At 40.9% G+C, this 67,043-nt stretch overlaps 1 protein-coding gene across 2 annotated transcripts; it reads left to right on the forward strand.

The window, feature by feature from the left end:
• The first annotated feature begins 13,326 nt into the window (after positions 1-13,326).
• GCGR (glucagon receptor) lies at positions 13,327-36,960 on the forward strand. 2 transcript variants are annotated; one of them, XM_074260420.1, is made up of 15 exons: positions 13,327-13,488; positions 25,795-25,856; positions 26,015-26,160; positions 26,264-26,366; positions 27,224-27,331; positions 27,423-27,544; positions 27,630-27,736; positions 28,655-28,811; positions 30,067-30,226; positions 30,386-30,446; positions 31,192-31,261; positions 32,914-33,002; positions 33,973-34,111; positions 34,275-34,316; positions 34,902-36,960. In XM_074260420.1, the coding sequence occupies exons 3-15, from the start codon at positions 26,113-26,115 to the stop codon at positions 35,190-35,192; spliced, it is 1,497 nt and encodes a 498-aa protein (XP_074116521.1). In that variant the 5' UTR covers positions 13,327-13,488; positions 25,795-25,856; positions 26,015-26,112; the 3' UTR covers positions 35,193-36,960. The 2 variants fall into 2 exon arrangements, with proteins under 2 accessions (XP_074116521.1, XP_074116522.1); XM_074260421.1 differs by lacking the exon at positions 13,327-13,488 and adding an exon at positions 23,052-23,099.
• Positions 36,961-67,043: the final 30,083 nt, after the last annotated feature.

Genomic DNA, 67,043 nt, shown 5'->3' on the forward strand with positions numbered 1-67,043 from the left:
GCTGATTTCAGAAAAACCTAGAAAGACTTACATGAACTGATGCTGAGTGAAGTGAGCAGAACCAAGAGAACATTGTACACAATAACGAGATTATGTGATGATCAACTGTGATGGACTTGGCTCTTTTCAACAATGAGGCAATTCAAGCCAATTCTAATAGATGTGATAGAGAGAGCCATTCACAAATAGAACTATAAAGACTGAATATGGATCAAAGCATCATACTTTCACTTTTGTTTGTTTACATGGGTTTTTCCCTTGTGTTTTGTTTTCTTTCACCTTTTGATCTTTTTCTTGTGTAGCATGATGAATATGAAAATTTTTAGAAGAATCGCATATGTTTAACCTATATTGGATTGCTTGCTGTTTATGGGAGGGGGCAGAAGGAGGGAGGGATAAAATTTGGAACACAAGGTTTTGCAAAGATGAATGTTGAAAATTATCTTTGCACTTGGAAAAATATAAAGCTATATATATTAAAAAAAAAAAAAAAAAAAGACAAGACTGGGATTCAATGGTTGACCTCAGACACAAGTCAGGAGGAATGGAGATGGTTGACCTATGATAAGAGCAGTGAGGAACTTCTGTCCAGCTAATAGCTTCTTCCTATTCTTCCTTTGTTCCCCCAGATTTGCTTTTGGTCAGTAAAAAATACAACTTCCTGTTTCTTTTCCATATCCTTTATAGAGGTTACAAAACTACTTGCAGTAAGTTTAATTTCTCTATTTCTTTTTTACTTTTGTTGTCCATATCATAAAAAATGTATATGTAAATCTTAATGGCCATTAATACTGATTTGACTTGTATACTTGACTTAAAGGAGAGGGAGGAGAAATTTCTTTTTTGTTTGTTTTTATTTTTTTAAATAGCATTTTATTTTTTCAAATACATGGAATGATATTTCCCCCCCCCCCCCCCCGCTGGGGTTAAGTGACTTGCCCAGGGTCACACAGCTAGGAAGTGTTAAGTGTCTGAGACCAGATTTGAACTCGGGTTCTCCTGAATTCAGGGCTGGTGCTCTATCCACTGAGCCATCTAGCTGCCCTTGGAATGATAGTTTTCAACATTCACCTCTGCAAAACCTTGTGTTCCAAATCTTTTTCCCTTTCCCCCCATAATTCAGCAAGCAATCTGTTATAAGGGAAGAGAAATTTCAAAGACAGGAGACATTTTTCTAATATGCAAAAATTAGTCTGAGCAGAACCATAAATATCTAAGCAATATCTGTAACCTGAGACTAAGATACCCCAACTAAGAGGCAAGAAAAAATACAATCTAGAAACCCAGAAAATTGCAGCTGCTCTCCCAGGGTGGCTCAAAAAAAAAAATTACCCAGCCCCAGGAGGGGAAGAGAGAGAAGACTTTGTTGTAAGGACCATTGGTCTGATTGAGGGGTCCCCCCTGGGCAGTGGGCAACTCTAGCAGGGTCATGGGCATGATGGAGCCGGAGAACTCCTGCCTTCTCCCTTTTAAGCCCCTCTGGGGAGGGGATATAAGAGAAACAGCCCTCATTTGTAGCACTTTTACATTTGTAGTCCTTTCTACAAAACCATCCTGTGCCATTGGTAATTCAAGTAAAATTACCCTCCATTTTACACATGATCCTGAAGCTAAAACAGATTAAATGATTTGCCAATAGTCATAGTGTCAGAGCCAGGATTCTAAACACAGGCTTCCTGAGGTTTGAAATCCAACAATCTTTCCATTATAGCAATTTGCAGGGACAACCACATTATCCAGTGTTAGTGGGGAAACAGAGGCCTGTCCCTATTAGGTATTAATCTCATGCTTCATCACTCAGTTCTTTTCCAGGGGGAAGGACAACTCATTTTTTCCCTTTTTTTTAATCTGATCTAGCTCTTTTTCTGCATCTCTCAAATTGCTGGGGAGAGCATGGCCTGCTGACCCGCTCCCTGCAGGCTCCTTCCTCCCACCTCCATCTTTTTCCTCTTCAAATGGCTTCTGATTTGATAGGGCTGGTGCTGTCTGCTCTGGCTAATGCAGTCTGCTGAGGATAATGTACTTAGCGCTTAGCTCCCGGGCGAGACTTGGCCCTGGAATCAGGGGAGGTAAGGGAGTTGAACCCCTGCCCTCAGCTTAGCAAGAACGGCCAGAAGGGAAATGAAAGGCACCCAAGAGCTCACCTCAATGGGGCCACTGGTCATCCTTCTACTTCCTCCCTCTTTCTTGGGGTAGAGACTAGAGCACAGATACTAACTGGAAAGAATAGGGTATTATTTAGTCTGAGCCAGTGATCAGGGGAGAAAACTACCCTCATAAGGCCCCTGTGCCATAGAGCAGTAAGTGCCCTCATGGAGGGTAGACTATCCTACTGGGCCATAAGCTCTCTGCCTAAAAATATGGGCCCTGCCTTTGTAAACATGTCTGTTCCTTCTCTTAGCCCTTGTCCCCTATACCTGGGGGTGGTGGGATGGGCCCAGGGATTTAAGCTGAATTATAGGCTTTGGTGGACAAAGAATAGCATACATCTTAGGATAATAGGTTTAGACTTTGAAATTTTAGTCTATTCCCTGACCCATTTTGCAGACAAGCAACCTGAGGCCCAAGGTTAAATGATTTGCTCAAAATCAGATAGGAATTAGGTGGCAGAGCCCGAATTTAGATCCAAGTCTTTTGACTAGAAGCCTATGATATTTTTTTCATTGCTCAAGAGATCCCAGTAATAATGGCAAATCACATTGATGGAGCTCTTTGAGATTTACAAAATGCTTTCCTCACAATGACTCTAAAGTACATAGTCTAAATATTATTATTCCCATTTTATGGATGAGGAAACTAAGGCTCACCAAAACTGTCACTTGCCCATGGTTCTCACATGTATGTATGTCTTCAGTGGAAAGGAAACAGGACGTTGGTTTGTCGGTTCATTTTTTCAACTTTACCCCTAGAGAGTGACAGACACTAAGTAAAAGTCTCCTCTTAAGGGGCTTGGCTGTATCGCCTGGACATGGCCATTCATGGGCAGTCCTGACCCTAAGAGGCTTTGTCCCAGGCAGAGCACTTCCTGGTGCCATCAGTCACTTCCCTGCCCCCATTGGTGAGTCAATAAGTAACTAAGGTCTGGCCTGTGTTTATGGACATTCCCCTAGTGCTGTTTACCTAAATGTGCCCTCCACAGCCCAGCTAAGAGCTAGGCTAATCTGGGCCAGGTAGAAGGCAGACCTTTTCCCAGCCGGTCAGTACCAGACCCTAGCTCTGAGATCCAACCCCCTGGTCAAGGGTGGCTCTCTGCCCAGGGGGCATGGTGCAGTCAGCTTAGGAGGCAGGCAGGAAGGCAGCAAAGTGGGTTCTAAACAGTTTTAGTGGAAGTGAGGGGGAGAGGAGGTTGGGACTGGGGAGGAAAAAGGGATGAGTTGTATTACAGCTGCTAGGAAAGAGAGTGAAATTAAAAAAAAATAAATAAACCATGAGGACAGGATATATCTGGGGAAAATGGAGAGGGTCCCGGCATCTGTCTGGATTCTCAGATTCAGAGAAGAGTCCTAGGCAGCCAACAGAGCTGCTAGCAACACCATATTCGACATCAACAGATGCAAAGAATAATAGCTGACGTTTGTGTAGTACTCGAAGGTTTCATACATTATTCAAAATAGATGCATAGGTTTTATTGAAAATTTTGTTTTTATTTCACTTAGATCTCCCTTTGTACTCTTCCATTTCTCCCCTCAAAAACCATCCCTTGTAACGAATTTTTTTTTTAAGAAAAAGATCTGATAAGGACAATGTTACACACCAGTGGATCCCCCTCCATTATTGACATTTATTTTCTTATATTCTCATGACAACACTGAGAGGGAAAGATTATTATTATCCCCATTTTACAGGCAGGGAAAATAAGACTTAACAAGGTTATGTGCTTTACTCATGGATTCTCAGCTGGTAAATCTCTGAGATAGGATACAGACTCAGGAATCTCTCCAAGTTCACATTCAGGAATTTACTATACTTTGTGTTTATAATAAAATGACTCTAACAATCTAGTAGAGAAGACATAATATAGAAACACATGATAAATACTGAGTGACCCATGAGGCATGCAGGGAAACCTTTGGGACTAAGTAAAAAGTCAAGGAGACCATCTCATAAGGCAGTTTGTCAATCATGTTCAACTTTCTGATGACTCAATTTGGGGTTTTCTTGGCAAAGACACTAGACTGGCTTTCGATTTCTTTCTCCAGCTCATTTTACAGATGAGGAAACTGAGAGGGTTAAGTGACTTGCTTAAGGTTACACAGCTGGTAAGTGTCCAAATCCAATTTGAACTCAAGATGAATCTTCCTGATTCCAGATCTGGTATTCTATCCACTTGCCAGCTAGGTGCCCTAGGAATTATAAATTCTCCCCAAATTCATAGTGGAACAATGACTTTCCATGACTGCTATATCAGCTTTCTTTGAATGCAACTTGAGATTATCTTAGCATTTTTTAGCAGAAACTTCATGCTGCTGTTTCATAATGTGCTTGCAATCACCTAAGATCTTTTTCTATACAAATTTTGCCCAGTCAGATCTCTATATCCTACTTGTGTGCAACTAATTAAAAAAAAAAAACTAAATACAAAACTTTACATATATCTCTATTAAGTTTTATCTTTTTGGCCTCAATCTACTTGATCTTATTTTGAATCTTAATTCATATTTTCTATCGTATTCTTTTTCTCCCCAAGACCTTCCTTCTATCATTCTTCATGGTTTCTCCTGTACCTCCAGTCTTCCCTTCCTACACTTGCCTCTGCTCCATTCTCCCCAGACCTAAATATAAAGAACTTTCTTCTCCTTTTGAATTACCCTTACTCCTTCTAATTTCAGATTCTACATCCTCCATGAAGCCTATACTCATTGGTGTGCCTCTGTTCCCAAAGCAAAATTATGGATCCTCTTTTCCTGGTTTAAGGAAAATTCAAATGGATTAGACTTCATCTGATTTGCTTTGTGAGAACAGAGAAAGGCTAACATGAAATGGCCAGAATCACCTTCCTCTTTATCCCCTCACTTTTTCTCTTTCTTTCTTCCTAAAATAGAACCATGGAGTATTATGGCAACAGGAAATGACTAGTTACTGATGTGGGAGTCATAGCAGAATCAGCTATCTGTGTGCAGTCAGAACATCAAATAGTTAGACTAAAGGTCAAGAATCATATTAATTTAGAAGAAAGGATAATGATGAGAAGACACTAAATATAATTGCAGTAGCTTCAACCTGACTTGTTAAAATAAACAGTTGATCCCAAGCTGACAACACCCAAAAACCAAAAAAAAAAAAAAAATCCTTTAAAAAAACTTTTTAAAGCTGATACTGGAGAGCAGACAGCATTTTTGGCTGATGCAGTCTCCATGTAGAAGAATCTGGGGAGCTCATTTCTAAAAAGTCATAATGATGTATAATGGAAGGACCCTGTCCCTCAGTACACATGTAACTGTTTAGTCTGTTAACCATAGTAAAGAGAAGTCATTTTGCTTGTCCTTAGAGCTGGAACTAGGATATCTTTGACTAATCAGTCAAAGTCTCTGGTTCTTGCTCTTTTCCAGTATTGGAGGGGAGAAACAAGTTGTACACCTCTGCTTGAGAAAAGCCCTCTGCTCTTCCCTATCTGAATCTGACACATGGCATATGAATATAGGTTTCTGTTCGTTTCCTCTTTGCATTTGTTCTTTCCCATTTTAAGGGAAAGAGTAATGGAGACAAGGGCAACCTTGTGTGCTTTGAAAAAAAAATAGAATAGTGAGCTAACATAGGTCCAGGAGCAAGTGTTCTTGGTGGTTTTGCAGTCAAACAGCCCATCAGCAAGATCCAGAGGAATGCCATTCAAAACTCAGTCCAACAATAACATCTAGGAATGACCGGAAATATGTTTGTATGTATGAATGTGTAAGCATAAACATGTACATATGTAAAGGTATATACAGGCACACACATATTTGTATATGTATTTTTGCATGCATATGTATATATGGTATATATAACGTGTATATACCAGCAGTAACTGACATGAAGACTTATTCAAAAGTGAAATTGATGGGATGATTGCTATGCAAAAATTTCTGTAAGGTTGAGCCCACTCTCCCCAAAGACTGAAGTAGTATAGGGGAAAGTGTGTTCCCAAGCTGTTAGGGGTAAATATTTGTACTTCTGTTTTTACTATACAATAAATAAAATTTTGTAAAAAGCAAATGGATATTATTTGATTAAATGGAACTTTGAGGGACATATAGGATGCCAATTTCTCTTCTGGACAAACTCCAAACACAAGGGAATCCCAACATTTTTTTTCCATTCTTTTTCTCATTAGAAATAGGCAAACTATTTGTGTCCTACCTGTGCCCTGTGCCTGTGTCTTTAAATTGCCCTTTCAGTTATCCCACAACTTTGTTTCTTGTAGAAATTTTGGTCCAATGCTATAACAACTATTATATTATAACATTATAATAGTTATAGCAGCATCATTAGTGACTGAAAGGGGGGGAGAGCTTGCACTGAGTAGTGAAAGGCTGGACAAATTGTGTGAGCATGAATGTAATGGAATATTACTAGACTATAAGAAATGATGGTGATGATGGTGTGAATTGCCTGAACCCTCCCTGTTCTTTAAGTGAGCACCTCTGTACTAGGGTACTCCATTTGTGCTCACTCTCCTCACTGACATTATATGTAGTTATAAGATAGTGTGCCCCAAGTTATGGAGAAATTTTTTTTTCTATTTTTCTTACAATGTTATTTCAGCAAATGCCTTTCTTTGTTTTGAGCTAATTTTATCTATTGGCTGACTATAAAAGGTAAGCACACCGATAGGGGCTCATAGGAACTTGGATCCACAGAGGATCTTGAGCCTGGGACAGTCATCCTCCTGGGGCACCCAAACTGGGAGTGAGGATATGGGGAAGCTAGCCCCTGTAAGATATAATAGGGATTTCTAGTTGAGACTACCAAGACTACCATTCTGAGGAAGAGTAGCAACAATCTTTTATCTCAGGGATGAGTGGACATAGGGCTGGGGAATACAGGGAAAGTCAGGAAAGAGGAGGACTTCATGCTCCCATTGATCACAAACCCTGATACACAAAACTTCTTAGATCTTTAAATCCTGAACAACATTAATCCCTTTGGATTTCAAATAGAGCATCATCTTTAAAGATTTGTTATAGTCCTTCCATCCAATCCTCAATAGGGTGAATTTAGGGATCTCTTCCCCCCGCCGCCCCTGTATAGGTCTGAAGCACTGGAGAAAGGGCAGCTTTCCTGTCCTAGATTTAGGGATCTCCTCTGTGTCTCAACTCAGGACATTGCTCTCTAGCTCAAAATCTGTTTATATCTTATGAATTTGGTTATGTAAATAAAGTTGTCACTATTGGGGGAAGGGTAGTAGAAAATATGTATGTCTGGTTCTTTTTCCCTTTCCTCTTTCCTTTCTCTTCTCTTTCTCCTCTCTCACATTCTCTCCCCCTAGCCTATGTTTCCCCTTCTTCTCCTCTCCCTTTAGGTCTTTTCCTTTTCTCCCTATCATTTTCTCCCCTCCTCTCTGTTCTCTTCTTTCCTCATCCCTCTTTCCCACTCCACTTCTCATTTTAATCTGCACTTCCCAAAATTCTTGATTTCCCTAGGCCCAATACATGTGTGTGTGTGTGTATGTATGTATATATCTCTATATATCCATATGTGCATGTATAGGTTTTTGTTTGTTTATTTTTTTTGTTTTTACTTTCCAAGGAAAATTGAGGTCATGGACTCTAAGGCTCCTTTTTCTCCACAACTTTTATCTTAAAACCCCTTAACATTATTCCCCAATCTCTGCTCCTTTCCTTCAGTGTTTAACAATGAGGGGACCTTTCTCTCTGGCAACCCTTCCACTATACCACTGATCCCACCTTCTCATCTTCTCTAGTAGATTTCCACCCAATGATACACACACACACACACACACACACACACACACACACACACGCACACATCTAATCTTTAGTAGTAATAAGTTTTTTCTAGGGTCTTCAAACATGTTCATCTCCCCATCTTGAAAAAAAAAAACCTTTCAGTAGACTCCATTGTCCTCTAAAGCTATCATTCTATCTTTCTCTTCATTTTCTCAGTCCAACTCTTAGAGAAATCCACATTAGAGAAATCTTAGAGAAGTCCACAACAACTGTTTCTGAAACCCCTCTTCTCATGCAGTACTCAAGCTATTACAATTTGGTAACTCAATTGAAATTTCTCTCTCCAAAGTGATTTCTCTTTCCTTCCTTCCTTCCTTCCTTCCTTCCTTCCTTCCTTCCTTCCTTCCTTCCTTCCTTCCTTCCTTCCTTCCTTCCTTCCTTCCTTCCTTCCTTCCCTCCCTCCCTCCCTCCCTCCCTCCCTCCCTCCCTCCCTCCCTCCCTCCCTCCCTCCCTCCTTCCTTCCTTCCTTCCTTCCTTCCTTCCTTCCTTCCTTCCTTCCTTCCTTCCTTCCTTCCTTCCCTTCCTTCCTTCCTTCCTTCCTTCCTTCCTTCCTTCCTTCCTTCCTTCCTTCCTTCCTTCCTTCCTTCCTTCCTTCCTTCCTTCCTTCCTTCCTTCCTTCCTTCCTTCCTGTCTTTCTTTCTTTCCAATCAGTTGTTAAATATTTACCACCACATCATACACTGTAATGTCTGTAAGTTATCTTCATAGAAATAATTAAACTTTGGTAAATGAAAATGTCTTCAAGGGACAGAACAGAAGAAAAAGGGCCCAGAACAAAGCCTTGGAAATGGGCATAGTTATGAGTGTAATATGTACATTGAAGTGTAAAAAGAGATGGAAAAGGAACAGTCAGAGGGACAGCTAGGTGGTGCAGTGCATAGAGCACCAGCCCTGATAGTCAGGAGGACCTGAGTTCAAATTTGACCTCAGACACTTAACACTTCCTAGCTATGTGACCCTGGGCAAGTCACTTAAACTCAATTGCCTCCTCAGCAAAAAAAAAAAAAAAAAAAAAAAAAAAAGGAACAGTCAGAAAGGTAGGAGAACCAGAAGAGAGGTGTAAGTATACCATAAGAGAGGGTTAATGACAATATCAAATGCAAGAGGTGTCAAGATAGATGAAGACTAGGAAAAGATTATCGGATTTGGTAATTAAGAAATCATTTCAGGGTAGCAAGGTGAATAGGGCACGGGCTTTGGAGTCAGGAGGAGCTGAATTCAAATTTAGCCCCAGACATTTACTAGCTATATGTGACCCTTGGCAAGTTGCTTAACCCTGACTGATAGCTGTGAAAAAGGGAGGAGGGGGCAGCTAGGTGGCAGGAGGAGAAATCAAATGTTGCTAATTAACAGTGTTCAAGGTTGGCCATGGAGTAAAGTTGTAGTATTTTATTTTTAACTTTACTTACTAAAGCAAGATAATTCTTGCTTTAAAAAAAAAAAAATCATCTAGGGGCAGCTGGGGGCGCAATGGATAGAGCACCAGCCCTGAAGTCAGGAGGACCTGAGTTCAAATCCTACCTCAGACACTTAACACTTCCTGGCTGTGTGACCTTGGGCAAGCCTCAGCAAAATAAATAAATACATAAATAAATAAATAATGATAATAATATAATAATAATAATATGATTCTGAGTAAATTTTAGTCTAATCTCTCATTTTCATTCTTATATCTTTTTATTTTGTAGATATGTTTCATGTTTACATAGATTGTTGGGATTCATTTTTGCATACATTTTGTCACTCTATTTCCTTTTATTGAGTTGTTTAATCCATTCACATTTAAAGTAATGCTTGTGTTTTCTTCCATTTGTATTGATTTAAAAAAAAAAATTCTTCTTCCTCTTGTAAGTCAGCACTTTGTCCCTGGATTAGTTTTATTTACTACCTTTGTTGCTAATCCATTTCCACAGGCTCCCTCCTCCTCCCCCATGCTGATTTGCCTATTCTTTCTTGGACTTTACTTAATTTTTTCCTTTATTTTCTTTATTAAATAAAGATTAAAATAAAATAAAATAATAGCAGTAGAAAATAGATGATTAGATAATCTATTTTCTATTGCTATTAATTTTTCTTTACTTTTCTTTTATCTTCTTTACTTAATGTATTTCTTCATTGTTGTTGCTATATATAATGTTCAAAAAAATTTAAATAATATTTATTTTCCCCCTCTTTTGTCCTTTCTATTTTCCCACTCAGACAAAGTAGTTATTTCAGAATTTTCTTTCCAGTTTCTTAAGTTTACTAATTTTCTCTTTCTTTTAAAAAAATTCCTTTAAAAATTCTGAATTTAACAAACACCAAATAGAATTAGCATTTCCATATCTGAAGTAGAACAGAAAATAAGAATTATAAATGAAAATGTGAATTTCTATTATGTAAGCTTGCTTTTCTTTTCAATTATATGATAGATTCAATATATACCTTTCAAAGCCTTTATCTTTTATCTATTATTATTCTTTTGATTTTCCTTTTTTTTTTTTTTTTTTTGCTGAGGCAATTGGGGTTAAGTGACTTGCCTGGGATCACTCAGCTAGGAAGTGTTAAGTGTCTGAGGACAGATTTGAACTCGGGTCCTCCTGACTTCAGGGCTGGTGTTCTATCCATTGTGCTGCCTCTTCTTTTCCTATTTTTTATAGATTTTTAAAAAATGCTTCAATGATGCTCCTTTTTACTTGTCTTTTTTTGAGGGATGAGGCTAGAAGGGGACAACTTAGCCCCCATCTCTCTTTCTGTTTCATCCTCCCAAAATTTAAAAAATAAAAACAAAAATCTTATAACAAATATATCTGCATACCTTAGCAAAACAAATTCTCATATAGTCCATGACTAAAAATGTATGCTTTATTCTGCATTTTAAGTACTTCAACTCTCTGATAGTAGGTGACTAGGTACTTCCTCACCTATATTAGTTATTGATTACACTGATAAGAATTAAATCTTTTAAAGCTATTGTACCTTTTCCTACATTTTTCTTTGTTGGTCTCTTCATTATTTCTCTTCCCTTCCAGTTTATTCTGAATTTTATTTTTGGTATATGGTCTATACCCTGATTCACTCTTTTTTTATTCTCTCTGTGCCCCTCATGGGGCTTAAACCATTTATGGTTTATATTTATGGTTATATAAACCAGATATGAGCCCCCTCAGTTTCTTTCTTATCTAAATCCCTTTGTAGATGTTAGTCCATCTTTCTTTTTTATGCTGTGACACTCTCTTCACTCAGTTCACAAGTGAAGCAGTACCTGAGTGAGATGCTGCTGCATGCTCATCCCTTTTACCTTCCTCCCTTCTTTGAGATGAGCTGCTATTGATGTGGAACACTGTATAAAAGATTATTCCTGATATATTTGCTGGTTTATTTTGCCAAAATGCATTCTTTCTCGCTTTCTTTTCCCTTTTCCTTCTCTCCTTTCTTCCTTCCTTTTTTTTTTTTTTTTTTTTTTTTAGCATTGTTCCAAGAGATGACTCATTGAGAAGGAAGAAAAAATTACATACACACACACACACACACACACACACACACACACGGAAAAGAAGTTGATATAGAAACAAACTATATCGATAAAAATATTATTTATTTTAAAAGTTTGTTCAATTGAATTGATTTAATAAATTAAATCAAATAAGCTTGCCTCACCTCCCTACTATGCCAAAATATCCAGTCATGTGCAGGCAGGATTTTTTGACCTTTACTCTCTGACCTGTGATGCTGAATAGGTCTTAGGCCAAGATACACAGATCTCCGACTCTGAAAAGCAAAGAGGAATGTGTCCATGAGACTTAGGCTTGGCCATTCATGGCAGTAGATGATTGATCAAAGGCTTATTGAAAGAATGAGAAGATCCTTTAAGAGTTGTAAAGTTCAACTTTATTTTACATTGAGGCTGGTAAAGTTTAGTGCCTTAAGGTGTCTCACGGGAAGCTGGTGAGCGGGTTTTGTGATCCCCTCCAGCCATTCCCAGACACTTCATTCTCTTGTCTGGGTCCACATCACACTTCACCCAGGGACCAGTGGTGCAGAAGGAAGGGAGGTCCCAAAGCCCAAGATGCATTACAGAGTTATTAGATCATCAGTGGCCAGACAAAGGGGGCAAGGCTGGGTAGTAAAGGAGAGAGAGATAGAGAGCGTACCCATGGCCTGGCAACCAAAAAACTCCTCTTTTGCTCTGAATCAGGCACAAAAAAGGGGAAAATATCCTTAGAAGTTGGTGAAACAAAAGATGCAATGGAGGGGGTTTAATTCTAGGAGGGTCCTGGGGAGAGAAAAGAAGTAGACTTAGAACCAGAAGACATGGGTTCTAGACCTGGCTCTGCTAGTGGCAAACCCTGGGCTTGTTATTTCAGGTATCTGAATCTTAGTTTCTTTCTCCCTTTGTAAAGTGAAAATAATAATACCAGCATTCTTTGCTTTTATGAAATAGAATTAATGATACTCACATGGCCAGGTTCTACTCCCGATCTCCTTATCACTGGGTGACTGTGGGCAAAGCACTTCTGTGAAATTAGAACTTGTAAAGGTCCCTTCTAGCACGATCCTTCAACTAAAATGGAGTTAATAATATATATTTTCTTCCCTAAAGTTTTATGAGAAATAAATGAAATATCCAGGGAAAGCGGTAAATCTTAAAGGACAGGGCAAGTGTGATGGGTCGCAATTGTTACTGTCATGGGACTTTCGGTCCCTCGGAGTCCAAGTGTGGACAGGGTTAAGAGGACCCAGATGCTGAGGAAGGAAGAAGTTTGTGAGGGAGATAAATGTTACCCCTTTCCTAATTGGCCTTGGGGCCGCCCTGGACTCTGGCACTGCTTCCCCAGCCAGAGGAACCTTTGCCAGTCCCCAGGGTCCGTACCCGACCACCGGCCATCCGGTCTCCGGCGCGGGCCCCAGCGGGGTCCAGGCTTGTCCCCCCGCCTCTCTCCCCTCCCACCCCGTTCCTCTCCATCACCTCTGTTTGCGCTGCGGAGTGGTCAGCAGGGGCTCATAATTACTCCCCGGCATTCATCAGAGCGGCTGGTGATTAGTAAGGGGTCAGCTTCTTCCAGAATTTTAAACAGCCAATCAGGCTGGACCCCCTGGGAAGAGCTAATGGTCAGAAAACGGGTGGGAAGATGGCCCCGGAGGGGTGATTGAAGGCATGATTAATAACCCCCCAAACAAATCACTTCTCCTCAGGAGCCCTCGCGCCCGCGTCTCCATCACTCCCGCTCCGGCTCTCGGAAGACCGGCCGCTGAGTCGGGGGTCCGGCCGCGGAGGGTCTGAAGCTGGGGTCTCGGACTTCGGGAGCCGCCTGGCGGGTGACGCGGTCCGGGTGGAGTGGGGGGAGGCGGCCCCGAGGGACGTCCCCTCCTCCTCCCCCTCCTTCTGCAGCCACCGGTTGTCACGGTCTGGAAAGTTTGCGCTGAGCGCCGCGAGTCGGAAGCAGGGATCCCGAAGCCCGATATCGGGGCTCGGGGTCGGGAAGGCTGAGACCCAGCCCCTGCCCCAGGACGGCGGGCAGAGGCTCCGGACCCTCGCGAGCACCTGCTGGCGGCCGGCGGGGTGAGCCGGGGAGAGGGAGGCAAGGAGAGGGTGAAGGGGAGGAGAGGGGGGCCGGGAAGGAGCGCAGGGAGACGGGGTGTAGAGGAGGCAGGGGAGGAACAAACATGGAAGGGGAGCGAAGAGCAGAGGGAGAAGATGAAAGAGAGAAGAGAGAAGGAAGAAGAAAAGGAGAGGAAAGGGGGAGGGAATGGAGCGGCAGCAGGGAAGAAGGGAAACACCGCGGACAAGGAGAGTTAGCCTTTAAGGTGGGGGCCGGGGTCAGTACCGGGGGTCTGCTAGTGACAACTTGTCTGCCCACATGAGACTGCCAGTCAAGATTTTTCTCTTCCAACCTTTATTTTCCGGTGCTGTTATCTTTCTGGAATCCAAGGGGCTTCTCCCCCAAGAGCCCAGGCTCCCCCGCCCCCGGCTCTCCCGGGACCCCCCTTGTCTTACCTTCCCTGTTTGTCACTGTCTACTCCCGGAGGGGTCGGGGATAGGATGGGGAAAGGGCAAAGAGTCACTGCTTCTTCCTCCTGCCGGTGCGTCCCTCGGAGACCCGGCTCTCCCGGGCCTTTTTGCCCACTTTATTTTTATTTTTTTTGCCTGACTTACCCTCGACACATGTACCCATTACATGTTTATCACACACACACACACACACACACACACACACACACACAACAAATACACACTCAGAAAAACACTCTTTTAAAACACCATCTGGTCTTTCCCCGGCCAGCATCCACAGTTCACACTCCCCCATAGACACACACAGAGGTGTTTGCCCTAATCATCTCAGCACCAGGACCCTCCTTTCTTCTGTCCACCCCCAGAGGTGGGGGCGAACACTCCCCAGTAGCAACCCTTCCTCCCCTCAGCAGGCCCGCTGGCCCCTTCCCACTTGGGGGCAGCCACCTCAGTTGGGAGCCAGATGCTATTTTGCTCCCAGAGTAAAGGTCGTTGCCCTCTGCCATCATGGAGCTCTCCGCAGCCCTGTGGGAACGAAGGTGACATCAAGGCTCCTGAGCTGTCTTTGACTTCTGACCCTCGGAGCCCAAGCTCCTCCATTGTGGGAGGCTACCGGCCTGAGGTTCTAGAGAGAAGGGCCATGAGCCCAGGGTGGGAGTCATCCCCCAGCCCCTGGCTGCCCCAGAGCCCTTGTTTGGAGCCTTTTGTAGGCTCCAGGAATCTAGTTGTGTCAACACTGCAAGAGCCCGTGTTCTAGTGCCCTCAGGGCTATGACCTCCTGCGGCCGGCTGGGTTTCACACAAACAACCCCCCCCATTCACACTCACACATACCCCTGAACTGCATCTCCCCTTCTAGGAGCCCCTGAGAAAGGGCTCCGCTGCCTCCTGCAGGGCGGGGAACTTCCCAGATCCATATTCTACTCCTGCCTCCTGTCCCTCACCCCTTTTCCCTACCTCTAACTCCCAGACACCTCAAAAGTGTGCTGCTGCTGCTCCCAGTCTTCTGCAGCATCCTCAGAGAGCAGTGTGATGGTCCCTGGGAGCCTGGGAGCTCTGATGCCTCCGTCACCTTGGTCCAGGCCAGCCTGAGTGCCCTGTGGGAGGCCTGGGCCCTGGCCAGCCCAGAGACTCCAGGAGCAGCCATGCATGAGCCTGTTCGGCCAAGCGTGGACACGAGCGTGTGCACGCAACTGTGTGCAGGGGCTGTGAGTGTGAAAAGCCGGGCCCCAGGGCCAACCACACATGTGCTTGTGACTGCCTCCACGGTACTCCGGATCAGGCGGACACACAAATGTGCCAGACGTCCTTCCTCTTGCCTTCCTTGGCTTTTTCCCAGCCTTAAAGGCTCCGAGGAAGCTTGGGGCAGCTGGATGGGGCAGTGGCTGGAGCACTGGGAGTTAGGAAAATGCGTCTTCCCGAGTTCCCATCTGGCCTCAGACATTTCTTAGCCTAGACTCTGGGCAAGTCACTTAACTCTGTGTTGCCTCAATTTCCTCATCTGTAATTCCAAATGGGGTGGAGGACATGACTGAAACAGGAAAACAACAACAAAGAATGGCCACTGTTTTATTCCCTTACTTGCTGTATCCCAAACATCTAGGCTCATCTCTGCTTGACTCACTCTCACACACAAACACATGTATACATTTAATCAACAACCATTTGTTAAGGCACTTTCACACTCTCAATAAATGGCTAAGGAGATAAAGACAAAAAGTGAAAAAATTCCTTGCCCTCAAGTTAATTATAGTCTAACTGAGTAAGACACACATAAAAACAAAAAACAAAACAAAAAAACACACTTTTTGAGGACCATCTAGCTTTTTTCATCACATATACAGGGATTTTTTTTGTCCTAATATTGCCCTCAGTTCCTGGAACCTTTCTATTTTTTTCTGTGTTGCCAATATGAATTTCTGTATCCTTCTTGTGGCCAGGAGGAGGAAAAGAAATTCTGAGGTCTTGGGCCTTCCTGGGATTCATAATCCCCAAACCATAGTTCGGCTTACTGTACAGCCTATCAAGGTTAACCATGACCTACCTTATTCATGCATCCTTAGCCTACATCCCAATTTTATTTTGTTTCTCTATTCATCCATTTATTTATTTTTATAAGCATTTATTACTATTCTCTCCCACTGCTCCTTCAATTGAATAATTTTTAACAAACCTTCATGATAGGGGGAAGCTAGATGGCGGAGCTCCAGCCCTGAAGTCAGAAGGACCTGAGTCTGAACTCAGACACTTAACACTTCCTAGCTGTGTGACCTTGGGCAAGTCACTTAATCCCAATTGACTCAACAGAAAAACAAAACAAAACAAAAAAAAAAACCTTCATGATAAATTTTTGCAATCCAGCAAAACAAATCCCTCCCACATTGACTTTGTCCAAGAATGTATGTCTTATTCTGCATTTGAAGTCTATCACCTCTTTGGAAGGAGGTGGGTGATGTGTTTCATCTTTAATCTTCTGAACATATGGTTTATTATTACATTGATCAGAGTTCTAAGGACTTTCCAAATTGTTTTCTCAATAATGTTGTTATCATTCTATAAATAATAGTTCTGCTTATTCTACCCAGCATCAAGTTCATAGAGGTCTATGAACAGTAACTTCCCAAACTGTCCATTTCATAATTTCTCACAACATGAGAATATTTATTCCGTCATATTCACATTCCACAGTTTCTTTAGCCATTTCCCAATAATTGGTCAAATTAGTTTCCAATCCTGTCTACTTTGAAAAGAATTGCTATAAGTATTTTTATAATATGGATCCTTTGTCTCCTTTTTTGATCTCTTTAGGGTATAGAACTTATATAGTTGGATCAAGGTATAAAGTTTAAAACTTTAGAGATATAGTTTTAAATTGCCTTCCAAAATGGCTGAAGCAGTTCACAGCTCCAACAGTGTATGAATATAGCCCCTCTACATTTGTCATTATCCTCTTTCATCATCTTTGCAAATCTTAGGGATGTGAAAACTCAAGAGTTGCTTTGGTTTTCTTATCTCTGGTTATTAGTGTTTTGGAACATTTGAAACATGGTATCAATAATGTGGATATGTTGTTTTGAAAATAGCTCGTATCTTTTGGTCGTTTATTTATTGGAGAAGGACTTTTAGATGTAAGTTTGAATCAATTCCTTATAGATCTTCATCCAAAACATTCAACTGAGATTCATATCTCAAAATTATCCCAGAAAGCAGAGAAGGAGCTCAATCTTTTGGCAAGGAATACAGAAAGGAAACTAAGTCTTTAAAGGGACTAGGGGAAAAGGGAAATATGGTGGGAAAGTGATATTCCTGGAAATTTGACTGATCAGTACACAGTGGCCCTGGAGTTCTTTGCATGGTGCTAGATCATTGATTCCAATGTGGTCAGTGCTGGCCAGAAGGATTAGTTGCTGCTATGATGTCATTATTCTTTTTTTTATAAAGCTTTTTACACATGTATAGATAGTTTGCAACATTCATGTTGCAAAATTTTGTGTTCCAAATTTTTTTCTCCCTCCCTTCCTCCCACCCTCTTCCCTAGAAGGCAAATAATCCAATATGTGTTAAACATGTGTACAATACTTCTATACATATTTCCACATTTATCATGCTGCACAAGAAAAATATTATGTCAATCCCCAAAGGATAATTTTGCTACTTTTTTTAGACAAACAGAAATCTCATTTTTTCAATTTTCCTATCCTTTTAGCCATTCCAAAAATCAACTGGTAGCAGAATGAATGAAGCATGAGTGACTTCTGAGTGAAGTTGGACAAGTCACTAACTGGGCCTCAGTTTCCCCATCTGTAAAATGAAGGGACTGAACTCGGTGGCTTCTAAGGCCCCCCTCCAGTTCTAAATCAATAATTTTATGATCCAGCCATTCTGAACCAGATTCCTTCTTTCAGCTGCATTTCTTCCTCCTATTTACTCCATTCTCATTGCACTGGGTTAAGTGGACCTAGAAAACCTTGCCAGGGACTGGCAGGAGTTTGGGATTGGTGCTGCTAAGACGTTGAGGTCAGGTTCCTTGGAATCTGAGAAAGTGAGAATATTGTGCTGGGCTGGATGGGCCAGAGCTGTGCCCTTGCCATGCTCCCCCTCTGCCATGCTTTAGTGCCAAGAAGCCCAGCCAGAACCCCATATGTCCTACTAGAAAAGAGGGAACTTTTCCTCCTGGCATTTGCCATCGGCTGACATGTTTCTCTGCCAGATACATGGAAGGTCTTGGCATGGTACCTGCGGGCCTTAGTGAGGAGGGATGCGACCCAAGGAGGTGTGGCCATGATAGTGCTTTCTATGACTTCAGACCGCCTGGTCCAGATTCAAAAGAAATCCCTCCTTGGCTAGGGGTCAGGCAGCAAGGCAGAAGTGGGCACCCAAAGTGTCTAGCCCTCATCTCCATATTTCTGGTCCTAATCCTACTGCCTAACTTATGATGCTTTGGAGACATCTTAGTCCAGGCAGCCCGAGACAGGACAGTGTATTAGTAGTATTTCCTGATTCCCAATCCCAGGCTTTTGAGCTCAATGCTTGTTCCCACACATTTTTCTCCCTCTTTCCTCCTCAATCTGAAATAATTATACTTGAGTTGTTCTCTGCAGAGTGCTAACGCCAACACCTTTCTTCCCTATTCCACAACATATCCCACCTGACCCCTGAGATCCATTTTTAGATGAGAATCCCAGAGACCAGGGACTCACTGGCCTGCCCAGTTAGTCTCATAGCTGGGAGCTCTGTGGTACCCCGCACCATCTTCCCTCTGATTAAGAAATTTTCTCAGGGCTGTCCAGGAGGTTTCTCTCCAACTAACTAAAAAGACCTTTCTCTTTCTTCTTTCCTCTTTTTTCATCTCTTCCTGTCCCTTGCTGGATCTTTCCAGCACTTGATCCAGGATGTCTAGCCTGGTCTTTCTTTAGCCATTGCCCCTAGCCTTATATTCCTACTCCCCTCACTCTACTCTCTATCCTACTCCCAGCTCCTTTTTCTCCCTACCTCACTTATTCAGTTCATCCATCCCAAGCTTCACCTTCACCTACTTGGCTCTGTCCGTTCTAGATTGGCAGAGATTAAAATAGGAGAAAAAAAAGATAAGATAGGATGAGTAGGTAATATGGGGTACGGTCCAAGGACTTTAGCCAGATGATTCTGCCAGGCCCCAGAGTTCTGCCTATTCTGCCTAATACATACCCCAACCTTCCCACGCTAAAAGCTTTAAGGCAGATCCTTAATGTCCATGCGTTTGCAGGGTTAGAGCTTTGGTGGAATGGGTAGTGAGGCACTAGTCTAATTATAAGAATACAGCTCAGTAACAACCTGAGTCTCATTGCAGCTACATGCACTGGAGAATTCCCATAGGAACATTCCTGAAAAGTGACTATATTCTCAATCCAGGGAACTGAGAGGACCAGGAGGGTCTGTTGACTCAGATTGAATGTAAATAACAATCAGTTCTGTTTTGGCCAGAAACCCTGAGGACCTTCCCCTTCCAGGTTTATTTAGATTTTTTTTTTTTTGACCAGGTGAAAGAGGAGAGCTTTTTTTTTTTTTTTAATAGCTTTTTATTTTTAAAATACATGCAAAAATAATTTTCAACCTTCACCCCTGCAAAATCTTGTGTTCCGGATTTTTCTCCTTCCCTTTCTCCCCACAAACTCCCCATAGATAGCAAATAATCCAATATATGTGAAACTCATGCCTCATTCATTCTGCTACCAGTTGTTTTTTGTTGGAATGGATAAAAGGATAGGAAAATTGAAAAAATGAGATTTCTGTTTGTCTGAAAAGATGTAGCAAAATTATCCTTTGAATATTGACATAATATTTTTCTTCTGGTGCATGATAAATGTGGAAATATGTATAGAAGGATTACTTGCCTTCTAGGGAAGGGGGTGGGAGGAAGGGAGGGAGAAAAAAATTTGGAACACAAAATTTTGCAACAGTGAATGTTGCAAACTATCTATGTATGTGTTATTCTTATATATATCTATATATACATATATGTATATATAGATATATATTATGCTGGACAAGAAAAATCAGATCAAAAAGGAAAAAATTGAGAAAGAAAATAAAAAGCAAGTAAACAAGAATTTTTAAAAATGAAAATACTAGGTTGTGATCCACATTCAGTCCCCACAGTGCTTTCTCTGGATTCAGATGGCTCTCTCCATCACAAATGTATTAGAATTGACCTGAATCAAAGAGCAGATTCTTTACCTCAATTGCTGCCCACCCTTAATCATTGAATAGGTGCAGCCTCAGTCAAACTGAAACTTGCTGAAAACCTTATCTTAAAGGTCTCCCATTTCATCCAGGGCCATTTCCAGTCGTCCTGATCTGTATCTGGCCAATGGACCCAGATGGCTCTGGAGGAAAAAGGTGACTTTGCCAAGCTTGTCCAGCCCTCTCTCCCCTAAATCCAATTCACTTGTACATCATGCCGTCACCTCCCTGATGTCATGGTCTCTTCCAGAAGGACAAATAATAAGAAAAATTCTGGTTTATAAAGCCAGGCAGATATTGGCCTGAGAAGCCAAAGCAGATGGAGCTATTTGATCAGAAATCAGGATGAGTCCTCGCTGCCTACCTGCTGGCTTGGCCCTTCCTAGCCTAGGGGAGTCTGAATGGCCTTGGGGACAAATTAGGACATTGCTTCTTTCTGTCTTTCCCTTAGCCTGAATTGCTATTTTTCTTCTTCCCTATGAATCTCCCATTACTTTCCCCACTGCTTTCAACTTCCAACCTGATCCATCAGAAGAGTCTTCTTAATAATCTTCCCCCATCATGCTTCTTCATTTTCTAGGGAAATATCTTTATGGTTTTGAACTGGGACTGAGAGTACTTGAGTCCTGTTTCTTACTTAGCCCCTTTGATGGTTTTTTGTTTTGTAGGGGCAGGGTTCCATGAGAGGTCCCTGGGACTGGGAGAATGTTCATATAAAGGATCTTAGAACTAAATTAACTATGCTCTTCCCATGGTTGTAAAGGTTAGAATGAGATAATTGCAGAGTACTTTGCAACCCTTAAACATTAGCTATTATTTTAATTTTAAAATTAAATATTTTTAAAGATTAAAATTAATTTAAAATTTGACAAATTTTTATTGATGGACTGATTGATTATTTTAGATATGAGGAACCCAGAGAAAGCCATTAAGTCACTTCCTCTTAACTCCCAATCAGGAATTCTTTTCCCTGCTTCTGTCAGACAGTATCATGGCCCGGAATCTATCTAGCATAGCACCTCCTAGAGTGGCTGATGACTGGATAGTTCAGATACTTTGGAATCCCAGAAACGCTGCCTTCGAGGCAGAGAGAAAGGCTGGTAGAATCTAAGATGGCCCAGCCCCAGATGAGAGAAAGAAAAATGACTTTCATCCTCACCAAGTTCAACTTGGGAAAAATGTCTTCCCACAGAGAAAAGAAACTTGTTTCATTCCCCTCCTTTTCCTGCTCCTTTGCCTTCTTTCTTCTCTTATGGATGGAGAACTTTTGGACTTTTGTGCTGTTCTAGTAGCCCTAGTGTTCCTGCCCTTGTCGTGGAGGTGCTCGCCTTGTTAGCAGAGCATGATGAGCCAGAGAGAATGAGTGGTTCCCTGTACCTAGAATACAACGGGCGGGGTGGGGTGGGGAAGGGGTGGTGGGGTGGTGGTTGTGTTTTAGGTGTTTCCAATCATGTCTGGTTCTCCATTACCCCATTTGGGATTTTCTTAGCAAAAATACAGAGTAGTTTGCCATTTCCTTCTCCGCCTCATTTTTCAGGTGGGGAAACTGAGGCAGACAGGATGAGATGTGACTTTCCCGGAGTCACACAGCTAGAGATTGCACTTGAACTCAGATGTTCCTGACTCCTGGTGCTCCATCCATCTGGCCACCTCGTTGCCCGTGCTGGCTATACATAAAATCATGGCCTAGGAATGTTTCCACACCTGACGACCTTCTGTAATTCAGGAGGGTTTAAAGTACCGTTTTGGTGTTCCCCTGCTCCTCCTCAGGAGATCCCACACAGCCTCCACCTTCCCCCGGGCTCCAGCACAAAGACCACCTGGCTAAATACGATGGTGATCAGGCCCTGGAAGACAGCTGGGACTTTGTGATCAGTGGGGTGCCCTCCTGGGAGGCCTCCTCTAGCCGCTTGCCCCTGGGGGTCACGGCCAAATAGCGGAGATGATTTTCCCAAAAGCTAAAAAATAAGTTGGGAAGGAACAGTCTGGAGTCCAATGGACCAGGAGTGAGGAGAGGAAACTATTCCAGTGTGCTCTCTGGCTTCCGAGAGGAGATGGGAAGGGAGAAGGGTCCCAGTCTCTGCTTTTGGGGATCAGAGGGGAAGCAGAAGGAATTCTATCTGTTGTCTTAGACAAGGCAAGGAGGTGGGCGCCACCCAGCACAGGGGCCCTTGATAAGGAGCCCAGGAGTTGGCTGGAAGCCCCCCACCCCACCGTTGTGAATCCCTGCCATGTCAGACCAGACCTGCATGAGGAGCCCTTAGCAGAGGGCTGGCTCTCCTTCTGTGTGTGTAAGATGGGAGGGAGAGCCGCTCTCCTGAAACCTTCCTGCCCCTGGCAGGAGCAAGCAGGAGCTGGAGGGAGGGAGATCAGAGCTGTTTCAGCCCGGAGGTAGGGGGTAGGGGGGAACTGGGGAGTGAATGGATTCTTTGTTAGTTAAAAGACAAATTCCAAGGCCTGAACCAGCTATAAAGGAATTAACTGGGTTTTTGAGATGGGGATTTATGCTTTGCTTGGCAAATCACTGTAGGTGACCCCCAAGTACTGACACCTCGTAAATGCTCCAGGCCCTGGGAAGTTCACTAACCCCCCACACAGTCCCTGTGGACAGGCAGCCACCCCAACCCTAAATCTGCACTGAGATGCTAGGAAGGATGGAAGAGAAGATCCTCATAATCATTTGGGTATTACTATCAAACCCCCCCCATTTACAGAGGGGAAAACTGAGGCACAGAATATGAATTGGTGGGTGAGATCTGTGAGAGCCAGAAATGCAAGTGACTGGGCCCCTCCTCCAGTATAAGAATAGCATTGGGAAATATTTTAAATTTGTCTTTGCTCATTCTGTTCTTTCTTTTTGGCTTCATAGTAACCCTGTGAGAGAAATAGGAAGGGTACTATTCTTAAGGATGAGGACTAGAGAGGACAGGTTTAAACTCTGTAAGTAGAGATTCTTTTTTTTCCTTTTTTTTGTTTTTTGGCTATGCAATTGGGGTTAAGTGACTTGCTAGGGTCTCACATATAGTAAGTATCTGAGATTGTATTTGAACTCAGATCCTCCTGATTTCTGGAGTTCCATCCACTGGTCCATTTAGCTGCCCCCAGAGCAGAGATTCCTAACCTTACTTGAAACACAGACCCCTCTGGCATTCTGGGAGAGCCCATACACCCCTTCTTAGAATATTGTATTCAAATACATACTATAAAATACACAGGCTCACAAAGGAAGCTTTGTGAATTGAAGAACAATTATCAAACATTTTTTAAAATCCAATTTGTGATATAGTAGTATGTCTAGCAGCAACTTAATATAACTATGAATGTAAATGATATTTTAGGGGCTGCAACAATTGTAATTTAATATGAAAAGAGCTATGGTTTCTATTGATGAACAGGATTAAGATACTGCTAATATTACTGTGGTTTATTGCCTATATATTTATTGTTGAAAATGTTATGATAAATGTGGAAATAAGTTTTTTAAAACTGCACATGTTTAACCTATATCAGATTACTTTGCTATCTAGGGGAGAGGATGAGGAGAAAGAAAAATTTGGAACACAAGGTTTTGGAAGGGTGAATGTTGAAAACTATCTTTGTATGTATGTTGAAAATAAAAGGCTATTATTAAGAAGGAAAGAAAGAAATGCTAAATTTCATTCAGTTAGAAGTAACAGAGAATAAAAGTATTTGAAATTCATTTAAATTCACAGACCTCTGAAATCTACCAGCACTTTATGTAATCTGCAGACCCCAGGTTACACAGAATGATAAAGTAAGAGAGCAGAACTAAGAGGACATTGTATACAATAATAGCAATATTGTTTTAAGAATGGCTTTGAATGACTAAGTCATTTTGATTATTATAAATATACAAACTAAAAATAAGGCCATAGGAAAAAAATTATCTGCATTCAGAGAAAGAACTGATAAATAAAAGTATGTATGGAATAATTTTACATCTATGTACCTATTTGAGGGGTAAGGGGAAGGGAAGAAAAAAAAAGAGGAAAAACATTTATATAACTATTATATATTTTTTAAAATAGTAAGTTGATGAGATGATTCAGCCCATTTCCAATGATCTTGTGATGAAGAGAGCCATCTACACTCAGTGGGAGGACTGTGGAATCTGAGCATGGATCAGCATTTTCACTCTTTTTGTTCTTGCTTACTTGCATTTTATTTTCTTTCTCATATTTTCCTTTTTTATTTGATTTTTATTGTGCAGCAAGATAAATGTATAAAAATATATTCCTATATTCAATTTATGTATATTTTTACCATGTTTAGCACATATTAGATTACTTGCCATGTAGGGGAGAGGGTGGGAGAAGGGGGGGGAGAAATTGGAACACAAGATTTTGTAAGGATCATTGTTGTTTTTTTTAATTAATGCTTTTTATTTTTCAAACATATGCATGGATAATTCTTCAACATTAACCCTTGCAAAACCTTGTGTTCCAATTTTCCCTCCTTCTCCTACCTCCTTCCCTAGATGGCAAGTAGTCCAGTATAGGATAAACATGGTAGAAATATGTGTTAAATCCAATAAATACATACATATTTATACAATTATCTTGCTGCACAAGAAAAATCAAATCAAACCCTCCCCCAAAAAATGAGAAGCAAAATAAAATGCAAGCAAATAATAACAGAGAGAATGAGAATGCTATGTTGTAGTCCATACTCAGTTCCCACAGACCTCTCTCTGGGTGAGATGGCTCTCTTCATCACTAAACAATTGGAACTGGTCTAAATCACCTCACTGTTGAAGAGAACCATCTTTATCAGAATTGATCATCTTATAGTATTGTTGAAGTGTATAGTGATCTCCTGGTTCTGCTCATTTCACTCAGCATCAGTTCATGTAAATATCTCCAAGCCTCTCTGTATTCCTCCTGCTGGTCATTTCTTACAGAACAATAATATTCCATAACCTTCATATACCATAATTTACCCAACCATTCTCCAATTGATGAACATCCATTCATTTTCCAGCTTCTAGCCACTATGAAAAGGGCTGCCACAAACATTTTGGCACATACAGGTCCCTTTCCCATCTTTAGTATTTCTTTGGGATATAAGCCCAGTAGTAACACTGCTGGGTCAAAGGGTATGCACAGTTTGATAACTTTTTGAGCATAGTTCCATACTGTTCTCCAGAATGGCTGGATGTATTCACAATTCCACCAACAATATATCAGTGTCCCAGTTTTCCCACATCTCCTCCAACAATAGTAGTCTTTTTTCTTTTCTTTTTTTCCCTTTTTATTATTATTATAGCTTTTTATTTACAAAAATATGCATGGGTAATTTTTCAACATTGACCTGCAAGGGACATTGTTGAAAAATTATCCATGCCTGTTTTGAAAAAAAAAACTTTAATAAAAAATAGTAAGTTGTACATAATACAAATGTGGTTTCATATGTTATCACCTTTTTATTATTCTGTGTTATGGAAATGCTTGTTTTATTCTATAAATTAAAATTTAAATAAATTTTTAAAAAGATCCTCAGCATATCAAGTCATACACAGCTAGCCAGTGGCAAAGCAGGAAGAAGATAAGTCTCCTGACTCTGAACTTGTGAGGGCTTTTTCCTTTATTTTAATTCAATTTTATTTTATTTTCAGGTCTAATTATATACCTCAATCTCTTGACCTTCATTTTGACTTCATTCCCTTTCTCTCTGGAGGTGAGTAGCGTTTTTCATCATGAGTCCACTGGGATTATAGATGGTCACTGTGCTATTGGTCAGAGTTGCAAAGTCTTTCAAAGTTGTTTGTCTTTAAAGTGTTTTTATTATTGTATAAATTGTTGTCTTGGTTCTCCCCTAAAACCTACTTCCTCTAGCTCCCAACAGGAGCTAAATGTCCTTGGGAAATTTCAGTGGATAGTTGCCACCTGACCTCTGACGCCCACCCAGATGTGGGGCACAGCTGTCCAGAGGCATGCTTCTCACTCATGTCTTGCTGCTACTGTTATTGATCTCCTGTCAGGTGAGCCCTGCCCCCTCCCCTTGCCCCACATCCTGGACTCTTTCCCCTTTACTCCCAGTCCCTAGCCTTGGGTCCTGTGCCATTCATCTCTCCTGCCCCTCAGCTGCAGGCTCCTTCTGCCCAAGTGATGGATTTCCTCTTTGAAAAATGGAAGAGCTACAGCGATGAGTGTCACTACAACCTGAGCCTGCTGCCCCCTCCCACGGGTGAGGCCCCCTGCTCCAGGGCCACTCCACCAGCATGGTCCCCAGCCTTCCCTGTTTCCAAGCTTTCTGCCCTATCAGCCCCTTCAGGAAACTGCTTGGCAAGGCAGCTTTCTATATATTTTGTTTTAAACATCAGCATTATGAGCTCCCTAGTTGTTCCTAGAGTAGGGAAAGAGATAACTGGATAAAAATGACATTAAAGGGTTCAGTCATTTTTTTTTAGTTGTGTTTGATTTGGGGTTTTCTTGGTAAAGATACTGTGGTAGTTTGCCATTTCCTTCTTCAATTCATTTTACAGATGAGGAAATAGGGTCAAGAGACATAGCTAGTGACTGAGCCCAGATTTGATTTCAAGAAGAAGAATCTTCTTAACTCCAGGTCTGGTACCCTATTTACTGTACCACATAGGTGCCCCTGATGTTAAAGACAACAATGCAAAGAAGATGATTTTAAAATGAAATAGGAAAAACATTTATTTAGCACTTGTTATAGGCAAGGAATCATGCTTAGGGCTTGACTGGGGTACAAAAAAAATTGGACTGAGTCCCTACTTTCAAGGAGTACAATCTAGAAGATGAAATAAAATACAGAGACAAATATTTACAACACAAATTTGACTGGATAAAGTATAAAAATCCCCAGTAAGACTGTGAGAAATTTAAAAAAGGAGGAGAAGCCCGCCTTCTTCAGGCTCCAGTCATAGAGGAAAGCAATTTGGGGGACTGTGGGTCAGGGCTGCACCATCTCAGATGAAAAAGGTTAACATTCTCAAATAGGGGCAATTGGGGGGGCTAAGAATAAGGAGGAGGTGGGGGCCAGAGCTACCCCCTTTCTTCTCCTCCCTGCCCCACAAGCAGAGCTGGTCTGTAACAGGACCTTTGACAAATACTCCTGCTGGCCGGACACCCTCCCCAACACCACAGCCAACATCTCCTGCCCTTGGTACCTGCCTTGGCATCATAAAGGTAAACTTTAGGGACTGAGGGTAGGGCAAAGAGATGCAGGGACTATGTTGGAGGGGGGGGCCTTAACGAGCCCCACTGTACCCCCTTCTAGTGCAGCACCGATTTGTCTTCAAGAAATGTGGACCTGATGGGCAGTGGGTCAAGGGGCCCCAAGGCCAGGCCTGGCGTAATGCTTCTCAATGTCAAATGGACATCAGTGAGATCTGGTCGCAGGTCAGTGGGGAGTCTTGGCTGGGGAAGGGGATCAGCTGGGAGTGTCCAGACAAGGCAGGCTCTTGACCACATTCTCACTTCCCAGAACAAGTCTGCTCAGATGTACAGCAGTTTCCAGGTGATGTACACTGTGGGCTATTCATTGTCCTTAGGAACGCTGCTCCTTGCCCTCCTTATCCTGCTGGGCTTCAGGTACCTGGAAAAAGATAGCTTGGGAATATGGGAAGGGTGGGCAGGGCTTCTTGGGACTACATAAAAAAGGCAGCTCCTGTTTGCAAAAACACTTCTCAGATACTATTTGAAGCTCACAAAAAATTAGGAATAATATTAATAATACTACAATCATGTCCTATTTACAGACTGGAAAACCGAGGCACAGAATGGTTAAGTGATTTCTATTTCTGAGGTCTCAGGAGCTATAGTTTCTGGTTGAAATAGACATTTTAAGAGTGAGGAGATTGAAATAATGGGAGAATTGGGAGGGGGAAATGCCAACAGTATCAAGGAGAAGCCTTGATTCTAAAGTTCAGACTTAAACCTGGGTTCAAATCTTGGCTCTTCTACTTACTACCCATGTGACCTCATGTTGGTCACTCTCTAGACCTAGTTTCCTTGCCTGAAAATTGATTATTAAGATCCTTTCCAGCTCTATGATTTTATGGGGAGTTTGCTGTTATTTAATCACTTTTCAGTTGTATTCCAGTCCAATCCCATTTCAGATTTCTTGGCAAAGGCACTTGAGTAGTTTGCTATTTCCTTCTCCAGCTCATTTTACAGATGAGGAAACTGAGGTACATAGACTGAAATGACTTGTGCAGAGTCACTTAGCTAGTAAGTGTCTGGGGTCAGATTTGAACTCAGGAAGATGAGTCCTCTTGACTTGTCTCAGTGCTTTATGCACTATGGCACCACCTAGCATCCTTTGTGGAAATAATGGGGTGGGAAAGCCCACAGGAGGAGTTTCTGCATTTGAAGGCACCTTTGTGAGAACAGGGTGAAGACTGAGGAAGATGGAACAGATACTGAGAGAGGCTAAGGGTCCGGAGAGCGCCTGGATGGCTAGTTGGAGAGGCTGGATAGAGTGCTTTCATTCCTGCTTTTCCCCCACAGCAAGCTGCACTGTACCCGTAACTACATCCACATGAATCTATTTGTCTCCTTCATTCTCAAGGCCAGCTCTGTGCTGGTCATTGATGCCCTGCTCAAGACCCGATACAGTCAGAAGATTGGAGATGACCTCAGTGTGGGCATCTGGCTCAGTGATGAGGTCAGTGCCTCTGGATCGGCCCTTCTCTCTCTTGCTTCTCCTGACCCTTCCCATTCAGTCTCCTTTGGTGGATTATTATCTGTGTCATGCTCCCTACTTGTGAAGGTGCCCTGAAGTTCTGTTCTGGACCCTCTTCTCTTTGCCCTCTATTCTGGTTCCCTCATTAGCTCCTCTGAGTTAATTTATCATCTCTGTGAAGATGACTCCCAGATTTGCAATATTCTAGTCTCCTTTGTGAAACTCCAGTCCCCTGTCATCAACTGCCTATTGGACAAGGATGTCCTGGAGATGTCTCAAACTCAAAATGTCCAAAACAAAACAAATCTCATTATTCTTTCCCCAAACCCATCTCTCTTTGGAGCTTCACTGTTACTAACAAAGGCGCAACTATTCTTTCACTCAGGTTCTCATGCTAGATTTGCATCTAGATATCATACTCCTCAGTCCTCACCTTGCATAGCTAATCATTTGCCAAATCTCATTTCTTTCTCCACAACATCTTCTAAATATTCCTCCTTCTTTGCACGTCTCTCCATCTCTCATTTGCCTTTGCATTGGCTATCCCTCATGTCTGGATTGTTCTTTCTCCTCTCAGAATCCTGAGTTTCCTACAAGATTCAGCTCTAACACCTACTTCTGCCTGAGGCAGCGCCAGCTGCTAGTGCCTTCCCTTCCAAGGTTACCTTGGATGTTTCAAATATTCAAATGCATATATATATATATATATACATATATATATGTATATATATATATATAATAAAGAGAAAAAAGGAGGGAAGAAGGGAGAAAAAAGAAAGAGTACATGTCTTATTCTGAGAGAGAACAAATAAAAGGAAGGAAGGAAGGAAGAAGGAAAGAAAGATAAAGAAAAAAGAAAGAAAGGGAGGGAGAGAGGAAGAAAGAAAGAAAGAAAGAAAGAAAGAAAGAAAGAAAGAAAGAAAGAAAGAAAGAAAGAAAGAAAGAAAGAAAGAAAGAAAGAAAGAAAGAAAGAAAGAAAGAAAGAAAGAAAGAAAGAAGGGAGGGAGGGAGGAGGGAGGGAGGAAGGAGGGAGGGAGGAAGGAGAGGGATAGAAGAAAGAAAGTGGGAAGGAAGGGATCAAAGGAAGAGAAAAAGGAAGGGAAGAAAGGAAGGAAAAGAAAGATGAAGGGAAGGAAGGAAGGAAACAAGGAGGGAAGGAAGGAAGAAAGAGGGTGGGTGCGTATAAAGTTGGTGTGGGGTATCTGTGGTACCTACTCCATGTCAGTATATGTGCCAGGCGGTGGCGGGGTGTCGAGTGGCCACGGTGTTCATGCAGTACGGCATCGTGGCCAATTACTGTTGGCTGCTGGTGGAAGGTGTCTACCTGCACAACCTGCTGGTGCTGGCTGTCTTCTCAGAAAAGAGTTACTTCAACCTCTACCTGGGCATCGGATGGGGTGAGCTGGAGGGAGGTGGCCAGAAACCAGGCCATATGGTAGGGGGCCGGGAGCAGGGGGTGGGGGCTGGGAGATTGTGGTAAGGATTCTGTAGTGTTTGAGTCCTGGCTCCCACAGGGGAAGGGCAAGGGGGAAACCTCATCTTATCTGTCTCCACAGGGGCCCCCATCCTCTTTGTCATCCCCTGGGTTGTGGTGAAATTTTTCTATGAAAACATCCAGTAAGTACCAGAAGCTAATGGGGGATAGAGAGGGGAGTAGAGGGAGAGGGACCATAGGACTTTTGGAAGGTAGAGTTTAGGGGAAGGTTATATCCTGGAAAGGGTGAGGGGTAAAGGTAAATTTAGGAGACATGTCTCCATAAGGGGACCCCACTCCATGAGTTCTGCCTTGGGCAAGGTGCCAGGGCTCTTTACTTATGCGATAGGTTTCCCCCTTCAATTTCTAGACTTCTTTTCTTTGTCTAGCTCACTCTGAGATATCTGAGATGCCTTTGTATTTGTGTAGTGAGTTATAAAACCTCAGGGCATGTTGAAATGTGGTAGGTAAGAGCTTAGCTGGTGCTCCTGGCAGTGAAAGGGTCTCTGTATGTATTTGTGTACAGGCAACTGAATCTCGGGCTTTATGTATGTGTTACTATGAATGTATTTGTGATTAGTTATGTGACTCTGTGTTTGGTGTCTCATTGGTTCTCCAATGACAGAAAATGTAGTATCTGTTTATCCCCCCAAATGGACTGGTTTCTGCATGCATTTGTAATATCTGACGTTTACTTTCTCTTTCAACCTTCCCCTTAGACTTTTTAAGACTATCTGGGTCCCTGGGTCTTGTGGCTATGTGGCTATGATTATTGATTCATATCCTGGGGAATGAATTGGATTCATGTTTAATCCCTGCTGGGTTGAAGAGAAACGGGGCTTGGAACAGACATATGTTACCCCATAGATAACTTATCCCTTTTTTCAGATGCTGGACTAGCAATGATAACATGGGTTTCTGGTGGATCCTCCGATTCCCTGTCTTCCTAGCTATCCTGGTGAGTACAGTATCATCCAACCACCAAACCCTCCAAATGATTCTATGCTTCTCCTCCATCATTTTTGCTGGTTGGTCAAACCATGGTTTGGTCAATCATTTGTCTAGCCAGTTAATCACTCACTAGATAGTTGGCTAATTGATCAACCAATCATAAGATCATAGAATATTAGAGTAGGATGAAAATTTATAGATCATCTTGTCTATGCTTCAGGAAATATTGATGAGAAAACCAAGGCTTGAAAGAGGCAATCACATTAAACCTATTTCCAACTTCCCTATTTCCAGCAATGGTAACATAGCCACTAAGGCTTTATACCATAGAGTAATATTTCACTGGTCTCTCCTTTCCCTTCCCTGCTTATGTACAATCATCCAGTTCTATCAGTTATTCTTTCAATATACCTTATAATGGCCCTTTATTTCTATTTCTGCTGCGAAATTCTTGGACTATTGAAATGAATATGACCTGACTGACCTTCTCATATTAGCCTCTCATATCCACTTCATCCTTACCCAATCTCAAATTCATTTGTTATTTTTGCATATCATATCTCTACTCAGGCCCACACTCACACTAGCTCTCCATTACACATAGATTAAAGTTCAAATTCTTTATGTTCATTCTTTACAGCCTTTTTTTATGCTATTTCCCAACCTCATACTTGCCCTTACACTATTTTTGTTCAAATTTTTCTTATTCTTAAAGGTCCTATTTCTATATGAAGCCTTTCATGACTACTTAATTCCCAGTAGATCTTATCTAAATGTGTCAAAACTTATCATTTGAATCACATATGTATTGGCTCTGAATCACATACTAGCTTTGACATTCGGTCAATTGATTGGCCAAGCAGTCATTTGGATCAAGCAATCATTAAGGTGATTAATTAGCCATTCAATTGGTCAGTAGATTAACTGTTTGGTCCACTAATCAATTGATCAGTCAAGTTGGTTGGTTAGTCCAGTGGGTAGTTCAGTGGGATTAATTAATTAATCAATTAAAAGAAAGAGGAGAATTTCACAAGATACCAGCTAACCATGAAGTTAGAAAACTATAATTATTTACAGTTTCCAAGGAAGAGAAAAGAATATGTATTTCTATAGAACCAGGCACTGTGCTAAGTGCTTCTTACAAATATTATCTCATATATAAGATGATTACCTATGGTAGACGCAACTATAATGTGCATACATGCTTTTTCCTTCTTGTGCTTTTTTCCCTTTTGGTCTGATTTTTCTTACACATGATAAATATGGAAATATCTGTAAAAGTATTGTACATGTATAACTTATATTAATGATTGCTTGCTGTCTTGGGAAGGGGGAGGGAGAAAATTTTAGAACACAAAATCTTACAAAAATGAATGTTGAACCAATTTTACATGTATTTGGAAAAATAAAATAATATTGAGAAAAAAATTTTAAATTATTCATTTTATCCTTACAACAAATCTATAAGATGAAGAAACTAAGGCATACAGGATTAAATAACTTGCCCAATGTCACACAGCTAATAAGTATCTAAGGCTAAGTTTGGACTCAAGTCTTCCTGGCTCTAGACCCGTGGAGTGTTAACAGCTCTTTTTCCAGAACTGGGACCAAATAGTAGCCCACTTTCTCTCTCTGAGTTGCTACTGCCCTTTCCTACAGATCAACTTCTTCATCTTCATTCGTATCATCCAGATCCTCATTTCCAAACTTCAAGCTCACCAGATGCGATACACTGACTACAAATTTCGGTGAGTGGCAGAGTGTGGGTATATGAGAATGTGTATAATTGTGTATAATAGACCCCAGTTCATTGTCTGTTCCCTGCCTTCCATAGAGACAAGGGGCTAATATAGTAGCATTGATAATAATATTGATGATGATGATGATGATGATGATGATGAGGATGAGGATGAGGATGGGAAGTAGACTTTTGCTTTCATTGATTTAGGGTATCAGGTGAGGAAACTCCATTAATCAATGCAGGTCAACACCTTCTCTTCTTAGGGGTATCAAAGGCAGAGCTGTCAAACATGAAGCAATGCAGCCCATAAAAAATGTCGTTTGGAAATATTTAACAAAATAAATAAAATTCATTAAAACATAGAAAATATCATAATTTAAAACTAAGTTGATCTGTGATCCTCTGAGATCTTTGTATTCAGATTAACGGTTCCCATTTCTAATTGAGTTGGGACACCATAGAGGTGCACTAGGGCACTGAAAGATTAAGTTATTTGCCCCAGGGACACACAGCCAGAACATGTCAAAGGTGGAACTTGAACCCAGATATTTCTGGCATTGAGACAAATGATCTACTAAGGCAATTTACTTCTCAATCACCACCACTATCACCTTCCGTTCATTTACATAACACTTTATAGACTATTTGTAGTGCTTTCTTCACAATCATCCTGTGAGGTAGATTGTGGAAGTCTTGTTATTCTCATTTTATAGGTGAGGAAATTGAATTTCAGAGAGGTTTAAGGAGGTGCTGGAGGGTACAGCCAATAAGTGGTAAGACACCTCAGAAAAACACTCAATCAGGCAAGAACTTGGAATTGGGGGGTAGCTGTTGGGGAGATCTAGATAGGGACAGCCCTTGACATCCTTCTCCCAGAAGGATGCCTTCTAGACTTTTTCTAGATCCTGTTCTGCACCATGTCCACAGAGTGTGTCTGTGGCTACATCCTGGGAATGACTTACTATCCCTCTTGGCAGGCTGGCCAAGTCAACGTTGACTCTGATCCCTCTTCTGGGCATCCATGAGGTGGTGTTTGCCTTTGTGACGGATGAGCATGCCCAGGGCACTCTACGCTCCATCAAGCTTTTCTTTGACCTCTTTCTCAGTTCATTCCAGGTGTGTATCTTGACACTAATGTCCCGAAGCGCAATTCAGGACTGATGCTCTATCTCCCTTTTCCCTGACCTGCTGAAGTCCTTTTCTCCAGTTTTCTGGTGACCATGGAAGGCTGTGGGTGCTGCTTTTCTCTGCCCTGATTTAGCTTTCTCTTCTACCCTAGGGCATGTTGGTGGCTATTCTCTATTGCTTCATCAACAAGGAGGTAAGTGTGACCTTCTCAGTCCCCCTTCTGGGACCCTTTCCATTTTTATGTCCCCTATGTGAGGCCAGTCTACTGTGTCTGTATGCCTCCTGATGGATAAGGAGTCAGGGAGAGTCAAAGGAGCAAAGTTGAGCTTCTCACCCTCGGTCTGGGGGCTGGTCCTGCTGTTTATAAATATAAATTTTAGGTTCAAATAGCTCATAGAAGTCACAATCCTTGAGAGATGTGGAAGAGACCTTACCCTGGACCCCTTATACAGAGAAAGAAATAGAGGTTCAGAGAGAGAAAGGGTCTTTCTTGGCTGATATACCTGGTTAAAATGGCAGATCCACACTCAGAACACAGGTCTCCTGATTACCTATCCAATGTCCATCCCATTTAGCCTCTCAGTGTGCAATGGCTTTCAATAAGGTCCCACCTTGGGTTAATGTAACTTCCCTCTGCCCATACCAACTGTGCCCTTCTAAACCAGCTCCTCTGCCCATGAATATATGTCACTTGTGCCTATATGTATTCCTCCCAACCCCCAACATGCTCCCACCTCTGAATGCATATGTGTGAATGTGCCCAATCACTGGTTGGCAGGTTCAGGCAGAGTTGCTGAAAGCCTGGCGTCGTTGGCAGCTCGGGAGGGCCCTGGAGGAGGAGCATCGCCACACATGCAGCCACATGAGCTCTGGCCGGCCAGGGTCCACCTGCCCTGGGGAGAAGCGCCATCTGGTCAGCTGTAGCAGCACCAGCAATGGGGCAGGAGGCAGTCAGGCAAACACTCTAACCCAAAGCTCCTATCTTGAGAAGACTAGGGCCAGTTCCTGTGACCTGGACACCGAGGGCAAGGGAACCACCTTCCCTGGGCTGGCAGAGAGCACCTTCTGAGCCCTCTGTGTAAGGAAGGGGCTGCTGGACCCAGAGCCTGGAATCTGGAAGGTGGAGCAGCAGGTCAGGAGAAACCTAGAAAGCCGAGGGAGCCCATCTGGAGAGAAGGGACATTACCCAAAGGACTCAGAAGCAGAATGGTGCTGTGGAAAAAAACATTTTAGTTGACTCAACTCAGTGGTTAACTAGTTTGTGATCTTAGGCAAATATTTCCCCCACTCTCAATTTTATTTTCTATATTTGTAAATGAGTTGGACTAAGTGAGTTCCAAGGTTCCTTTCAGCTCTAATAGCCTATAAATCTAAAATCTAGAGTCTAGAATCTGCAGCCCAGAACCTGGACATCAATGTCTTAAGTCTGAGAGAAAGACTGGCAGATAAAATGAATTGTGGTGGGAGAAGGGAAGCAGAACACGTGCCCTGGTACTCCCCTGCCTGAGTACCAAGTAGTGCTATCTGTCCTTTCTGTAGCTCTTGCTACAGACAAAAAACAGACTCATAGAGAATGTGGGCCAGCATCTCCACATGGAGTCATATCTGTGTAGCAAGTGTTAATGGAATGGTGTGGTATTAAACCACTCCTATTTCCTCCTGCCCTTCTACTGTCTTATCCAAATAGGTTTTCCAGTATAAATGCTCCCTCTCCATTCTGGAAAATGGTATGAAAGAATCTGTAACTCTCCATATCTTTTTGCTAGCTCCAAGTTCCCAGCCAAAGTATTTCTGGCAAAACACCTCAGTGTTATTTCTATGTCTTTCCTGGGGATGTTTCCCCCTCATTAGCTTCCTCCAGACAATATTCCTATTAAGGACACCTTGACCAACAGATGAGGTGATCCACATGTGGAGACAGTATCTAACATAATTAAGCTAATTAAAATAAAAAGACAATCAACATATTATCTTTATAAACACAAAATAAAGGTTTAAAGCAAAGAAAAATAAGCAGACTTTCTTCATGCCCAAAGGAAAACCTCTGGGCTCATGTGAAAGAGCTCAAGGGCATATAGGATTACCTCCTTGGAATCGCTAATAGTGAAGGAAGAGGTTTGGGAAATTGGGACAGCTTCTATCAAAGGAGCTTCACTCCCAGAGTTTTAGCCCCTTTCTTCGTGATGATTGCCTTAAACCATAATCCCACCCTCCCCAGATCTCTATGGCATTTAAAAACTCTTTTTTCTAGCTTTATGAATCTTTTATGGGTCCCTTCAGAAAATGGGATCTTTCAAGACTTTTTTCCAGGATCCAGACGGGTGACCCATCATTGCTCCTCCTATCATATGGCTTCCTTTCTGATTCATTCAAGGTACCTCATGATTTGTACCTCATAAAGGGATTTCCCAGCATGGTCAAATTTTTTCACCTAGTTTCAATACCACCAGCCCCTTTTCTGTGATCAAGTCTGTGAAAGACCAACTCCCTTACCTGCTTTCCTTCCTCCTTCCCTGATGTCATGTCAAACTCTGTCTCAGATCCCAGGAACCATCCAACTGATCTCTGCACAGCAGGGCAAAGAATGTGGACCAGTCAGCTGGGGTGACGTAGATGGCAGATAGATCCTGCATGTCTCCACGGAGAAAAAAACTCTGGATGTCAATGAGCATTTAGGGATCGGAGCTAGGCCCAGGGTGGAGGGGGAATGAGGGAGGAGGAGAGTCAATATGTTGTGTGATGTCTCTGTGTGTTTATGTGTATGTGTCTTGATTTCTGTATATGTTCCTGCATGCATGTGAGTTTGTAATGCTGCAAAATAAATAACTTCCACAGTTCTTCCTGATCTGCACTTTCCTTGCTTACCTTGGGGTTAGGATGAAAGGTGGACAAGGGATGGTGATTTAGGATGAAAAGAAGAACCCTCTTTCCCTATTTTAGGACAAAATCAGTGGAGTATTACTATAACAGTACCAAGCCAAGAAGAGTAAAACAGAGGCTGATAGTGGATCAATGGACTGGATCATTGGGGCAAAGAAGAAATAACCGCAATGTGAAAGAGGCTGCATCATTAGCATCCCTTCCCTAATGTTGGAGCTGAGAAGCCTGGAAAGAGTATCAAGGATGGAGGGACCCTGTAGACAAAGAGGCAGAAGGAGGATGTAGAATGTGTAGAAAAGGCTTTTGGGGCCTGAGGGACTTTACCCAAACAGATGTACCAGCTCTGAGATCTATCCAGAGCCTGAAAGAATTGGGGGAAGATCCAGTCTGTGCATCCCTGATCGCTTCTCTAAAGAGATTAGTACCAGGAACTAGAGCTGCTGCTTCAACCACTAAGTGAGATGCAGGGCTGGGGCAAGCTATGGTAAATTTCTTTCCCCTGTGACTTTAACTCTGTCTCACTTAAATACAATTAACACAGGAGTCTTTGAAAATGAAGGATAAACAAATTGAGAAAGGAAAAGTTTAGTGGGGAAGAACCAAATCATTGGTTTATTAACCAATCTTGTGGATTCTGACCTCCCCCTCTTCCCTATGAGAGAAACTTGCTTTCTGCTCCAGCTAGCAGTATGGTCTGGAGTTGAAGGTTTTTCCCATTCCACCATCTATCAAACTGATCTTCTTAAAGTGCAGGTAGGATCATTCCCTCCCCATCCCCCAAATTCAGTAAACTCCAGAGGCTTTCTGTTAACTCCAGGATCAAATAGAAAATCCTGTTAGCCTTTTCAAGTCCTTTATAACCTAGCCCCCCTTTCAATCCTCCCAGTCTTCTTTCTCCTTACTCCCCTCCACATACTTTAAATTCTTGTGACACTGACCTCCTTCCCGTTCCTGCAACAAGATCCTCCAATTCCTGACTCCATGTAATTTCACTACAGAATTCTCTTTCTTCTCAATTCCGCCTCTTGGCTTCTTTCAAGTTGTAGCTAAAAATCCCATCATTTGCAAAAAGCCTTTCCTGATCCCTCTTAATGCTAGTGCCTCTCCCCTGCAATTATCTCCAATTTATCCTGTATTTATCTTATTTGTACACAATTATTTGCAAGTTGAAAATTACACTGTAAGCTCCTTGAAAGTAGGGACTGCTTTTCCTTTTCTTTATGTGTCCAGTGGCACACATGCATGGCACATAATAGGTGCTTAATAAATGCCTATTGAGTTGACTTGCTTGGCTGCTCATATATCAGTGAACAGTAACCCCAACCCCTAGCACTCTGTTTTTTTCATTGCTATAATCTATTTCCACTTCACATAAAGAAAAGTGGTAGCCATTAATCCATCTTGTGAGATTAATAATAGAAATAAAGAGGAAGATTTTGGGGAAATGTTTGAGGCCAGATAGAATATGAGACACATCTCTCCTCAATATTAAATGGGGAGGGGCAGCTAGGTAGTGCAGTGGTTAGAGCACCAGCTCTGAAGTCAGGAGGATCTGAGTTCAAATGTCCTCTCAGACACTGACATTTCCTGTGATCCTGGGCAAGTCACTTAACCCCAATTACCTAAACAAAATAAATAAATAAATGAAATATATATATATATAATGGGGAGCTAATGAGGGTAGTAAATTTTCACTGGAGGTCACAAAATGTTGGGTTTACTTTGCAATTGCATTGCTAAACCAGCTCAAATTGATTTCCAAGAGATATCAAAAGTAAGGAAAGTTTAACAAGCTAAAATGAATTTTTAAATACCCAGATGCATGAAACATAAGCCCCTTCAAGTAGAAAGAGCCAGGGTGTAGGAGTGCACATTGCCATGTATATCATGTGGATCCCCTTTCTGAGCTATTTCCTGGTATCATATGAGATTCTTCCCTTTTCTAATATGCTCTTCAACTTATTTGTGGATGAGGATTTAATTAAGAGGGATGCTCTTCACCTATTAGTAACATTTCTCTCTGTGTCTTTGTCTCTATCTCTGTCTTGCCATATATATGGATATATTAATATTGCTTATTAATAATAACACATATTGCATACAGGCATATGTGATTTATATGGATGGATGGAAATACAGATTACTTATGTCATAGAAGTCTAATTGAATTAGACTGCATTTCTCAGATTGGACTCTCTTCTCACATGTCTCTACACACTCTCTTTATTCATGATTTTATTAGTACTTCTGGATCTAATTATCATCTTTACAAAAATGATTTTCAGATCAGTATATCCAACCCCAATTTTTCTCCCAAGTTCTAATTCTGCATCATCAACTGCCTACTGAACCTTTAAAACTGAATATCCTATAGTTATTCCAAACTCAATATGTCTAAAACAAATCTCTTTCCCTTTCTTTATAATTTCTCCCTTTCTTTGAAGGCACCCCCATCCTTCAAGTCCCTCAGGTTGGCAGCTTTGGAGTCATTACCAACTCCTTCATGTCTCCAATTAGATTAGATATCTAATTAGTCACCAACTTTTGTCAATTCTACCTTCACAATATCCCTCACATCTAACTACACTATTCCAGGCTCTTCTCATCACCTTGCACTTGGATGAATTCAGTATCTCTCCAAGTCATCCTTCACACAGCTGCCTAAATGACATTCCTAAAGCATAATCTAGCCGTGTCATTCCTCTGCTCAATAATCTCCAGTAACTCCCTATTACCTCCAGGAAAAAATATTTCTGTCTCCATATTAGCTTTTTTCTTCATACATTCTTCTCAACCTTTCTGTTTCTCAAATGACAACATTCCATATCTCATCTCCCTGTCTTTTCACTGCATGTTGCTCACACGTAGGACACATTCCTTTCTTATCTCTATCTCTTAGAATTTCTGCTTCCTTCAAAGCTCATTGCAATAATAACAGCCAAATTATGTGATGATCAACCATGATAGACTTAGATCTTTTCAGCAGTACAGTGATCCAAGACAATTCCAGTAAACATACAGATAAAGAACTATGGAGACTGAATGCAGATCAAAGCATATTATTTTCACCTTTTTTCTTTTAATTGCTTTTTTCTTTCTTGTAGTTTTTCCCTTTTGTTCTGAGTCTTCTTTCACATTCATGACTAATATGGAAATATGTATAAAATAATTGTAAATGTATAACCTATTGATGATTGCTTGCTGTCTTGGGGAGGAAAGAGGTGAGGGAGAAGAGAAGAAAAAAAATTGGAACTCAAAATCTTACAAAAATGAATGTTGAAGATTATCTTTACATATAATTGGAAAAATAAGATACTATTGAGGAGAAAAAAAGCTTAGTGCAAAAATCACCTCTTAGATGAGATCTTTCCTATTCTTTCCAACTGCAAAGTGACTTTGTATTTACTGTATTTATATTGTATATACATGTATATGTAAACATGTCTTTGCCGCCCCAGAATGTAAGGAGAAGGGAATGGAGGCTATTTCTCATTTATCTTTGCCTAATACCTTAATACCCAAGACAGAGACCTCAGTTTCTACAGCTATAAATGAGGGGAAGCCAGGGGCATAGGCTTGTAACCCCTGCTAACCATAAAACAGGAGGAGGCTGAGAGTAGTGGATTGTTTGAACTCTGGAGCTCTAAACTACAGCAGGCAAAGCAGTGCACTAAGTCTGGCACCAAAATGGTGAGCCTTGGGATGGTAGCCCATGGTTTACCCATTGTACCACCTACAGCAGCTAACATAAATATAAGAGTACAGCCTCGTAAAAATAGTGTCTGTAGTGCTAATACTCAGAATGAACTAAGATTAGCAAGAAAAGCCAAGGTCAACATAAAAGGGTATTTTTAAACCATGTTGGGAAAAGAGAAGGATCACAGAAGGAAAAGGGCTGGGGTGGATGGGAAGATGATAACCATCCACAGAGAGAAAGAATAGCTACTTACTTCTTATTTTTTGCTTGTTTTCTTTCCTAAGGAAAATAACTTGTGTCCTAGAAACACCAGAACAGAAATAGCCAATGGAGAATTAAAACCCTAAGATAAGTCAGAATATAGTAACACAATAAATTTTTTTCCCAATTACATGTAGTTTTCATCATCATCTCTGTAAAATTCTGTGCTCCAAATTTTTCTCCCTCCATTCCCTTTCTCCTTCCCAATACAGCAACAATCTGATATATGCTATACATGTACAATCATGTTAAACATGTTAAACATCAGTCACATTGTGAAAGAAGAGTCAAAAAAAAAAAAAAAAAAAAAAAAAAGAGGAAAAACTAAGAGAAAGGAAAAAAAAAAAAAAAGGTGAAAATAGTTCGTCTCAATCTGCATTTAGATTCCATAGTTTTTTTCTCTGGATGTGCTCAGCATTTTCCAGGGCAAGTTCCTTTATATATCTTAGATCATTATGTTGCTGAGAAGAACTATCACAACTGATCATGGCACAAGTTGTTGTTATTGTGTACAATATTCTGTCAGGAGACGGTAAGAAAGTAGCTAAATTCCCTTGATGAATTCAAACTGCCTGACCCAGACAGACATCTTTGGGTGCTGAAAAAAAATGAGGAGATGTGATTACTAAGCCACTGTCATTGCTATTTGAAAGAGCATGGGAAATGAAAGCTGCGCTCCAAGACTGAAGAAAGACAAATGTTCCAATTTTTAAAAAGGGGCTGGGAGGAAGAGATTAGAGCCCACAAATTGGCCACTGGCCCTGACTTCAATCTTGAGAAAATTCTAAAATAGATCATTTAAGAGACAGCTGGTTAAGATCTAGAAAGGTTATAATTTAAGAACTAGCATGGCTCCATCAAAACAGATCATACCAAACCAATCCTATTTCCTTTTTTGATAGATGGAGTGTGCTATGGGTAGGGACTGCTAGTGAATAGTGCTGAACTGGTTCATTCAGCTGAATTTATTTTGCTGATTTCAAATCTAATCTCATTCGCCAATCTGAGTCCCTGGGCAAGTCACTTAATCCTGTTTGCCTCAGTTTCCTCAAAATGATCTAGAGAAGGAAATGGCAAATCACTCTAGTATCTTTGTCAAGAAAACCCCAAATTGGGTCATAGATTGAAAAATGACTTGACTACAACAAATGGATATAGTGGATATAGTTTACTTAGATTTTTAGCAAGGGGTTTGATAAAAGTATCTGTCATACTTCTTGTAGAGAGGACAGAGATGTAGACCAAATGATAAATCAGTTTTATATATTTCAGAATGGATTTGATGGCTAAATTCAAAAGAGTATCCAATAATGATTCAATGTCAATGATTCAGCTTTGTTTTCTTTATAGATGGAGATACATGGACTATTTGTGCCTGACCTATAATAGAGCATATTGAGCTCATATTGTTCTGAACAGCCACAAACAGACATACTGTACCTTGACTCCAACATAGAGATGTGACTTTGGTCCCCTTCTAGAACAATAACCAACCAATCAATCAGATAAGAGAGATAGGTACAGTCTTCAACATTCCCATATTTAACTTTCGAGATTCTATGTATTTATGTGATCTTATTAGTAAACTTGTTTTCATTTTCAAGTTGGAAAAGTTTCTAACCTTTCACAGTAGAGAAAAATGAGAGACACAATTTGGGCAAGCAGGTGGAGTGGCTGCTATCCCACCTAGCACTTTACTGGTCTTGTTCATCCTGCTGCTGGAAAGAGTTCCCCCTGTATTCATTGTATATTTTTCTAGGCATGTTTGCCATTAAAAGCATGTTGCCTTTAAAGGCACGTTTGCCTTTAAAACTCAACTTTTATGTTGCAATTGTTCCCCCAAAGTGTAGTTCAACTCCTTTGGGCTCTAAGGTGATGTTGAGACCTCACCAGTCTCATTCAGCATCCAAAAGCAAATCTTAAGTCCTAGCAAGTTCTCTGTTGGCTTTCAGTAAGTGGCCAAAGTAGAGGGGTTGACAAAAATATAGTATACAATTCAATGCATTCATACCATCATATGACAGGTACAAAATAATATTCAGGTTAAAAAAGGTTTTGATTTTAAAATTTTTATTTGTTGTATGTTTTTATTTATATTGTTGTATAGCATATTTGGTAACATAATATTGTTGTTATATAGCATATATGGTAACATAATATTGTTGTATAGCATATATGGTAACATGTTATAAAAAGTGAATATTGTCTTAAATCAATGGTTTGTTTGTTTCTTTTTCTTTTAATTGAGATGTTAGTACAAAAGATTACACAATTCTGAAGAATTACTAAGTGAGAATAAATGGTTTGCATGTTACCTACTATTTTATTTTGTATATTGCATTTTAGGGGGTTATTTCATGGTCACTGTGTTAAGAAAAGTATGTTATCAGAATTAATTTTTTGTTATAAAGAACTGCATGCAAAAAAGTGTATTTTCAGGAATCTCTAGTGAAAGATTACAGTTTTTGGTAGCCCCAAGAACCTAGTTCCTATTTCCTACTAGTTCAATGTATTTACATTTGTATTTTTGACTTTAATGCCATTATCTGGGGACATTACCCCCATAAAAGTTGATGATTTACTATACCTGGATTGTTTTTCCATATTTCTCATGTCATTCATATTTATCATTTTTACAGAATCATAATATTCAATATATTACTAATGTAAAAGTCTTAGTGGGACTACCAACATTATATTAAATATCTGAAAATTTTGGAATAGAGGAATGACATTTTTCTGGCAGTGATCTGAGGGATGAGTTAGAGAGAGGAGAGAGTGACAGGAGAGGGGGGGTTAAGAATGTAACGTGCTCTCCTGGCAGTTACAATTACTAGTCTGTCCTAGACCCACCAGAGTACCTTTGACCACTGACCTTTGCAGTGTGAACTCTACCCGGCTCGCCTCCTCTGAGGCCTTCAAAGGTCTCTGGCCACAATCTCTTGAATCTATAGCTTAATAACCGGTAGCGCACTCAAGAACAGCCACGTGTAATCTTAAAAGCCTTTATTATACTACTCACATAATGCCCTGACTGATGCCCTGACTTGTTGGTTACCGAGTGAACACCTGGTCAGAAGACCCACGTGTTCACTACCAAAACCCTTACCTCTTTTGGCTACCCATCTTGGCTTGGCCACCCAGGCCAGGGTGAAGAACGCCAGGTTAAAGAGAGCGCCTGCTGCCTTCAGTGGGCTTATAAAGGGCCTGTGAGGTCACACACACAGCCAGTCAGTGAGAGAGTAACCCATTACGAAGCTATCTCAAAATGGACAAGATCCCACCTACAAGGCAGTCCTAATATCCACAGAAATTACTTCCAGACCACTCAATCTCCCGATTTGCTGTGGCACCTATTTAAAGGCCCCTTACATAAGAACATTAACAAGAGTTCAAGCCAGTAGAAATGAGTACTATTATTGGATGATGACATTGGGAAGAAAGAGGCAGCAATATACTAGGCAGTAGTCTGGCAAATGTTAAATGACAAGCTCTTTGGGAAGGAAATATACCAACTTTTAAGTTTAATCTGCCTTATTAGCATCACTTTCTTAAATCTAAATAAGTTAACAAAATAATAAATCAAACTCTAATTTGTAGCATTTGCTGATTTCCAAGGTATAAATACTCACATTGAAAATTTAATATTTGTCTTTTGCCAGGAGGTATGAGCGGCTTTAGCACACTCCAAGAAACATTATAGAGACAGACTCAACAAAATCTGAAAGTTAATTAGACTTGAAGTAAGCTAGAGGGAAAAGTTAACTCCAAGTTATCTAAATGGGAACCTGAGTAAATGGTGATGCAAAAGTCAGAAATAGTAGTCAGAATTGCGATTAAAATTTTTTTGAGGAAACAATGGATAGAGCTTAATTTTGTTTATATTGAATATAAGATATTAATAATACAGGACAATTAGGTGGTGCAATGGATAGAGCATTGGGCCTGGAATCAGGAAGAATCATTTTCCTGAGTTCCAACTTACTAGCTGCATAACCCTGGGCAAGTCAAATGTTTGCCTCATTTTTCTCATCTGTAAAATGAACTGAAAACCATTTTTGCCCAGAAAACCCCAAATGGGATCATGAGATCACAAGGAGTCAGACATGACAAAAATTGATGTGACTGATGTAGACACAGATGATGGTAAGCACCGTCAGTCATGTGAAGTATTCACAATGGCCATTCTCCTTGACAAAAGGTAGATTGATTTAGGGGAAGAGGTTATAGACTAAATAAAGAGATACAGTAGACAGCAGGAATAGTAAATATGAAATAAAGTGAAAGAATATATGAAAGACAAGCTCCTCAGTGGAACTCATAATTACCCAGTAGAAAGGGTAACCTCGATGAGATTGGGGCAGGCCCTTAACTGGCAGACTAAATCTTGAAAGAACTTAACATCCTAAAATTGTTAGCTAGCTGTAAGGAGGAGAAGTGGATTGGGAAGCATAGTGATGAAGTTAAGAGAGATACCAAAAAGCAAGGAGGAAGTGGTAAGGAGAAAGAGACCCCGAGGCAGAGTGCCAGGGGCAAATTGACCCAAAGGAACGCAGCTACAAAGCTTTAGGCCATAATGTCGATTTTATAGGAAAATTTAACCTCAGGGAACATGACTGGGATTTATGCAGGACATGGCAAGGTGAGGCTGCCCGAGGTCCCAGCAAAGGGTGGACCTCTGGGGTTTGACATAACTTGGATTCCTGACTGGAGGACCTCCCCAGAGAGGGGAACAATGGAGCTCAACTGATCTCTATCTCAGTGCCTTCTCCTGGCCTGCCTCAGGGATTAATTTTTATCAGTTCTTCAGTTTCTCTCTGCTAACCACTGCCAACATTGAAGACCTCATCAAAATGGCTGAACCATAACAATAAGGCATCCAGATAAAAATGCTAGTGTTCAAAGGAACTTTGTAAAGATATAAGTGAAAAATAAAAAGGATCATGGAATGATCCAAGAGAATAGTCTCAGAAACAAAATTCCTTTCACACAAAATATCCAGAGGTCATCATTTGGCAATTTCAACTATCTAAATATCCTGAAGACCAGGAAAGAAACAATTAAGACCTGTTGAGTCCTCAATATATTTGTGATAGAAGCAATTAAAGTCTATGAATTGTCAATATATTTGTCATAGCCTCCATTCTCTGAAATTCATGAATTTTACGTCCAGAAAAACAGTTGAAGCCTTCAATCAAAGACTATTTCCTTACTTTTGACTCAATTCTTCAATAAAAAGTTAAAAGTTATATTTGGGGTAGCTGATCAGGGAAGGAACAGCAACAGGAATGACCTCTGAAAAAGGGGAAGGAGCAGAAAAAAACACAAAACTATTATAAGAAGTAGACACAAGAGCTAGGGAAACATAACAATAAAGTGTTATTTAGTAGAGGGCCAAGCAGTCCTGTACACCTAAATTGTCTTCTATGTTACAGCACAGCACAATAATTGCTATTCTTGATGATGGCAGCTAGACGGGGCAGTAGATAAAGTGCTGGGCCTGAACTCAGGAAGACTCACTTTCTAGCATTAAAATCTAGCCATAGATACTTCCTAGCCATGTGATCCTGAACAAGATACTCTACCCTATTTACCTCCATTTCCTCATCTATAAAATGGGCTGGAGAAGGAAATGGCAAACCATTTTAGTATGTTTGCCAAGAAAAATCTCAAATGGGGTCCCAAAGAGTTGGACGTAACTGAATGATGATCTTGCATCAGTAAAGATTGAATCATGATTGACATGATCTATCCAAAATGATTAGAATAAAATCAAATCAGAAGACTTAAAGATCTGGGAGAGAGTTTATTTCCTGAGGATATTGCTGTCCACCACTTTATTAATGATATAATGTTGGCTGGACCAAGGTGTCAGAAAACCTAGATCAGATGGTAAAGTGGAAGCCTATAGTTAGAGCTGATGAGTATTAAATGATGAGTAGTAAATTAGGTCTAACAGAGATGGTTCTGTTCTTTTTCTCTCTCTCCTTCCTTCCCCAAAGTAACCAATGGCGGGTTCGGCAGCAAAGGAATTTGCTACTTACTGCTGTATGGAAACATAGTCTTTATTGATTAGAATGGAAACACCGGAGAGCCAGTGGGCAAAATGGCTGTACAAGGCCATTTGCCAAGAGAAGATTCCCGTTCTCTCTTTTATGCAGTGATGTAGGGAGGTTCCTGAGAGTGATGTAAATTAAGATAAGGATTCTCTTGTTATCTTTTGGGGACAGACAGAAGTCTCTTCCCAAAAGGAATTTCCTGATGCCATTTGGTCTATCTGAGCAGATTAGAATGGGGGCTGTAAAACCCTGGCCATCTCAGATAGCCCAAACTAGTTTGACCAGATCTTGTATCAAAGATCCAAGTCCCAAAGGAAGTTGGACATCAAACAAAGAATACCAAAGGGGCTACCGCCCTCAACAGAGCTAGATGTTATTACAGCATGAGGTGAAAGAGCAATCCTAAGAAAACAGAAAATCCAACTCACTCAAGTTTTTAGGAATACCACAGATAGGAAAAATCCAGATATTCTAGACACAACCTAGAAAGAGGTTCTGACAATCACTTCTCCACAGTCTAAAAAGGAAATCCAGAGATTGACTGGATTATTTGAGTTTTAGAGCATCAATATTCATCATCTGAGAATCCTGTTGGTCCCCATTTATCAAGTCTGCTTCTTTTCAGTGGGACCTAGAATAGCCTTCAGCCCCAGATCTAAAAATGGATCATTGCGCAGTTTCTCCTCGTAGGTCTTTATGATACCATAATGGCCACATTTTTTAAAGTTTCTTCTTAGAATAAAACATAAATACAATCTTTGGCTAACCATCAAGCTTATTGAACTGCAACATTTTAAAGTGGCCATTCTCTGTACTCTTTTTGAAAAGCGATTGCTTGCCTTTTACTGGGCCTTCATTGCCATTAAATGGATACCTTTCACCTAGAGTTGCCTCTTGATTGGGTGATACAAGATGATCTCTCTAACAAGATGGGCATGGCAAAACAGGCTTCTATGATTAAGTGGAAATAATACAGTCAAAACATGCTTGCCCAGGTCCTTAAGTATTAGTGTGCTTCAGGAACAGACTGCAATTCTACTAGAAACTGTAGTCTCCCATCACAGCCTTGGTATTCTTCCTCTTCCACTTGCCCCATCTATGAAGAATGTCATTTTGCCTAGTTCATCAGTGGCTCCACTTACTATAAGAAAGACATACACAACTAGATTTTGTTGAGCATTAATGGGGCTCCTGCAAAGTCCTCCAAATGAGCTTAGGTACAAGCTCTATGGATCAGGTTTTTTAAATTAAATTTTATTTATTTTTTTGTTACATTTTAAGTTCCAAATTGTCTCCCTTTTTTTCTTCCCTCCCCACTCTGCACTAGAAAAGGCCATCATTTGATACAAGCATAGATAAATAGATAGAGAGATATAGTAAAACCACACTGTTTATACTTCTATTTATCAGTTCTTTTTCTGGAGGCAGATAACATCTTCCAGCATAGGTCTTTTGTAAACCTGATTCTGAGAGACTTAAGTGATTTGTTAACATAACTAGTAAGTGCCTGAGGCAGTATTTAAATTCAGGTTTTCCTTATTCCAAAGTTAGCATTCTATCCCCAATTTATCAGTAGGGAAATGATTCATAGTCTTATAAATTTGACAAACTTCTCTATATATTTGAGATATGACTTTTATCTGTAAGTTTCCCCCCTTATTTTCTGTTTTCCTTCTAATCTTAGCTACTTTTGTTTTATTTGTACAAAAGTTTTTCAATTTTATTTAATCAAAATTATACATTAATCCTATTTTTTTGCTTATTCATAAATTCTTCTCCTATTCATCAGTTTGATAAGGTAACATTTTCCATGTTCTTCTAATTTATGATACCTTTTTTCATATCTAGGTCATGTATTTATTTTGACTTTATCTTGGCAAAGGTATCAGATATTGTTCCATACCTAGTTTCTGCCAATTTGTTTCCCAACAATTTAACCAAGTATTAAATTTTTATCTCCAAAACTTAAATCATTTGTCCAACACAAGGTTACTATAATCATTTAGTTCTATGTATTGTATGTCTATTCTGGTCTACCTTTCTATTTCTTAGCAGTATCAAATCATTTTGATAATCATCACTTTATAACAGTTTAAGATCTATGCTGTTAACCTTGCTGTTAACCTTCTGCTTTTACATTTTTTCCCATTAATGCCTTAGATACTCTTGACCTTTTGTTCTTCCAAGGCAAGGTCTTGAAAAAGCTTTGAGGGAGAATGGGATGAGATCTTCATCTGCATTGCTGTAGCCCAGGGATTTAGGGTCTGGAAAGAACAGACTTGAACAAAGATGCCCTTGGGGGTCAGAAAAGGAATCAGAAACACAGAATTCCAGAGCTGGATAAGAATTCTGTCAGGGCCTCTACTATATAGAGAGTTGTTTGTGCGGCTTGTCCACAACCATAAGCCTTCCCTCTTTTGAACTAAAGAATCAGCTTGAAGTTGTTGGGAGAATGGCCCGAGTTAAGGAGAGAGTCTATTGTGCCAAACTTGGCCGGCAGACTTTTATGCTTTGATTTGCCGAGTGTGGGACTACATGATTAACTAGGGAAACGACTTCTCGAGGATCCTTTTCGTGTCCTTCTGAGAGTCAGGTAGTTCTTGACTGGTTTTTAACTGGCAAATTGGTGCTTTTCCCCATCTCGGGATCGAAGGTTTGCCCTTGCTAAACAAGATGGCAAACATCAAGCCCCTGATTACTAAGGACAGGTATTCCACCTCCCAGAAATCATGCTATCCCCTACGAAGGGGGAGGACTCTCTGGGCCAGCTATTTCTCAGATGCAACTTCCACGAAGATTTTACTCAATAAGGGACAGACTCCTTTTGGTACCTACTTCCCCATTGATCTTCTCCAGCCCTTCCTTATTCCTTCCCCAGCTCTGAGTTACTCCAAGCCTCAAAGTTTCCACCCACTCAGAAGTTCTGTCTCTCTTGAGCGCACTCTCTGGGTCCCCCTCAATTGATAGGTTTCTTTCTATCAGAATGATAGAAAAGGGTTTTGGGGGGCCAAGGGATGATATGTAGGGAGATGCTTTGCTTTGCTTTCTAACAACAAGGAGATAAGTCATATCTGTGACTTATAACTGTGGTGAATCTAAACTTACCTAGATGAAAAGGGATCCTCTAATAGATTTGGTGAATCTCCTGAATTCTGGATGAAGGGATGTGAGTGTGTGTGTGCACGAGAAGAGAGACAGAAAGAGAGAGAGTTTATTCACCCTCATGAAAGAATGGGAAGGTCCCTCAGCAGATGCCACTGGAAGAATAAAGATTTTATATTCTCTATTATTGTCTGGCACTCCTAGGGAGGAGATATCCTGGCTGGGAGAGGCGACTGAGGAATACTGAGAGAGTGTAGTACAGGGAAGGTCTGGGTATTGCTCCAGGTACTGGGGCAAAGGGATAATAACTCCTTAGCTACTTTACTACAAGTGACCCAGACCTGTGAAGAAGAACCAGTAACAGAAATGTCAGCTTCTATCAAACTGTGTATACCCTTTGATCCAGCAGTGTTTCTACTGGGCTTATATCCCAAGAAAATCATAAAGGAGGGAAAGGGACCCACTTGTGCAAAAATGTTTGTGGCAGAAACTGAAAACTGAGTGGATGCCCACCAATTAGAGAATGGCTGAATAAAATTGTGGTATATAAATGTTATGGAATATTATTGTTCTGTAAGCAATGACCAGCAGGATGAATACAGAAAGGCCTGGAGAAACTTACATCAACTGATGCTGAGTGAAATGAGCAGGACCAGGAGATCACTATATACGGCAACAACAAAACTATATGATGATCAATTCTGATGGGAGTGGCCATTTTCAACAATGAGATGATTCAAACCAGTTCCAATTCTACTGGTGATGGAGAAAGCCATCTATACCCAGAGAGAGGACCATGGGAACTGAGTGTGGATCATTTTTTGGCTGTTGTTTGCTTGCTTTTTTTCTTTCTCTTTTTTTTTTTCTTTTCAATCTGATTTTTCTTGTATAGCATAATTGTGGAAATATGTATAGAAGAACTGCACATTGAATTGAATTAATTGAATTACTTGCCATCTAAGGAAGGGAATAGAGGGAGAAAAAAATTTGGAACACAAGATTTGCAAGGGTGAATGTTGAAAACTATTCAAAAATAAAAAGCCATGGTCTTGATGTTTCCATTGTCACCCTCTGCTTGTTGTCAATGCCTTACATTGGGAAACACACTGTGAACTACACAGATTTGGTGTTAACCACCCACATGCAACAAATTGTTGAGATCTAGCACTCAGTCCTTTTAAAAAGGTCTGGGTTTTCTGTGTTTTGTGCTCTTCTATATTTGATCCCATGGTTTGTTTTTTTTTTTTTTTTTTTTTTTTTTTGTTGTTGTTGTTGTTGTTGTTTGTTTGTTTGTTTGTGGTTTTGCCATGCTTCTAGTTTGAACTTCCTTTTCCTTTTAAGTCAGGTTTCTCACATTCTGGACATTAAAGCTTTCTAGTAATATCCCTAAAATCTTTTACAAGATCTTTTACTCAGATAAGAAGGATCCTTGTGAGGCATATATTGACTCAGAAAATCACAAATTAACATTATCTATGCTCTTTTGTTATTGACTCTTTTAAATCTTTTGACTCTTCTTGTCCCCATTTTGATTTTTCTTGACAAAAAATTAGAATGGTTTTCTATTTTGTTCTCTAGCTCATTATATAGATGAGGGTCATAGAGCTAGGAAGTGTCTGAGGATGGATTTGAGCTTATGAAAATGAGTCTTCCTGATTCTAAACCCAGTGCTCTAACCACTGAATAACCTAGCTGCTCTTATCTATGATGTATTGTATTTTTATTTATTATGTTAAACCTGTGTCAATTACATTTTAATCTGGTTTGTTGCCTTGAGTTTCTGGAAGAACCTCTGTGAGAGAAGACCTTTAGGATTTTGCCTCTAAGGGGTGAAGTGCCCTAGGGTTGGTATATGCCAGAGCCTTCCACCATGTAAGTTAGGCTAGTTTTCTCCTAACGCCCAGGGGCTTTCTGGCCAACCCATATGGAATAAGCCTGAAGAGGAGACTCATCAGATGTTTCACAGCCATGCAGGTATTCTACTCTACAATGACACATTTGACGGGACATATTTCTGTGACAAGGAAGCTGTGTCTGCCTGAGCCATGCTGTCTCCTTGCAATATTCTTGCCATGTTATAAAATTAATTAAATATTCTTTTATTGGCGGTGAAACAGTCTGTCTTCTCTTTTCATTCTGTTCTTGACCCTGAACTACCAGACTAGGCTGAGTCAGACTCAATTCACAACATGGCCCCATATAGTAGTAGAATTTCTATCATCACCACTACTAAAGCATTCTAAATTATTTTACATAATAGATAATATTAATGATTCTTTTAAATGCCAGATGGCCAAAGGGAGAAAAAGAAAGGAAGTGCTAGACATCTGGTAAGTCCAGACAGGGAGACCTGAACTTCATTCTTACCTCCATTGATAAGCTCAGGCCTGAGAAGGAAATCAAAGAGATTAATTAAAAGGATGAAGGTGTCCCTGAATTCAGAATTCTTTTCTGTGTCTCATTCTTGCAAAGGGATCACAGATATAGTGTTTGAAAGGAACTTAGAAATCTTCTAATCCAATCCCCCCATTTTACAGATTGGGAAACTGAGGCTCAGAGAGATTCATGCTATTGATGAATAGCAGAATTGTGATTTGAAACTAGGTCCTCTGACTTTAAAATTACTGCTTTTTCCACAGCATCACAAGGAAGGGCAGAAGAAGGATGGCAATTAGCAAAGGAAGCAGACTGATGAGAACAAAAAGACTTTGATGGACTAATAAGGAGGCAGGGAACACATTGGCATCCCAAGAAAAATCAAAGGGACAGATGCAGCAAAAGGAGACAAGAATAGGGAAAAAATGAAAGGGTAAAGGCGATGTTGGAAGAAAAGAGAATAGATAAAAGAGAGGGAAAGCTAAAAAGCCCCCAAAGGCTTCCTTCTCACTCTTTCCTCAAGGAAGTTACAGATCTAAGAGGTGCCAGATGCCAGGTTGGGGTTCGGAAGGGGAGGGGCTGGGGAAGCTAACTGAGTCAAGGGGTTTTGTGTGAGCACAGGGAGGAGAGTCTCTTGCCCCCAGCTGCACAGAGGTACGTGGGCAGGAGCCACTCAAGCAGATCCCAGGGCTAATTGGAGTAAATGGAAGGACAGGAGGCCTCTCAGGGAAAGTAAATAGAATTACTCACCCATGAATGGGGCCCTCGATGGGAAATGGATGGAGTGGCTTATCCACCCCAATTGATATTGCCTCTCCCAGCTATACCCTGCCCTCCTTCAGGATACAAACCATTACAGACCTATGCAAAGAATAAATCCTTCTTGTCATCCATTCCCATCCTAAACCCTACCCTCTCACAGGTTAGAAACTCCCTTCTATTCCTCTCCAAAAGGTTCCCCCCAAAATTCTTTTTATTATTCTAAAATTTCATGTTCTCCTCCAGACAACTTCACATACTGAGAGCCAGCACCCATTGTCCACCTTCTCATAGATCCCCAAACTCTATGCTGTCCTTGCCCAAAGACCCCCATATTCCTCTTGTTCTCCCACCTCACTTCTTCCCAACTTTACTATCCAATCCCAATTCTGTGTCCTGTTCCCCTCAGATTCCACTCATCCCTCACTCCACCCCCAACAAAGCTTCCTCTTCTCATCTTCCTCATTGTTTACCCATCTCTATTATTTTTTGTGCCCCAGAGTCCCTTTATGAGCTTAATAGGACTCTTTCTGCTATCCAGACCTAGAGCTATCACTAGGCTAGGGCAACCTGGAGCTTTGTCTCAGGCCACCCATTTTATTTTATTTTTTTTTAAATTTAAGGAAGTACTTTTTTATTTATTTATTTTTAAAATTATATTTAAATTTAATTATAACTTTTTATTGACAGAACATATGCCTGGGTAATTTTTTACAACATTATCCCTTGCACTCACTTCTGTTCTGACTTTTCTCTTCCCTCCCTCCACCCCTCCCCTAGATGGCAGGCAGTCTTATACATGTTAAATATGTTATAGTATATCCTAGATACAATATATGTGTGCAGAACCAAACAGTTCTCTTGTTGCACAAGAAGATTTGGATTCAGAAGATAAAAATAACCTAGGAAGAAAAATAAAAGTACAAGTAGTCCACATTCATTTCCCAGTGTTCCTTCTCTGGGTGTAGCTGATTCTGTCTATCATTGATCAACTGTAACTGAATTAGCTCTTCTCTATGTTGAAGATATCCACTTCCATTAGAATACATCTTCATATAGTATTGTTGTTGAAGTGTATAATGATCTCCTGGTTCTGCTCATTTCACTCAGCATCACTTGATGTAAGTCTCTCCAAGACTCTTTGTATTTCTCCTGTTGGTCATTTCTTACAGAACAATAATATTCCATAACATTCATATACACAATTTACCCAACCATTCTCCAATTGATGGGCATTGACTCATTTTCCAGTTTCTGGCCACTACAAAAAGGGCTGCCACAAACATTTTGGCACAGACAGGTCTCTTTATGCACAGTTTGATAACTTTTTGGGCATAGTTCCAGATCACTGTGAATTCATTCACAACTCCATCAGCAATGCATCAATGACTCAGTTTTCCAACTCCAACATTCATCACTATTTTTTCCTGTCATCTTAGCCAATCTGACATTTCTCTGATCAATAGTGATTTGGAACACTCTTTCATATGAGTGGAAATAGTTTTAATTTCATCATCTGAAAATTGTTCATATCCTTTGACCATTTATCAATTGGAGAATGGCTTGATTTCTTATAAATTAGAATCAATTCTCAATATATTTTGGAAATGAGACCTTTATCAGAATCAGGCCACCAATTTTAGAAGCTACTAAAATAAATTTAGTCTTTTAGTAGGAGCAATAAAACTTATCACCTAGTTAGCAGAAAAAAATTTGGAAAAATGGTAAAAATGTCAGATGGCTGCCTCCTTAGCATAATTGAGCTCCTATTTGAGACCACTAAGTAGGCAATTCCCCAATGGACTTAGCCATGGGTTTCCATGAAAATATATATTTTTTAACTCCTCATTTGCCAGACAGCTTATACTTTCCCAGGAGCTAAAAAATTGCTCCTTACAGCTCTGATCAGACTCTCTTTTCTAGTATTCAGGAGCCTCTCAGGATAACTAAGGGAACTAGGCAGAAAGTAACTCCTCCTCCATCAAACCCAGGAGACAAAGATCCCCTAAGAAGCTAGCTTTGGGGAGGTATTTGGAAGAGGAGTTGGACAGGTAGAGAGTGTGTTTGCAAAGAGGAGGGAAATGAGGAGAATTGGAACCCTAGTTGAAAGATAAGAGAGGTGGCCAAAATATAATGTGGAGAGAGAAGAAAAAATGGAAGTTCTACATTTGCAGAGAGTTGGGTTCAAATCCTGGTTCTGTTATTAAGCCAGTCCTATCAGAGACATTTTGATAAATCACCTTATCTCCATCTTTCCTTGTTTGTTTTTTTAATGAGGGAGTTGCTTTAGACCACTTTACATCTGATTCTAACTGGATAAATAAAGCAAATAGAAAACCTTGAGAAGTCTTTTTGTCTTTTTTTTTTTTTTTTTTTTTTTTTTTTTTTTTTTTTTTTTTGTCCTGAAAGGAATGCTCTGCACAATAACATGATTAGGGCAGAATACTAACTCATCACATTCATCTTGGGAGGGTAAAACAGCTTTGAGATGAGGAAGGCACCTAAAGGTTCCAGAGAAACCAAACTTTCCTAGCTCTACCTCTGCTTGGTTCTTTCCTTTCCTCCCACCCTCTCCATTCTGTCCCTCTTCCTTGCACCATGGAAAATCCAAAGCCAGGAGTTTGTTCTGGTTGGGATTACAGTAACACAATGTACTATGCAGCAACAGAGAGAAAAAGGAACCTAGCATGTAGGGGTCTCTTCCATGCCTGGGAAAAAAGAAGGAATTGATAACCAGCTGTAGCTAGTTCTCTCCCTACAGAGTCACTTGGAATAGTCTTCAACTGTGATAGCCATTCCTCCTAGGCCTCCTAGAATTAGACTGCAGACTTCAACAAGAAACACTCATTTGCTCACCAGCTCTGAAGTATCAGGGCTTTTTGTTTGTTTTTGAAGATGGGGACTGAAGGAGGTTTGCTATTTGCTTCAAGATCTGATAGAGGGTTCCCAGGATTAACAGTCAGTCAGTCAACAAGCTTTATTAAATGCTTACTATTTGCATTAAGTGCTGGGCATCCGAATGCTAACAAAAAGAAATACATAGCCAACAAGATGAAGGACTAGATTCTTTCTCTGATCTAAAACAGGAATTAAGTGCAAGAGAGAAAGCAATTTCAGCTGTTCCATAGTTTGACACTTAAAAACAACCTGATGAACTGACACTGGAAAAAATGAATCCCTAACCTGCTTGCTCAGCACATCTATCTCCACCTCCTCCAGCCACCACACTCTGGCAAGGCTGAACAAACCAGCCCACTGGCTCGGTCACTTCTCCATCCCATCCCCCTTCCTTGCACTATATACAGTCCAAAGCCAGGGGCTTCTTCTGAGTGGGATTACAGTGAAGCAATAACTGTGTAGCAACAGAGGGAAAGGGGGACCCAGGGCATGATGTCAGCATCATTGGAGTCTCCTCCAGGTCTAGAAAAAAGGGAGAATTGACAACCAGCCATGGTCAATTCTCTCTCCACAGAAGTCCCTCGTAACAGAGTCTGCGGCCAGTGAAACAAGAATTACTCTGCATTGAAGAAAGCTGAGACAGCTTTGAGATCAGCCCTTAGGAAAACTGCTATCCAAGGGGAAGAAGTAAGAAGTGAGAGGTAGAAGAAAATAAGGGAAAAAAAGACTGAAATGACCAAAGATTTCCAGAGATAGAAAACCGAGCACAAACGGATAAACAAAAAGGAAAGATATTAAGAACAGAAGAGAATATGACCTCCCTATTGCCTAAATAGTCTAGACATATGTGAATAACATTTTAAGACAAGCAAAAGGAATCGACAACTGACAAGGCAAAGAACCTTCTAGCTTCCAGAAAAATGTGGAACTAGAGCAGGGTGTTTAAAAGAGCTTAAAAGAAAAATTAGAATTGTGAAAGTAGAATTTCTGGCCTACACAGCAGAATAGAAAAATTTGAATCCATTGTTAAACTACCAAAAATACAAAAAGGAGGAGAATTGATAGGGAATACAAACAAACAGAAAGAAGAGAAGCAAAAAGCACAAAAACATGATCCCTACAAAATATACTGATGTCAGACAGGATGCAAAGGGAAACCTTAGGAATTATAGGTTTCCTACAAGAGCACAAAAAGTTTAAAAAGTTGAACATCACAATGCAAGATATAATACAAGAAATATAAGAACTTCTGAACATAGAAAGGAAAAAGAAAAAACTTTGATGCAGCAAATTCCAAGACTTTAAGTAGTTGAATTGACCAATTCCAATGACAAACAAATTCTATAAACAACCTTCAAATATAAAAGAAAGTAAATTCAAATGAATTGGGAAATAAAATAATGTGTTTCAAAGAGCAAAGAACAAAAATGTAACCCAAAATGACATATCCTGTAAACCAGATTCTGATTATTAATAAAAAGAAATAGATAATTTTAAAAAGTTTAAAAAGTTTACATATGATCCTAATAGGATGAATAAAGCAAATAGGAAACCTTGAGAAGTCTTTTTTGTCTTCTTACAAAGAAAACCAGGCCTATGTTTGCTTTGCAAACATCTCAGACAGCAGAAATACAAGAAAGGCAAACAAATACATCAAGGAAGGAACAGGTAATGAAATAAGTTAAAGGGAGAAAAAACTAAAAAGAGAAAGACACCTTTGTGGCTAACAATAACAAGGAAACTTTTGGAAGATTTCTTTCTAGAAGTATGCAAATAGAAAAAGGCAAAAGAGGAAATCAGATAACTGAAGTAATGATGGAAAAACAAGCCTGAACCCAGTACAAGGGCTATAGGATCAAAGAATATAATTCTAAAACAGAAAGGGAATAGAAATAATGAAGAGGATGAAGGAAAGAAATTCTTTTTTAGAAAAAGATAGAAAATGCAACTTAAAATTAACAAATTTAAAGAGAAAGAAAAGGAGGATTTTACTTGACTATTTAGCTGAGAAGAAAAAGTGAGGGGAAGAATTAGATTACTGTATATAAGGAAGAAAGAAAGAGAATTTAATGAGTTAAGCAAAACTTCAAAACCAGGAATTTTGTCCAGTTGTTTAAGTTGTGATGCCCTTTGGGATTTTCTTGGTAGAGATAGTGGAGTAATTTGCCATTTTTTTCTCCATTTCATTTGACAGATGAGGAAATTGAGATAAACAGTGTTAAATGACTTGCTCAGCTAATAAGTGTCCAAGACCATATTTGAACTCAGGACTTCCTGATTTCAGGCTTGACATTCTATCCATCATAGAAATAATAATGATATGAAAGAAAATGATCATTGTGAAACAAAATATAACAATTTCTGGGATGCAGTTACAGCAATCTTCAGAGGACAAATTATATATTCAGAGGACAAAAAACATACATTAACAAAACAGGAAGAAAAAAATTAACAAACAAGCAAAAAAATAGCCCCTGCCCTTGTCAAGATACTTATAGTCTAAAAAGGGAAGACAATAAAAAAGGGAGCTAGCGGAAAAGCTGGCCAAAGCAGGGGGGAGAGGAAGTATCCACACAAAGACCTGGTAGCAAAGTCCAGAGAATCAGAGACAGGGTTGGAAGATGAATGAAGGGTGACTGGCCTGGGCCCCTCCTCCATTTGTCTAGAGACAAATTAGTTTTGCCATATTGAGGATGGGTTGTCACCATGGTGATCCTACTCTATATGAAAGGAGCCACAGGAACTAATATCATATGTATGCATTTGGTGGGGGTTCAAAGGGTGTGGAGAACAAGGCTTCAAACCCGGTGGTTTCTTAGGTCTATGAATCTTTAATTCTGAAGCTAATTATACCCAGGCCCTCCACTCCCCTCTCCCACTGGATGGATCATAGAGATATCTACTTATTGCCCTGCCATTTGTTATTGCCATCTGTAACGTGCTCTCCTGGCAGTTACAATTACTAGTCTGTCCTAGACCCACCAGAGTACCTTTGACCACTGTCCTTTGCAGTGTGAACTCTACCTGGCTCGCCTCTTCTGAGGCCTTCAAAGGTCTCTGGCCACAATCTCTTGAATCTATAGCTTAATAACCAGTAGCACACTCAAGAACAGCCACGTGTAATCTTAAAAGCCTTTATTATACCTACTCACATAATGCCCTGACTGATGCCCTGACTTGTTGGTTCCCGAATGAACACCTGGTCTGAAGACCCACGTGTTCACTACTAAAATCCTTACCTCTTTTGGCTACCCATCTTGGCTTGGCCACCCAGGCTAGGGAGCTAAGTAGGCTTAGCTCCAGCCCCACTGTGCAGAGCAGTGCAATACTAATTTTGACACCTGGCTTAAAAAGCATAAAAGCCACCTTCAAATCCAATTGCTGAGACAAATTTATTTAGGATGAGTGAGAATACAAGGGTCAGTGAGGGGGAGGGACTGAGACCTTATAATGACGAATTTCTGGTGGAGTCGGAAATACTGATATGATTACTACTAAGGCAAGCAAGGAAAAGCACTGATAGCGATCAGCTCAACCTTCCTATCCTACCCTGGGGGATTGGGGAATAACCTCCCTTACAGTATTTAATCAGAAAGTCAATTTATGTCAAACCCCCAAAGTTAAACTTCTCCTATAAATCTGTCCATGGCTCACATCATCTTAGGTGAAACCTTTTTGGGTTAGCCCACTACAGCATCCTCTCATCCCCCCATCAAACCTCACAATGTCCTCCTTGCAGCTAATTTACTCTTCTAGGGTGCTAAACTCTATGGGTGTATGCTAAGGGCATACTTTAACCACATGGAATATTCCCTTTCTCCTGGTTAATTGTGAGTTCCACTAGGGAACTTGTCCTTTGTTGTTAATTGTTAAAATCCCTTTCCTTGATAACTATATGCTCTCCCAAATCTAGTTCATATTTACTATTCCTCGAATCTATTGTATCTCTTCATTTTGTCTGTAACCTCTTCTAAATAAACTTACTTTTGCTGAAGTGAATGACCATTGTGAATTCATCACATGATTGAACCCCAACATTTGGTGCCAATTGTTCTCCTAAATCTTGTTTGGTGCCTGAACATCAATCTTATCATTTGATATTGAACCCCAAAGACATCAGTACATGGACAATCACTTGGGGTGGCACTTTTCTGCTCTACCCCTAGGAGAAGAAAGAGCTCATCTGGTTTCCTATTTTCTTATTTTTTAAAAATTTAATTTATTGATATCTTTTGTTTTGTCATCATGTTCTATTTCAAATATATCTTTCATTATTCCCCTCTCCAGTCAGCTGTCCTTTTATTACAAAGATTAAAAAAGAAAGAGGGGAAAAAAGCAATTCAGCAAAACTAACCATAGCTTCCTATTTTAACCAATTATTCTTACCAACAGGTTGTTAAGCTCAGATGTTTCTACCTGATGTCAGTACCATGTAGTTACTCAGTTCCCAAGCAGGACATAGAGTTTGGGTTCTCACCATTATCCTCTAGTCCTTTTATTGATACTGTGAGTCTCTAAAACATTCTTTATGTAAGTGCTACACATTTTCTTCACTTTATGTCCCCAATATTCCCTCTTACCACAGCTGAGTCCTTTTTATCAGTACAGAAGCATAGCTAGTGAGGGAAATCTTTTTCAGTTATATTAATAATCAATTACTAAATTAGGATTAAAGCCTTTTCTCTTTATTTTTCATTCAGAAATCAGCCCTTTTGGTCAGTCAGTCTCTGAAAGACAAAGCTGATAGATGAGACTGACCACATCTTCCAGGAACATGCTGATAGATCTTGGGAAAGACCTTGTCTAGAATGTAAAAAGAACCTAATCTAGGTGAATTCCAACCCTAAGCATTTAACTTTCCCTTAGAGTTTAGGGTAATCCAACTCTTGAAGGAGAGAACTAACCAGAGGGTAGAGATAGTGATCTTTCCAGATTGCTGGATGAGACTAAGTCTCATGCATAGTTCAGCAATCAGAGTTGATTTCTCCTGTTGGGGCAGTCCTTTTCCAAAAAAAAAAAAAAAAAAAAAAAAAAAAAATTAAGGGATTCAGTGTCACCATTAGGTGCCTTTGGTTATTGATAGGAACCACTGACCCTAACTAAGAGATTATTAATTACCCAGAAACTCTGTCTCTCTGACTTTTTATTCATCTCACTAGAGATCTGAAAGAGATCTTAAAGGTCATTGAGTCCATAGCTTTCATTTTATTAAGGAGGACACTGAAAGTCAGAGAAGTGATTTGCCCAGTGCCTGACAGGAGTTTCAGAGCTCACCCTGCTGACAGCTACATGATGCTGTGTAGGATTTGGTGAGAGCTAAGTCTAAAGTGTATTGAACTTGGGATCAGAACACCCAGGTTTATGCCCCATCACTGATTATCTCTTGGAGGGAAGAATTCTTTAAACTCCTTGGTCTTAGTTTTTCTACACATTCGTAAAATGTAGTTAAATGAGATGCTCCATTAGGGTCTTTTCCAGCTCTAAATATTATTGTCTTATAGATTCCCCTCTACTCCAAATCCAGCAGTGACAATAGTGATGTCCCAAACCCAGCCAGGGAGCCTCCAAGGGTACCAGCAAGCTAAAGCTGGCGACATCATGATTATTTATGGAAAGAAGGCCAGACATTTGTTCTCTCCATATCTCTGATCAGGCCATCTCTGGCATGAACTCACGGTTCTAAATCTCTGGTGCTAAAGCAGTCCCATTCCCCCTGGCCTTCCAGTGCCTTTCACAGGGCTCCCACGGATAATGGCCCCAGTCCACTTTCAGAAACAGGATCTGTGAATGACCTGAGCAGAACCTTTCCTGAAGGACTGAGTCTTTCTGGCTGTCCTTGCACAGGGCTGGGGGAGGGAAATGAGTGAAATGGGGGGGGGGGAGATGACTACGACCCACCCAGCCTACCCCCAACATACCCAGGACCAACCATCCATCAGTACAAGAACACTGTTGCCTCAGAGGCTTGGCAAAAGTGTCGCATAAATTCTCCCTCACGCAGGCTGAATTCTCTGGGATTTATGCTTCCTGCCCTGAGCACACTCACCTCCTGACCCACCACCATCCCCCAGCTTCTTCCCAAGGCCCCAGATTTTCCTTTTCCTTCTCCCTCTGCAGCCTCCTTTGGGGCATTCCAGTCCCCTGCCCTCCTTATCTCCCCCATCCCCTAACCTGCCTCCCTCCTCCATCCCTGGAGCTCCAGAAGAACAGAGCAGGAGCTTCAGGGGCAGGAGACTGGCCTGGGCTGGGCTGAGCTCCCCAACCAGTGAGGATCACTTTATGGCAAGGCTAGTCACATCCCCAGCACCATGCATGGACCTCTCTTAGGTTCAGAGCTGGAGAGGCCTTAGAGCTCATGGGTCCAAATACCAATTTTTTTTCAGAAGTGAGACGTTAGAACAATGATAGGCCCAGACCCCATTCTCTTCTCAGCCCTCATGTCAGAGCTAGAAGGAATCTGAGATATCATCTTGTCCCTTCCAAGAGGCCCAGAGAAAAAGTCACTTTCCCAAAGTCACAGAAGGTAAGTGTTAAGAACTTAAAGCCAGATTTTCTGATTCAGAGCCCAAAGTTCTTGAAACACCTTTGCCACTATTCTGAGATCACAGGCTAGTCTGATGTCTGTGCCTTGTGCCTCAGTTTCTCTTCTATAAGCAACCTTTCTTTTTAGTAAAGAATATAGAAAAGGACAACTGCAGGCATGTAGTACAAATGTTCTGGTTCAGCAGCAAAGGAAACAAGAGGAAGAGTGACCTTGTGTGCATATAGACAGAATAATAGGGAAGCATTACCTGTGTATATGGAAATTGTGTGGTGGAACAGGTAATATTGCTTGGGCAGAAAGGTGTCACATTGCCTCAGAAATTTGCTAGCTATGCAACTGGACAATATTTTTATGCCTCTGATTCCTCATTTGTAAAAAGGAGATAATAGTAGCCCTTACCTCACAGAATTATGATGAGGATCACATTAGCTAACATCTAAAGCATATTGCAAATCTAAAGGTGCTATGTAAATGCTATTATTATTATATATCTTGGCATAGTGTATTATGTAGCTTGTATATCTGTGGAGACTTGTTTTGTGTGACTGCTTTTATGTGGAGTGTGATATGTGATGTATGCCTCTCCACTTTTTTTTTTTTTTTTTTTTTTTACTATAATCTCTTAGCAATTTGTTCCTTGCCCCAGGTCTGCCCACTCAGGAAGCTATTGGGAGAGGGCAGAGCTGGGCAAGGAGGAGATAAACCTGGGAAAGCTTCAGGAGAGTGCAATGTCAGATAAGGAAAAGGGAGAGGACTGAATGAGAGTTTCTCATTAATGCCACCTGCAGTGGCTGGTTATGCTTAATGAACTGGGAAAAGGGCAGAGAAGGAGTTGGGGAGGAATTCAGCACTCCCCATGGTTGCACCCTTCCCCCTAACTCCAATGCATCATACAGCCAAACAGAGTTTAAATACATAGACAATGGGAGTACAAACACCACTTCAAACATATACCCCAATACTGTAGATAAGAGTCAGGAACAATAACAGAGAGTGAGAAGCAGAGAGATAGACGAGGACAGAGAACAAAGGTGGAAAAGATAGGGAAAGAAGGAAGGAAGGGAAAGAAGGAAGGAAGGAAGAAAGAAAGGAAGGAAGAAAGGAAGGAAGGAAGGCAAGAAGGAAGGAAGGAAGGAAGGAAGGAAGGAAGGAAGGAAGGAAGGAAGGAAGGAAGGAAGGAAGGAAGGAAGGAAGGAAGGCAAGAAGGAAGGAAGGAAGGAAGAAAGGAAGAAAGGAAGGAAGGAAGGAAGGAAGAAAGGAAGGAAGGAAGGCAAGAAGGAAGGAAGGAAGGAAGAAAGGAAGAAAGGAAGGAAGGAAGAAAGGAAGGAAGGAAGGCAAGAAGGAAGGAAGGAAGAAAGGAAGGAAGGAAGGAAGGAAGGAAGGAAGGAAGGAACGAAGGAAGGAACGAAGGAAGGAAGGAAGGAAGAAAGAAAGAAAGGAAGGAAGAAAGGAAGGAAGAAAGGAAGGAAGGAAGGAAGGCAAGAAGGAAGGAAGGAAGGAAGAAAGGAAGGAAGAAAGGAAGGAAGGAAGGAAGGAAGGAAGGAAGGAAGAAAGGAAGGAAGGAAGAAAGGAAGGAAGGAAGAAAGGAAGAAAGGAAGGAAGGGAGGGGGGAGGAAAGGAGGGAAGGAGGGAATAAATGGTAAAATCTATCTGGGAGCACCACAGTGCTCCCCAATTGGGACATCAGAAAAAGCAAGAGAGTAGCCTGCGCTCTATGTGGGAGGAGGAAATTACTAATTATTTTTTAAAATTCTACCCAACACATATGTAAATGTGCAAACAAGAAAAACAATTACATATGAAACTCTGAGCTAGGGGCAGTTTGGAATCGGGAGACTCTTCTTTCTGAACCCAAGTATGAACTCGGGGCACTTGCTGTCTGAGTGACCCTAGCAAGTCACGAAGCCCCATTTGCTTCATCTGTCAAATGAGCTGGAAAAAAAAGAAACAGCAAACTGATGTGGCTGATGGAGACACTGGACAACAGCAGGCACCAAAAGTTGGGTTTCGGTCCGTGAAGAACTCACAATGGCCATTCTCTTTGACCAAAGGGGAAGAGGTTAAAGACAAAACGAAGGGGTACAATAGGCACCAGGAATGGTAAATAGGAAATAGAGTGGCAAAGTGGATGAAAGATAAGTTCCTCAGTGGAACTCACAATTATCCAGTGGAAAGGGAGCCCCATGTGACTGGAACATGTCCTTAGCTAGTGGGCTAAATCCTGAGAGGGACTTAGCACCCCAAAAGAGTTAGCTAGCTGTAAGGAGGAGAAGGGGGGGTCAGGAGAGACACCACATGACATGAGGGAGAGGTAAGGAGAAAGATACCCCAAGGCAGAGTTCCAGGGCAAATTGACCTAAAGGAAGGCAGCTACAAAGCCTTGGGCCATAAGAGAGAGTTTAACCTCAGGGAACATGACTCTAGGATTTCTGATTGGATATGGCAAGGTGAGGCTGCCCGAGGTCCCCATAGAGGGTGGGCCTTAAGATAACTTGGGTTAGACATAACTTGGATTTCTGCCTGGAGGACCTCCCCAGAGAGTGGGACGACTATCTCTATCAGTGCCTCTTCCCTGCCTAAACCCAGGGATCAATTTTACCAATTCTTCAGTTTCTCTCTGCTAACCACATGCAACATTGAAGGTTTCTTCAAAACCATTCCAGTTGCTAAATGGGGTTATGAAAAGTCAGACACGATTGAAACAAATAAACAAGTAATTTCTTTGATTTACAATTTTTTAAATGTGTGTATAAGGTAGTAAAAAAAAATATTTTTTCTGGGAGAACCCTTCTAAGCCTCTATTACAGGAATCTTCTTGCTGCTGCCTTTATTATCTACTGAGACACTGTCAGCATATGTACACTTGGGGTTCTGCTTTTTCTAGTAGGTTTCATTTTACTCGTCTTATAATTATGGCCTTCATTTATGATTTTTTCATAGCAACAATAGCATTCTATTACCTTCACAAAAAGCTAAAGTCCAGAAGAGGGAGGAAAGCAAATTACTGCTCCAAGTCTATTTCCTCATTTATAAAAATGAGGGGGTTGGAATGATCCCATCCCACTCCATGAGCTACAATGGTACAGTATAATGTAAAGAGGGAATAAAAGATCATCCCTAGGAGATCCCTTGGGAAGAATTTATGGGAAGCATTGACAAGAGTAGCACAGAATTGTTCTGTATAACTTCACATGTGGTTTCTTAATTTTGGGTGGATTTAAACGAACCTAGAACTCAAAATTGTTTTAAATGTAACCAGGAAAACTATTATAAATCAAAAACAAAAAAAGAGTTGCACAGAATGAAGCGGCAGAGAGGTTTTTTTCTCCCCCTATTAATAAATCCTCTTCATGTATACCTAGTAGTGTGATCACTGGGTCAAAGGGGCTCTGCTGGACCTCACTGCCCAGAGGTCAGGAATGTTCATTTCAAACCTCCCCCTTCCCCAGTTTCAGAAGGATCATGGAATCACAACTTTTCTAGCTAGAAGGAGACCTTAATCTGAGCCCCTTCCAAATGAGGAAACCGAGGGAGGTCAGTGCCTTGCCCAGGATCACACCGCTAGCAAGTGGTATCACCAGGATTAAGCCACAGGTCCTCTAACTATACAGTCATGCTTTCAGATGCGTCAGTGTACAATGGGGACTTCTCAGAGATCTCATTGTCATATTTGTATTGTGACTATGTTCAAACTTTTACTACTCCTAGGGTCAAGGCAGGGAATAAATAGGGTGGAAAGATGATGGAGAGGAAAATGGCAGGGAACTAGCCAGCTGCCTGCTCCCCTACCACATTTGACATTTCCTCTGGGGAAAGTACCAGGCAAAGCAGGCTCATGAGCTTTCCCCACCAGGGCACGCTGTTGGATAATTTGAAGCAGTGGTTTTCTGGAGATCAGCCCGGTGCCAGACTGCCTAAGTCTGTAGAAGTTCCTCTCTCAAAGCCTTAATTCTTGTCTCTTTCTGACTGGAAAGATTTGGCTCCCACCCCTTAAGCCTGGTCCCCCAAACTGGGGAAGGAGAGAGGAAATAAGTCCCCTTTTGATTTCTTTACTGATGTAAGGTTTCCCACTCACTTCAGGGTTATCCCCAAGGAGATTAGCTCCCTGATCAATTGGATGGGATTACAGGATATGTGTGGGTAATTTGGAGCATCCAGGTGGCATAGCAGATACAACACTGAGCCTGGAGTCAAAAAATCTGAGTTCAAATCCAGTTTTAGAGTAATTTAGCTGTGTGACCTTGGACTTGACCTTATCTGCCTCAGTTTCCTCATCTGTAAAATGAACTGGAGAAGGAAATGGTAAGCCACTCCAGTATCTTTGCCAAGAAAACCCCAATTGGG

Source organism: Sminthopsis crassicaudata, chromosome 4, assembly GCF_048593235.1.
Source record: "Sminthopsis crassicaudata isolate SCR6 chromosome 4, ASM4859323v1, whole genome shotgun sequence".
NCBI lineage: Eukaryota > Metazoa > Chordata > Mammalia > Dasyuromorphia > Dasyuridae > Sminthopsis > Sminthopsis crassicaudata.

What these genes read in the sequence shown, in the direction of transcription:
- GCGR (XM_074260420.1), top strand. Translation starts at nt 26,113, where the DNA reads ATGCTTCTCACTCATGTCTTGCTGCTACTGTTATTGATCTCCTGTCAG. An exon ending in CTACCTGGGCATCGGATGGG is followed by an intron (nt 30,227 to 30,385) that starts GTGAGCTGGAGG and finishes CTGTCTCCACAG; the next exon opens with GGGCCCCCATCCTCTTTGTC. An exon ending in TACACTGACTACAAATTTCG is followed by an intron (nt 33,003 to 33,972) that starts GTGAGTGGCAGA and finishes CCCTCTTGGCAG; the next exon opens with GCTGGCCAAGTCAACGTTGA.